This window comes from Dreissena polymorpha, unplaced genomic scaffold (assembly GCF_020536995.1).
Source record: "Dreissena polymorpha isolate Duluth1 unplaced genomic scaffold, UMN_Dpol_1.0 chrUn055, whole genome shotgun sequence".
In the NCBI taxonomy this organism is placed as follows: Eukaryota; Metazoa; Mollusca; class Bivalvia; order Myida; family Dreissenidae; genus Dreissena; species Dreissena polymorpha.
The window spans coordinates 6,090-78,178 of NW_026273369.1; the positions used below are offsets into that span (position 1 = coordinate 6,090).

General features: G+C 34.8%; 1 protein-coding gene across 1 annotated transcript; it reads right to left on the reverse strand.

The window, feature by feature from the left end:
• Positions 1 to 10,973: 10,973 nt before the first annotated feature.
• LOC127863891 (uncharacterized) lies at positions 10,974 to 39,502 on the reverse strand. The gene is made up of 14 exons (XM_052403578.1): positions 39,375 to 39,502; positions 38,010 to 38,093; positions 36,070 to 36,135; positions 35,628 to 35,717; positions 35,167 to 35,290; positions 30,133 to 30,209; positions 26,746 to 26,826; positions 20,991 to 21,065; positions 16,783 to 16,903; positions 16,347 to 16,478; positions 15,027 to 15,157; positions 14,118 to 14,219; positions 12,790 to 12,914; positions 10,974 to 11,346 (listed from the first exon to the last, which is right to left on the reverse strand). The coding sequence occupies exons 1-14, from the start codon at positions 39,498 to 39,500 to the stop codon at positions 11,310 to 11,312; spliced, it is 1,371 nt and encodes a 456-aa protein (XP_052259538.1). The 5' UTR covers positions 39,501 to 39,502; the 3' UTR covers positions 10,974 to 11,309.
• Positions 39,503 to 72,089: the final 32,587 nt, after the last annotated feature.

Sequence of the window (72,089 nt, forward strand, 5' to 3'; positions counted from 1 at the left end):
TCGACATATTCACAATAGATTTAATATTATTTCACTGATTGATGCCATCATAAAACATTAGTGTAACAAATGCATTTTTAATTTCCCCCAAAAAATAATCCACAGCTGAACCCCCTTAGTAACCAATTTGTTGAAAAGGAAAAGTCAAACTGTTGCAGAATTATTTAATTTAAGTATGGGAAAGACATACAACAATACAATATTCAAGCGTACAATACAATACAATATTCACAATCACGGCGTTGGGTCAATACAGAGCAAAAGTAATCAGTTGTAGAGCATTTAAGCCAGATAAAAGGGAAAAACAGAGTAATTGAAATAAAAAGCAGCTTTTAATCCACTTTACTCTACGAGGTCGACGGGATAATTTCCGCTACACAATGTGATCACAGTTGTGTATCACTTAAATACTAATTGCAACAAGTTATATTATATAGAATATAGTTAAAGTGTTTATTATCGAAAGGCTATGATTCAATCTTTTAAAACATTATCACTCACTATAAATAGTGATGCGTGTAAAGTTATTTTAATGGAAGCGCCTACATACAAAATCGAAAGATTAGGTACTTCCTAGAAGACAGTGCATACAATATTACCTAATTAGTAATGTTTCCTCTGGCAATTAGCGCCTTATGCGAAAACGAACATTCAGAGCTTACAAAGGACAAAGAAGCAAATGTTACGAGAAAAAATAAAGAAGAAAAAAACATGAGTATAAAAAAAGAGATGTGTTTGTCAGAAACAATGCCCCCTAGTATGCCGCTTTGAAATAAAAATTCAATATATCATTTGGCAGGTTAAGAAATTATCTCCCTTTTAAAACTTATTACTTCCCTTGGATTGTATTTTTTGACTTTGGACCTTAAAGGATGACCTTGGCCTTGATCGTCCACCACTCAAAATGTGCAGCTTCATGAGATACACGTGCATGCCAAATATCAAGATGCCATCTTCAATATTGCAAAAACTATGGCCAATGTTAAAGTTTTCGAACGGACGAACAGACGGACTGACGGACAGTTCAACTGCTTTATGCCACCCTACCGGTGGCATAAAAATGGAACGAATACAATTACAACGAACATGACAAATGAACCCAATCGTACGTATTTACTGAATACAGCATAGATATGGACATCTTTAGTATCTACAGCGAAAAATTATTCGTAGCTAACAGTTCTGTATTGAATAAACAAAATAATAAATAAATAAAGTAAAGCAGAGAAAAAAATGAACGTATACAATGTACGACTGATCACGCACAGTTCCATACATTCAATAGGTTAACAAGGTGAGGACAAAATACCACTAGGATTCTAACTTGTTTTTTTCCTAACTTTCATAGCATTGTATATGAATTTTGCTGTATTTCGTACTTTACTTTTTCTCTTTTCAGACATAATGTATTTGAATTCTGTAATATTGGCTATGAAATATTATATCCTTTTTTCAGATCTGAATAGGCAGTTCAGCAGAATAAAAAGTGGTACTTTGATTCAACAACAATTTGTATACAAAGTTTACATATTCGGTTTAACATTTCTATATTGTTATATCTGCCAGTTTCAATCCCAAGGGTGTGCGACGAAAGTCTGAAACGGTTTAGTTCCTTACGAAGTTTTTCTTATTTTTTATATGAACAAGATATTTTTCAAACTCGAAATCTTCTTTAAATTTACAATAGTATTTCATTTAAGGTTGTACTGATAGTGTTTTGTGCCATTACTGAATGTATTGGTCTTTTAGTCTCTGGGAAAACATAGGAAGTGAATAATCGCTCATAGTTAAATCTATAAATAGATAACCCAAACCAAGCTTGTTAAGCAAAGTTGATAGAGAAGAAAACCACAAACTATTCAAATCACTAATGCGATTCTCTTGAGAAATGCTAATTTGTTTCAGCAAAGTTTCATGCATTTAAGAGTTTGGTAAATTAATAATCTTTAGCCAGTATGTAATTGCTTTTTCTTTACAAACGGTTGTTGACGGAAATCTTCCAAGCTCACCAAGGACAGAATTATTTGAGGTTTATTCTTTACGCCTAGAACATATTTACAGAATTTAATATGCAATTTATCTAAGTCGGTAAATGTGTATATTCCCCAAACTTCAGCTCCATATAACAAAATAGGGACTACAAGTGCATCAAAAAGTGATAGTTAAGTTTAAATATCTAAGAAAACTCTACAAAAAATCGACACCAAGTGGTTGTACGCCTTCAAGGCCTGATCATTAAACATTTAATGTATGATTAAATTGACCATTGACGAGTAATTAATGCCTAGATAGCAAAAGTTATCGATCATTTCTAGAACTTATTGTTAATAGTCTAACTAAAATAACAAATGCTTTTCCTTTTTTCGAAGATGCATATTATTGTTTTGTTTGAATTAATCTTTAAACCCCATTTACATGAATAAGGCAACGCCAGTCGTAAATAATAACGTTAAAGCCGATACAATATCTAAATCATTCTGCGTTAAGTTCAGTTATGTTCGAATATCTCTGTGACTTTATTAATAACAAAATAAACAGAAGAGGGGATAATGGCTCATCTTGTTTGACAACGAATGAGATTTAAAACAAAAGATGTGTTTGTCAGAAACGCAATGCCCCCTACTGCGACGCTTTGATACATGTTTTTTTACCTTTGACCTTGAAGAATGACCTTGGCCTTTCACCACTTAAAATGTTCAGCTCCATGAGATACACATGTATGCCAATTATCAAGTTTCTATGTGAAGGGACATAGAATTTATGAGCATTTTTTCGAAACCTGAACGCGAAACCTAAACGCAAAGTAAGACGGACGGACGGACGGTCCGATCACTATATGCCCTCCATCGGGGGCATAATCAAATTGAATACGACATATCAGAAGAGTTTATAATACACGCTTTTACATTACTATAAATATATATAATATCAATTATTTCAGAACTTAATCCTGATGGCATTAATTTTACCCATAATGCATCATCGATTACTGTTTCAAAAGCCTTTTCATAGTCTACAAATGCACATTATAAGTAATGTTTTTTAAATGTACATGTAATTTGTATGAGGGAATGAAGAATACAAATACAGTCAGTCGTGCTGCGATTTGTTCTGAATCCACACTGAGCTGTGTTGTATGTTTGATCATTTTCGCACCATTTATCGATCATATTTCTATGAGCAAGAGAGCAAATTTTACAACTATATTTATGGGATTGATTCTCCTATAATTTGCCGGGTTAGTTATATCTCCTTTTTTGAAAATCGGTTCAATTTCCCCCTTACACCATGATTCTGGATACACAACTCTTCCCTCCCAAATATATAAATAAGCATGTGCGTAAGATAAGGAGCAATACACGTATTTGAATCGATAAAAATATCGGCAACAATATGTGATAAATCACTACTTTTGTTACGTTTGGGACTAGAGATGACTTTACTTATCTCGTCCACTGAAAATCGCAAACGAGTTTTTCGATGCCTATATTGGCGTCGCCAAGTGAGAGATCATTTGCATCAAAATTGCTAAGGTGTTGTGTATTTGATAATTTTTGAAATGGCGAACGAAATCGTCGACATCAATATTGTTACGTTTTGCTTTTTTGTTATTGTTAAATTTGTTGATGTATTTCCTAAATTTACGGAGATCTGCTTTACTTAGCGTAGAAAATGTTTGTTTTTCTTGTGCAAAATAATCTCGTTTGCTTTATTTTTTAATTCGAATAGTCGTTTCTGGCTTTCAAAACAATAGAGCCCTATTTTTTAATGTATTGGTATTGATTAAACGCCGTTTACAACTTTAGAATTCGTTTTTGTAAAATTTGCATGAATTATCGAGCCATGGTATGTGTTTTGTCACGTTGAGAGGTTTTTGGCATTTATAACCGGACATGGTGCTATGTTTACCGTTTACCTCGAAAGAAATATAGTAAAATAATGAAGATTTAGGTCTTTCAATGCATGAGTTTATATCTGTTGCAGCATTAAGCAAATCGTCTTCAATTCTGTAAAAGTATGTTTTGTTTACATTTAATGTTGATAAAAAGGCTCTTTTTTGTACTGCCCAAATAATCTTGTCCAATACGTAATCAGTTAAACGTTTATTTACAAGTATATATGAAAACCAACAATGACGACGTCGAATCCATGTACAATACAATGTTATTCGTCTGAGAAACTAGCACTGTGGCATATACAACATACTTTCGTGATTACTTGTTTTTAAGATAGTTGTTTGCATCTATATTAAATTCGTTTGAGCAAGTTGAATTACGGTGTTAAATGGCCCATTTGTTCAGCACAAACGTATCATCTCTATATGATACTGCAAAGGTACCTGCCATTTAACAAAATTGATGATACCACATTATTTTGTCTAGATGGTAGTATTCAGCAGGCATTCGTTGAGTAATTTAATGCCATTATAATAAATTTCTGCTTCAATATGATATCGCACATTGTCCTTATTGACATCTCGCCAACCGTTAATCAGATTATAATCTAAATAGCGATCGATAAATCGTGCGCGCCGGTTGCTTACGACCTGTCCGCCATTTTATGGACAAGCCGATTTTCTAGTGCTCATTTATTAAACAAATTGGGTTGATTTTGTTTGGAAAAAAGGAAATAAAAATAAATAAATGGTATCAATAAGGTTAATGTATCTCGGACAGTCGGTATCCACATAGATAAGTCAGAGGAATTTAATATGCAATTTCCAACGCGGAAATGAGGTATTGACAAGTGGGAGTAGAAGCTTTAATATGTAGAATAACACAAATTATAACATGGGTAAATACCAGTGTAGACATATTACTTTATTACCAATACCACCATTACACGTAGTAACATGTTGGCTTTCGGTAAGCGCGCAAGCGTTCGGGAGCGTATTTACCGAAATACCCGTTATACATAGCTAATGTTTTTTTAATAACTATTTTTTTTTTGCATTTGCATAAATAATAAATGACACAAACCCCTTTTACCAGTGTTATATGGGGTAAAAAAGTCCATGGGGTACTAACCTCCGGTGATATGTGTTCACATTACGAACGAAACCTCGTGATTGCATCACACGTATGCGCTCCGAGTATTGTGCTCAACTATCATAACTGTGCTTGAAGATAATTACAAAATAAAAAAATTGAGCAAAAAAACTTGTTTTACTTCATTTCTAAATATTAGTTAATGTAAAATAATCACAATGTAACAATGGTCTATATATTTTAACATTCCATGTGATGGGACATCACCGGAATTAGGTTAGCAATTCGAATAGTAAACACTATCGCAGTGTAAATGGAACTTTCGGCTTTGCGTGGTTGCACAAGGTGCAAATAGACATATTTGACACAGTTTTAATCGTTTGCTGTTTCATTGCTAGCATTGATTCAGCTACTTGTTTTAATTTGTCACCAAAATAAGTTCACTGATATATACCAAACAACATCATTAAAACAAACATAACGTTTTACATGAACGGGGTAAATAACATTTACAACAAATAAAAGCAATATAGATACATTATATAAAATGCTAGATATGTATCACTCATAATCTCTAGTAAAGATATATCGATATAAATTAAAAGACAGTTCAATGTGCATGTTTGTTTTCCTGTTTAAAAATATTATATTCTCATTCAATGTAAAACGAAATTCGTGCTATAACAAGATATGTGTTTGTCAGAAGTACTACGTCCCCTTCTGCACCGCTTTGAAGCTATATATTCGACGTTTGACCTTGAGGGATGACCTTGACCTTTCACCACTCAATATGTGTAGCTCCATGAGATACACATGCATGCCAAATATCAAGTTGCTATCTTTAATATTGCAAAAGTTATGGCAAATATTAAAGTTTGATGCAAAAACACAAACACACAAACAAACAAACCAACAGACAAGGCAAAAACAATATGTCCCCCACTAAAGTAGTGGGGGACATAACAAGAGCTGTCAGAGGACAGCGCGCTCGACTATTCGAGTGCTTGACAGGATAACGAAAGCCATCAATGGGAAATTGTTCACATTCAATAATTTTTTTTTTTTTGGGGGGGGGGGGTGAGGTTGGGGGGAGGGGATTCTGGGTAGGGGCGTGCGTTATTGTTTGGGTGGAATCCATTGTGGTATTCAGGTAAGTGTTGTTATGTCAAAGTAATAATAAAATGTGATCATAAAAAAAGAAGTTATGGCAATTTAAGCAAAAATGTTCAAAAGTGTAAAAGGGGCCATAATTATGTCAAAATGCTTGATACAGTGGTCAGCTCTTGTGAATAGGTTGAGGTCATGTTGGCAAACAAGTATGCAACATCTAAAAGCAATATGTCAAAGGATATAGGAAATATTTGGGGTAGTACGCAAACTTTAACATAGATTTATCAATAATATGCATATTCTAAGTATAAAAGGGGAAATGATTATGACAAAATGCTTGATAGAGTTGTCTGCTTTTGTTTATTGGTTGGGGTGATGTTGGTAAACAAGTATGCAAAATATGAAAGCAATATGTAAAGGGACAATGAAAATAAATGGGTTAGTACGAATACTTTTACATTTGCTGCATATTCTTAGTGGAAAAGGGGACATTATTATGCTTAAATGCTTGATAGAGTTGTCTGCTCTTGTTTATAGGTTGGGGTCATGTTGGTAAACAAGTATGCAAAATATGAAAGCAATATGTCAAGGGACAAAGAAAATATTTGGGGTAGTACGAAAACTTTAACATTTGCACGCTAACGCCGACGCCGGGGTGAGTAGGATAGTTCCACTATATATATTTGATATATAATAGTCGAGCTAAAAAGTCAATGGACATTTAATTATCACCATGTACTTTGATTTTTATAGGGTATTGTTTTATGATTGATTTATAATAAATAAATCATAAAACAATACCCTATAAAAATCAAAGTACATGGCGATAATTAAATGTAAATATAAATTTTATTGTATCTGTTACAACATTTTTATCCCGTCTTCATCGCGACATTGACGGTATAACACCCCATGGAATATACTTGCCTCTTTCCCACCTTGTTGAATAAACCTGTCGCTTGGACGGACTACTTTTTATTCTACCATTATATGATTTTTCATAAGAAATCTCTAGAGTCGATAACATTAGCTTTAACAATTATACGACCTTCAACCTTTAGATCTAGTCAAGAGTCATAATTTTTCGCCATCCGTATAATGCAGCTGATTGACGGCGTCATAAAATGACATACTTATCGCGTTATTTTCCCATAATATGTGTTGTCATCTTTTGGTGTACACGAAACTAGTATGCGATGTTTGGGAATAAAACATTGAAGACGCGCATTTTTTCGTGTTAATGTATCATGGGTGTAATTATGAAAAAGTGCATATTCTATGGACTACTTACCTCGGATGGAACTGGTGAGACGAAGGATCTACATGTAGATCTAGCTTATTCGTGTTATTGATTTTCAGAATGAGCGTGCCTATTTCAATGTGTGTGTAGAACATACTTATTGGTGTGTATTTTGGTACAGTAGTATATTCGAATTGCTTTGCTTTTGGATGTAAGTAAGCGTAAGGGTATTTTCTTCTTTGAATAAACTTTGTCTTTGTTATTTTATTAACGAAAGTCTATTCAGTTAGAATAGCCCGTTTGCAACAAGTGTTTCGAAGCTTAATAGAACTATTATGGATTATCTTGTGACTGGGCCTCAAACTACAGGATGTGATGGCTAGATCTAGACGCCATCAAAATCTGCAGCGTCCATGAAAAAATAAGGCGAGTACAGCATTTTTCTGTTGATAATTTATGTTTAGAACAACTCTGTATCTTAATCTACATGTACATGTATGTTGATATCGACATCATTTTGTCATGAGCAATCGCCGCCATATTGGATTTTGATCATTTTCTTTGGAAAATAAAATGAATTATACTAAAGTAAAATCTTCTTTTCGCGGTCGTAATGTGTTAAAATTTGCACGCTGAGTAAATTGATTCGAGGCATATGTTGATATTTTTTCTCGTTTTTCAGTTTTTGTGTTTTCATTTTTTAAAGACTATTTTGCGTTCCAGAAAAAAATACATTCTATATCATTACGCATGGTTACATTCGTTAGATATAGATTTTAAGTGCTTTTAAGAATAAATAAAAATTATTGTTAAGGTTATTAGATCTATTTATGTTAAATGTCACGTTGAAAAAAAACAATGGGATAAATAGAATACTACGATTAGCGTTGAATAGAGAGAAGTTTATGTTGCTCGGCTCAAACACCGAAAGCGCTCGCCAAGGCTCGCGCTCCCGGTGTTCTTAGCCTCGCAACATAAATTTCTTTCTATTTAACGCTAACCTAGTATTCTCTTAATACAACTTAAATAATGATGACAATGCATGTGTTTAATTTTTGTGCACTGCGACCTACATACACATTACACAACATCTTAATTGTGAAAATTGCTTATTTGTGTCAATGTTTTACCTTTATCATATTATTTTGATCATGTACAATAAGGTGCATGCCATCTGCATACATTCCGATTAATGAAGTCTCTTAGTTCTGATGCGTGCAACTATGATAAAATCTACTTAAGGTTCATGGGAGGGATAAAATTCTTTAAAACTTTGATTTGGTTTTTCTTCATTCAATGTGGTACAATATAGTCAAACTTTATATCATTTTAAAGGTAAAGACGGATAGAATAACATAAAGACATTTTTGTCATTCAATATTGTTTTGCTTTATTCATATTTTTGTTTAAAACCAAAAGATTTGTACACTAATTTACAAAATCTCAATCTAAAGTTAGGAAGAATATGCACTACCGTAAGTTAAATAAATACAAAGCTTTATACATATACAAGGTCAAGTTAGCAACATTTCACAGAAAATTATTGTCAGAAAACAACAAATGAGTTATTATTCAGCTGCATTTTTTGGATAATTTTCCTAATCAAAATTCTAAAAATAACTAAACTGAACTACTTTTTAAAAATCCAGGTATGGTGGATTATAAGAGTCACCATTCTATTTCAAGGGCTTAACAATTTTGGAAAATTTTAAACAATCTCAAATTGAATGAAATTGCAGACGATAAATAAAATTGTAAATAAATATAAAGAAATAGGTTTGGCTGGTTAGAAATCATTGTGATAAAAGGAGATATTGCTCATCAATAACAAGATTTTATGAGTTTTGTGCAGACGACTCTAGAAATCAAAGTTTTACATAGAAATACACAGCTAGGTATCATCGTTTTTTCTTTCTTCCTTCCTGAACAACTACTGTTCTTGTACCGTTTTGAATAATGTGTTCCTTTTGGCAAACCGAATCTTTTATACATTTGTATATCGATTCCTTCTACCAATTTTGAAAGCGTGGCGCGCGCTGTGCTCCGTAGAACGAACGTGCATTACAAATCGGTCGAAATCACGTGAAGTAGTAAGAAAACCTGGTATGTGTATACACATACCTGAGAAAACACATCATTATTTTGACAGTTGGTCGCGACTAGTAAATCAACTGTTAACATTAATCAGGAAGAGATCGCGCTTAATAACAGAAATGATCACACAGAGATATAATCTTTTACCCCATTTCAAATATTTTCCAGCTGAAATATTTCCCACACACGTCTTTTTTTAGTGTATTTGTATTGTTTTTCTGGAGCCGAAGTGCATCTCACATAATATCCATCCGACTTCCGTTGTTTTCACTTTCGTTATTAAAACTTCGTTTAAAAGAATTATTTTTACATTAAGGTTGTTGAAGCGCATTATTATTATATATAATCAATAAAATAGTATACCGTGATGAATTGAACGGAGTTTCGTATCGATCTTTCTGTCAGTCTGTAAGCGTACTATTTTGTGCGCAATAATACAAGTACATGTGATTCGACAACAATTGTAAACACTGGCGAAATGCTTCTTACAAAGTTATTTTTTTGGAGTGTTTATGAGGTCTGATAATGCAGTTTGCACACATCAACGGAAAGATTACAATCCATTGCATATGTCATCGTCAACCGTTTGGAATGTCAATTAGGCGATAAGTGAGTTTTTAGCATGTGTTCGAGTTTTGATATTTCTAGATATATATTTTTTTTTTACTATTTAAGCGTAACTTGCCCTCATCAATATCGATATTATTAACTAGTTATATAATTTAACGCCGAAATACGTTGAATAAACATCATTCAGATTTTTGAAAATAATGTCTATTTTTGTGTTAAAATCGCTTTGTATTTTGAATGATTTTGTCGATGTTATGAGATTTTGCTGCACAAAATTGGTAGCAGTTTGAAGGAAAACCACCCTTTTAAGCAAATATGTAAACATTTTCAATGTGGCACTCTTCGTTTAGTCAAATTTGAGTTCAATGCTAGGGGGTCCCACATATTTCAATCTGAAGCCTCTATACATGAACCTTAAGATAAGATGTTCTGACCGAGTGTCATGAAGATTTGACTAAATCTGGTGTTTATACGCTTTTCCTTAAGTCTGACCTGGTATTTGACCTCACGTAACCCAGTTTCCAACTCCGCCAGGATATAATTGGGAGAAATGAATGAAGATCACACACTAAATGTGACTTCTGTAGTGTTAACAAGGAAAATATTGGCGATGCACGACAGACAAAAGTTGATACCAGAAGCTCACCATGGGCGCGTTGTAAGCAGATGTACTAAAGAGTAAATGGTTGTGAAATCGAGATTGTCTAATCACAATATGTCAAAAACATAATCATTTACTATTGGAAACTACGAGACATTTTGTCCGTTAATACTTTCGACAAGAGTATGTCACAAGCATTATATATATTTTACAAGAAGCAATATAGCACACTGGCGTGAAAAACGAACAAGTTGCGATGGATGACCTTATACTTAAAAAAACCTGTACCGTTTACTGAATGCATCTGTGAATATTTAGTTGGACATACTCTTGATGTCTAAATTCCAGAAAATTAATAACAACACATAAACGAGTTGACTGATTTTATTATGTTATGATTTCTTGATGTAATAATCAGATCTGTCAATAAATAGACAACACAAAAACAACAGACGGTCTTAAAACAAACATAACACATAAATTACAAATATTGGATAGAAAAACAATTCTTAAAAGAAAGATTTTGTGTGTTTACAAAATAAAATGTTTTCTCTATAAATGTTAATTATATTCTTTTTTTTAAATTATTTATCATCCAGTTTTTGTTAAGAATTAAAAACCAGTCAACTTTCCTTTTTATTGTTCACTTTTATTGCCAGAAGTCTGTCTCTCCTTTTTAAGGTGTTGAGGGATGTAGTTGCTCCATTTAAAATTGATTGTCATTCATCTGCTTTAACCAAAGCCTACAAAAGCAAAGTTTGATATATTTATATACATATGCATATATTGTAACAAAACAGAACAGAAATACAAGAGGGCCAAAATGGCCCTAGTTCGCTCACCTGAGAGGAGTCGGTTCATTCAATCTTTACCAAACGTCAAACTTGACCTAGATATTAGTTTAAACCTATTTATTTTAGCTCGATTGCATCGAAAGCCTCAGGCTTATATAAACGCTCTCGAGTCCGTTTCCTGGGCCTAGAACCAGTACTTGGTGTCTTTGGGGGGAGATCTAAAGAACGCTCCCACGGTGGGGATCGAACCCGTGACCTCCCGGTCGCTAGGCGGACACCATATCCATAACACCACGGCGACCTCTATATTGTCCAGACAAACATCCTGGTCAAGTTTCATCATTATTGAACCAAAACTCTGGCATATGTAGTGTTTTTGTTTTTGTAAGATTTGACCTGGCGACCTATATTATGAGTTGATCCCCCTTACCAAACATCAAACTTTGCTTACAAAAATAAATATTATGACCAAGATTCATAAAATCTTAAACAAAATTGTAGAGTGTTTACAAGGATTTTGTATAATATAATGAAAATTTGGACAATCAAAGGGCAATAATTATGGCATTAATTATGTGATATATATAAAACTAATCTTTGTACCAAGTTTCATGATGATTGAGCAAACAATGTGATTTCTAGAGTGTTCACAAGCTTTTTTTACTATATAAATATAAGAAAACTGCCCCCCCCCGGCAGCCATGTTATTCAACTGACCGAAACCATTTTCAAACTCTTTGAAATTAAATAATTGAAGATTATTTAAAACTGAAGGTAGATTGAGTTATGGTTATTAGTCACTGCACTTCTCCTACTTGCCATCAGTTTCAAGTAAATCCCTTCAATAGATTAAGAGTTTCGCTCCGAACAAGAATTTAGTTTGAAATTATATAAAGGGAGATAATTACAAAATAAGGTAGATAGAGTTATGGTTCTTGGTCACTGCACTTTTCCTGATTGACATTTGTTTATATTCTAAATTTAAAGTCAATCCATTTAATAGATTTGAAGATATGCTCTAGACAAAGTTTCGGACGGACGCACAAATGGATGGACTGACGGTAGGGACCAATTACAATATCTCTCGGATTTTTTTTCGGCGGGATAAAAATGATGGAGGCGATGTTGGTGTGTTGATAGTTTTCAAAAGAACTGCAAGCTTTAACACTTTTTAGGAATCATTTTTCATGTACATGTAGGCTGAAACACCTCAATTTGGGTTAACGATATCATTCTGCACTAGACTAAGTTTTGACCAATTCCATTAATTAATCAATATCAAGCATTATTAATATTATTTACGACATGTGTCATTTAGGTTTGACCTCGTACAAGCAGAAGGAAGAATAAAAGAACGCAAATAATATTGCTGTTATCTTTATGATGTGTTACCTGTTTAATTCATCCCACAAATCGTCAGCAGAAGGCCTTAGGACTTGGTCTGTTTCCAGACATTTGTCAATTATTTGTTCTAAGCCATCGCTGATGTCGATGCCTGAAGGTACCTCAACCTCACCCTGCAAATGCAGATAATAAATATTTAAATACTGTAATTTCCTTTGCCTACTAAATTTGTTCTAGGAAGTCACGTTAATGAACCTAATGTGTAAGTTTTGTCCTATCAACCTCTGTTATCCTTTCGGTAGAAGAACAATTCGTCTACGGAGTGTACAAAGTCATGTAACTTACATTTTTATACATTTTTACTTTTTTCCATTTTTGTGTTTAAGGTGACATACACAGACTGTTAAAATAATAAGTAAACCTTTTTGTAAAAATAAGGTTTTTACCACATTTTCGAAATTGACATTACAAACACATCTCATTTTCTGAATGTAAAAAGTAGCGTAACTGACATTTAGTTAAATTTTCAGGAGAAGCAAAATCTGTTTTATTAAAATAATAAAGTTTAAACATTTTTTTCGTATTCAAATTCTCTGATTAGTATTATAATAACACTTGAAAAATGAAACAAAACTCCAAATGGATACGTCTTTTTTTAAACAATAACAAGTTAAGAAAGGAGCAGTTACCGTAATTTCAACACTGAAATATTTTGAATGCAAAACATAACGTAAGTGCTCTTACTGTATTTCAGAAAATGTCGGAAAATATGCATTCCTGAACAATTTACAAAATGTCAGTTACCCTAGTTATTACATTCAGTAGACGAATTGTTTTCTCTCATTAATAATAAAACTTACAATCAATTTAGCTGAAGTATAAAAACGTCTAAGTGAATATATATATATATATATATATATATATATATATATATATATATATATATATATATATATATATATATATATATATATGAGTGGCTATAAGATCGATCGGAATGGCTGAGACTTTATATCATTGAACTAATTTGAAGAATACATGGTCACAAAAACATGATTTCACCGATTTAAATGATTGACAAGATGTTAATTTCCAATCAAGTTTGATTATTTTAAATTGAATTAAATTTCCAAGACTGTTTTTTTTTATCTTTTTCAACAAAATGTACCATTTTAGCAGGCATCATACTTCACTAGCAAAATAAATGCGAATAGTCAGATTGCACATATATTGTATGTCTTTTGGTTTTCCTCTGTATTTCATAAACATCACACTTTGCGTATGCAGACTTAGTTGATCTAAGTAGTTTATTAATGCTAATTTCACATGCCTATCTTATCACTTAAATAAAATCATGAAACTGCATAAAGTCCCACTTGTTTGTTTCTCCTTGGCCATTGTCCGCTCAGGGACTCTACCATACAACATCCAACAGAGTACACGTCGCTAGCCTTTGAACAGGGTTTTCCTTCAGATACCTACAAGTATTCAAAGGGTCATGAGTTATTTAAGGGCAGCGTGATCAGCAAATGAGATCAATTAACAACATGTCATAAGATGTTTCATGGACCTCAAGTTAATTTAAGGGATACCGTCTACTGAATGTATCATTTAAAATGATAATAGTTCACTATATGTGAATTATAAGATGAAGTTGGAACACATAAAAATGTTAAAATTGAAACTAGGGTTTGATTTCAGCGTGCAAGTCAAAAGAACCGAATATGAAATTTCAATGTTTAATAATCAAAATCAATAATACATAGTTTGTAGTATTTTATGATTTTGTTTGCAAAATATATTATGATAGGCATCTTTGTTTATTCTGATATAATCTCAGAAAATAATATATCATGAGGTATTCAACTATCTATCTTGACTCTGATCTATGGCTAAGGACATAATTTAAAGAGTCAAGGGTGCAAACCTGGCACGTGCCTAGGAAAGTACTTTCAGAAATGGACATTTAAGTCGATTTCATGTAATAAATTACCATGGTAATGGGCCGCATAATTTGTGGTGGCTGTGGTACTTATGATGTCAGTTTACTGTATATAAAGATTTGTTTATGTTCGTTCATACATGCGTATAGATGATACTTATCTAAAATACACTGATATACTGTATAAGCATTTGTTTATTTTCAGTTCTGACTGAACATTTCTGAGTACTGCTTAAAAAACCATGTGGTAGCCTCTTTGAAATAAATTCATTTTTCTGGTGTCTGTGAACGCAATCTATTCTTAAATCGTCCATTTTATCTCTTATAAGACACTACAACAAACCTCTGGTGCCATAAATTCTTTGGTCCCCCTACTGTGCTCATATCCTTCATCCAGGACACATGCATTTCCAAAGTCTGCAAGTTTTACCTCACACTGTTGTGGATAGACTCCTTTCAAAAGTATGTTGTCACCTGCAGAAAATATAAGAGGGTAAGAGGTTGAGCCAGGGAATATTTATGTACTCTTTATGAAATTCGTTAACTTATATCTTAGACTTTCAAAATAAAGAAAAACAGATAATTACCCCATTCCTTGGTTGCCATGTAAATTAAAAGATCAATATATGTTTAAGTATTGTGGTAGATGATTCAGAGCCATAATTAAGAAAGGCTTTAGGATACCTGGTGATTGTCAAACTTGGCCAAGATATTATGATGATCCTATTGCAATTGTTTGAGTTCAAGAGAAAAAAAAAGTACTTCAAGCAATTAGGTGGATCACTTTGCCGAGATATTATGAGGCCTTTAAGAAGATTAAGGACAAGTGTTAAATGTACTTGTTTGATTTGAATAAATACAAAATTAAACAGCTTTCTGTTAAGTAGTGTAGGAGGTGGTTAAAAATATACGTTTGTAATCAGACATGTATAAATGTGTTAGTTTTCATCTTACTGCTTCTCTTGCATTAATTAGAGAAAAAATTGGCAAACACTGTGAAGGGATTAGATTATTTAATTTTCACACCTGATTACGAAAAGGATATTTTAAAACTTAGTGTGATTCAAAGGCAGTTCAAAGGGAAACTTATTTAGCAATTTTCTTTTAATATACACACATAGATCTTTACATTATACAACCTACGCAAAATTTATTCTTTCCTCAAAAAGATTTGAAACCAACAACATGAATCAAATAAACTTTAAGATAGACTTTATACAAGCTATTGCACACACGTTTTTCATTGATGTAGTTTAAATACTATTGTGAATTATATTAAGAAGAGATGTAAGATTGATCTTAATGAGAAAGTTATTGTGTAGTGATCAGTGAAGTATGAAAACAGTGTGAAATATCTTAATCAAGCCGATGTCGATAGGATTATCACAACATTAGTGAAGGCATTGTTCAGTAATTTCGTGAAATTCCTGAAGAAAAAAAGTCCTTTCGTATTCCTAAGTGAATCAGTCATTTACAAAAATCCGGAATAATAAATTAATTTCCTGAAATTCCTAATATGGGAGGTTAACTACAAAATATATAATTCTCTCAGCTGTTTCTTAAGTTTTTATTTGTTTGTTTGTTGATTGATAAAGTCAAATGCCTACAGCCTGGTGATTTTTTAGAAATCTGAAATTTTCTGGAAATATGTATCTCTACAAACCCTTAAGGTCGCAGTGAATAATTCTTTTGCTATGGAGGTACACAAGGCCGTTGGAAACCTGAACAAAGTAGAATAAGACCTCGTCCTCAAACAATCCTCCATTTTTGGAAGCCAAAGTTGCCAGATCACCATCTGGAAAGTAATCGGCATTTTGGAACAATGGTCTCATGGTATAGGACACTGGTTTGGGGATTGGAATGTTATCGAGACACACAAAAAAGCAGGCAGAACATCTAACTTTTTACAGAACAAACATAGTATCTCTACAGGTTTATAAATGAATTGAGAAATATTACTGACTTAATTAATGAGTAGTGAACCACACATTTGTTATACTGAACCATCTTCTACTGCATTTTTACTTCAAATAATTTTAACTGTTACAGAATTATATGTCATATATCGTTGCTATAGGGTACACTTTTTACCATATTACCTGGAGCGAACTCCATTTTGAACTCGTGAAACTCGCGACAATGTCCCATGATTTTGACCACATTGGTGTGGTTAAGCTCCCGCATGATGTTGACTTCAGTTGAATTCTGCTCGAGAGCTTCCTAGACACAAAATGTTTGTGCATTACCTCAATGCAAACATATATTATTGAGCAGAACAGTCTTCCTCTTAACAATGACATTGGACTTGATTTAACTAGTCCCAAATGCACTTCCAGGCTTGGTATGATTGTAAGCTACTAATGTACACAATTTATATACAATACCTGCATAACAATTCAAGCTATTGAACATTTTCTCGATTTATAGACACAGTGACCTTGATCGTAATCTAACTTATCCTTGTAAGCTATATTAACACACCATTTCAGAATATTACCTACATCCAAACTCATGTTCTTGAGCAGAGACCATTTCCTTATAATATTAGTAAATGTGACCTTGACCATTACTCGAATGGTCCCAAATATAGAAATCAGAAACTTCGCTACAAAATGGCAATGCATTACCTCCTTTCAAATTCAATAGCACAAAATTTCAATGCATTACTTTCTTCCAAACTCAAATTATTCACGGAAACAATTTATCTGTTTTAAGAAAACGTGAACTTGACCTAAGGGTAGCCACAGGAAATCCCAACCTAGGTATACATGCAAGCTAACAACACCCAAATTTAAGTGCAATACCTTCATCCGATTTAAAGTAATCAAGCGTATGTATTTTTGTATATTTCAGTAACAGTACCTTGACCATCATCAGAAACGCCCAATATACAATCCCAAGCTATGTCGTCAAAAGAAGATTGCTATATGTTAAGTTCATAAAGATTGGTCAATATAAACCTATGTTATAAACTAGAAACCAACTGCTTGCTGTTTTGACATTTTTTAAAATAAAAGTGACCATGACCTGATAAGCCCCAGAAGCAAGATGATCATTTAAGTTTCCTGCACACAAAATGTGAGTTTAATAATTATGTCTATACTTAGGTTATTGAGCAACAACTATTTGCCTATTTTTCAATAGCAGTGACCTTGGCCCAATATACTCCTAATACAATCCCAGACTAGGTCTCCATGCAATCTTGTTATATCTAAAGTAACATCACGATTTATCAATGCCAACTTAAGATATTTACTGGAGGACACCTGTTTAACACTGCTCGCCTGACATACTTTAATCATATAATACGAGAGCATTACCAGTAAGCAACTTCAAAAATTGTAAACAACCACAGTCTTTTAAACTGATAATAAGTTTCTACTACATTACGTAAGGGTGGTATTGTAGAGTGTATGGATCAACAATACATTTTAAATAGTCTTTTATTTTATTTTTTTCAACAGGGGTCAATCTTTTAAAAATATCAACACATGTAAATAAAACAAAAAGCCAATGAAGTTTCACATGTTAAAACTGCTAATATTCATCTTCTTTTAGTTGTTACCAGTTACAACAATAATTTATAAAAGATGAAGCATTGCATCTGTATTACCCTCCATCTGAACGCACATAATGCTTCCTAAGAAAATCCATTTGTAATAGCAGTATTCACATTTGCATTTGTTTTTATCATTCATAAATATGTTATTCTATTTATAGAAACACTCACTAGACATTCCACTTTTGAAGAAATTGAGAACAAAACATAATACTGCCATCACTTACACCAATATTTGCAAGCTTGTAGGACCAATGATGATCACACAGATGCACATTCTAACAAAGAATGAGATAAAAAAAAGACACAAAAATGGACACCTAGCTACCAACCCATATGCATAACAAGTCCCCTCGTGTCAATATAAATCGATAATTTCATCGGCTTTGTAATACCAAGCACCCTAATCGGTTCGTAATGTGTACTCCTCTACGATAAATTGTGGACAGTTACTTTGGAGACTTGATGAAAACCTTGATGTTATCCCCGTGGAAAAAGTGCATTTCATCCATAATTCAATAATATCACCTTGCGTAAATAAATTTAAAAACAACACAAACAAGTTTTATCTTTTATCGTCTTTAATTAATTCTTGAAACAATAACTGTAACGTATACTAATTAAACAAAATGCGAATCACGTATAAGGGGGACATTTACGATGTTACTAAGCTATGCGCACCTGTCGCTTACATCATTCAAGATGGCGGACTATACAGACATTTAATTAAGACTCTCGCCAAAAATGGCGAATAATGATCGAATGATTAATGAAATGCCTGTGATAAGCAACGATACATAAAATGTTTTAGATACCAACAACATATTTATTGGTAATCTACTAAGTGGATGTATGTCACAGAAACGAGTGTTTGCAAATAGTAACCTGTAAGCAGCCGCGTAGTCAACATGTCAGCTAAGAATTGGTGTTTCACTGTAAACAATTATACTGAAGAAGACTATAACCAAATATTAGAAAGCGACAAGTATGAATATCTCATCATCGGAAAATAAGTTGGTAAAAAAGGAACCCCACATCTACAAGGGTATATACAATTAAAGAAAAGGGGCTTTATCACAGCCTTAAAGAAGATTAATAAACAGACTCATTGGATAATAGCCAAGGGAAATGCAAAACAAAATAGAGACTATTGTACCAAAGACAATAATTATGTTGAGCACGGCAATATCTCTCATCAAGGCAAAGTCAAATGCAATATGGTTGATGCGGTACTTGATACAGTGGCCGGCGAGTTATCACCCAAGGATATGCTGGATAAAGCATGGCACCGGATTCATCGTCAACAAGCGTAAGATTGGCGAATGTGCGGAAATGATCCTCAAGCATGACAACAAGCGACAGTGCATAGACTTCTACTCTAAACAACAACTACGTGCATGGCAACGTGAAGTACTTACCCTACTTGAAGAACAGGACCGCAGAAAGATCCTCTTTGTGGTGGACCCAGAAGGCAATGCAGGCAAGACGTTCCTAAGTGAATACCTACTCTCTACTAAGGACTGTATAAGATTTGAGAATGGAAAGTCTGCAGACATTAAATATGCATATAAGGGACAGCAATATATGTTCAGTTTACTCGCAAAGTTAAAACATCTGACAAGATTATCGTTAGAAAATGGGATAAGAAAAACATGGTTTCATTAATAAGTTAGTGGATCTGTGTTTAATCGGATTCATAAGCATATATTGGTTTAATATGTTTTCTCGTTCTGTACAGTTTACTGAAACAGCATGAAACTTAAATGGACATTGCTAGGTAAATGTATTAATACAATATTTATCTTATTAATATAATATTACTATTAAATGTAATTGCTTATATTTTTCCCACAACTGCCTCTCATTTGATTACCTGTTTCTCCCAAAACCAGGTATTCACTGAACATTTTTTCCCTTTTTTTGTCTTAAATGTGCGTTAAAATGCCTTTTTTAATGTTATGGGTCATGCACCTTTGCCCTCCTGTGAAAAACACTAAAAGACTTCAAAAAAGCTCCCAAAAAGGGTCAAACATCTGGTGCGACAATTTGCAAAAAACTCCGCAAATCTTCTCAAAATTGGAAACTATGAACATATTGTAGTCGTAGGTGTTACAATTCCTTGACATAACACCCGTTACATTGTTACGTGCATCATGTTTGTCATGGTCCATAGCTGTTTTAAATGGGATGTTATAAATGCATATACAGGTTGTTGTTATTAATGACACATGCAGGTGACTTCAAACTATCTTTGAGCTGATTTATAACATCAAGATAAAAAAAATAGATCACGCAAAAGCGCATCTGAACTGATATGCTCTGATATTCCTTTGTTTTATACAGCTACATTTATAATTTAGACATTATAAATCCTTCACACCGTCGAACAAATTCTTTGTTCGTAAATATGTGACCATGTCAAAATGTGTCGGTCTTCTAAATTAGAAAGTTTGGAAACAAGAAGAGAACTATAGCATCCCTTTACCACTTAGATACGTATCTTTACGAATGTGTAGTCCCTTAGAAAGTTATATATAATTAAAGACCTTTCTTACTAGATTTAAGTTTATAAGGCTTAATCTTCAAACCCAAGGTACTGTCAAACCCAAGGTACTGATGAGCAGCAAACTGCATACAATCTGAACAGACTGCAAGTCACCCGCAGGCTGTTCTAGTTTTATGCTGTTTGCTGATAGCCATTTTCACTTTGCTTTTGAGTGGAAAAAGGATGAATAAAAAAATACTTACTTTCAATGCATACGTTTCCTTTCCATCTACAACCTTGTAGACACTGCCGTTATTGCCCATTTTGATCAGGGATTTCTGTAGTTCAGAGAATCAAATCAAGATATTTATTGTCAAATGAAATAATTTGTATTTAAGGTGTTTAAGTTTATAATACAAATAAATGGTTTTTAGTTATTTTGAGTCTTACATGACTTAAAAAATATATTTGCAATTAAGATACAATCTTAAACACGTGCCAGAATTTTGTTTGTGAGCAAACCTTTTGCAAATTAACTAACCCAACTCCAGAACCTGTTTAATAAATAATGATAATGACAACAAATTAAGAACTTTACATCACTTGCTTTAAGATTAAAAACACAAATTGATATTTTCTAAATTGTCACGATAAAGGACAATTATTTATATTGCATGATGCCAATTGCCATTGCTAGTAATTTCAGCAAAACGAAACAAGAGGGCCTGGAAGATCCAAAGTCACTAAACTAGGATACAAAGGAACTGAACTGATGTTCTGTACAGCCCAAAATATCATTAGAACACATTTTCTGACCAAGTTTCATGAAGAGTGAACTATGAATGTAACATATAATGGTAGATGCTTGTTGAGTCGTGGGATCTTTTTGAGTCGTGGGTATGAAGATCGTGTCAAAATTGTTTGATGTAACAGCATGAAAATTACCCATGACTCAACAAGCATATAGCATATATAATGCTAACAAGATTAAATATAGCCATAAAAGGATAATTTTCCCGCTACCTGGCAGCGATGTTTTTCAACATTCCAAAACCATTTTTATTTTCATCTAAGATATCATAAAAAGAAATGTTCTGACCAAGTTTCTTGAAGATTCGAAAATAAATGTAAATTAGAGTTTTTACAATTTTTTACCAAAGCCATATAAGGAAAAATGCTCTGCCCCCCTTCCCCCCTGATGGCCACGTTTTTCAACCAACAAGAACCAATTTGCGAACTCATCCAAGATATCATTGTGACAAATCTTCTGACCAAGTTTCATTAAGATCGAACAATAAATGTGGCTTCTAGAGTGTTAACAAGGGTTCGCTATAGCCATACATAACCATATTAGGACAAATGCCCCATCCCCTGGCAGCCATGTTTTTCAAGCAAATGAAACCATTATTAAACTAGTCAAAAATATAATTGCACCAAATCCTCTGACAATAGATGTGACCTCTTCTGACCAAGTTTCATTAAGATCGAACCATAAATGTTGCTTCTAAATTGTTAACAAGGGTTTGCAACCATAAAAGGAAAAATGTCCCGCCCTCTGGTGGCCATGTTTTGTAACAGACCAGAACCATTTTCGAACTCATCCATTTAAGATAGCATGAGAACAAATCTTCTGGCAAAGATTGGACCATAAATGTGACTTAACAAGTTTTTACTATAGCCATAACAGGAAAAACACCCGGCCCGCTGGAGGAAATCTTTTTCGACCAACCTTAACCATTTTCGTACCCGTCCAAGATATAATTCAATTGGGATAAATCTTCTGACCACATTTCATGAATATCTTGCAATAAACGTGAACTCTAGAGTGTTTACAATATTTTACTATTGCCATATAAGGAAACATGTTATGCCTCATGGCGGCCATGCTTTACAAGCAACCTGAACTATTTTTGACCTCGTCCAAGACATCATTAGATCAAATATTCTGATCAAGGTTCATGATTATTGGACAATAAATGTGGCCTCTGGAGTGTTAACAAGGTTTTACTACAACCATATAAGGAAAAATGCCCCGCCCCATAGAGCAATGTTTTCAAACCAACCAGAACTATTTTTGAACTCATCGGAAATATCATTTATACAAATCTTCTGACCCAATTTCTTGAGTATCGAACAATAATTGTGGCTTCTAGAGTGTTAACAAGGTTTTACTATAGCCATAAAAGGAAAAATGCCCCGCCCCCTGGTGGCCATGTTTTCAACTAACCGGAACCAATTTCGACTTGTCCAAGATTTCATTGGCACAAATCTTCTGATGGGATAATGAATCTGGCATTTAGACTGTTAACAAGGCAAATGTTGACGCTGCACTTTGCACAGCGGACAAAAGGTGATCACAAAAGCTCACCATGAGCACATTGTGCTAACGTTCATCTATTTTTCTTTTTAAAGGTGTAGGGACCTATCTCAATTTAAATCACAAAGGAGGGAGGGGTGGAGTGGAGAGGGGTGTATAGTGTGGGGGTGAGGTCACATATTACATTATCTTCCAAAAATGCAAAAAAATGCAAAAACAAAATTATATTTTTTGGGGGAGGAGGGGGGGGGGGGGTGGAATTCTAGGGTGGGATGGTTTGACGGTATTTCAAAAATAAAATAATAAAAATAAATATTTGTGTTTTTTAACTATGTTTGAAAAAAACAAGAGATGTATTTGTCAGAAACACAATGCCCCCTATTGCATTGCTTTGAATTTTTTTTTCTTACCTTTGACCTTGAAGGATGACATTGACCTTGAACTTCAACCAATCAAAATGTGCAGCTTTATAAGAACGCCGCTTTAAATATATTTTTTTAACCTTTGATCTTGAAGGATGACCTTGACCTTGAACTTCAACCACTCAAAATGTGCAGCTTCATGATAACTCCGCTTTGAATTTTTTTTTTGACTTTTGACCTTGAAGGATGACCTTGACTTTAAATAATGACCTTGACCTTGAACTTCTACCACTCAAAATGTGCAGCTTCATGAGAATGTCGCTTTGATTTTTTTGTTGACCTTTGATTTTGTAGGATGACCCTGAACTTCCACCACTCAAAATGTGCAGCTTCATGAGAACGCCGCTTTCAATTAAAAAAAACAAGATGTGTTTGTGAAACACAATGTCCCCCTATATGATGTTTGACATTGTAGGATGACCTTGACCTTGTGAAGGATGACCTTGACCTTTCACCACTCAAAATGTGCAGCTCCATGAGATACACATGCATGCCAAATATCAAGTTGCTATCTTCAATATTGCAAAAGTAATCATAAAATAAGCGATTTGGGCCACATATATTTGACCTCTGACCTTGAAGGATGACCTTGACCTTTCACCACTCAAAATGTGCAGCTCCATGAGATGCACATGCATGCCAAATATCAAGTTGCTATCTTCAATATTGCAAAAGTATTCATGAAATGAGCGATTTTGGCCACATATAATTGACCTCTGACCTTGAAGGATGACCTTGACCTTTCACCACTCAAAATGTGCAGCTCCATAAGATACACATGCATGCCAAATATCAAGTTGCTATCTTCAATATTGCAAAAGTTTTCATAAAATGAGCGATTTTGGCCACATATATTTGACCTCTGACCTTGAAGGATGACCTTGACTGTGACCTTTCACCACTCAAAATATGCAGCTTCATGAGATACACATGCATGCCAAATATGAAGTTGCTATCTTCAATATAGTAAAAGTTATTGCAAAATGTTAAAGTTGGCGCAAACAGACAGACCAACAGACAGACCAACAGACAGGGCAAAAACAATATGTCCCCCACTACTATAGTTGGGGACATAAAAATTACCTTGAAGGATGACTTTGATCTTCAACTTCCACCACTCAAAATTTGCAGCTTCATGCTAACGCCGCTTTTCTTTTTTTTACCTTTGACCTTGAAGGATGACCTTGACCATGAAGGATGACCTTGACCTTGAACTTTCACTACTAAAAATGTGAAGCTTCATGATAACGCCCCTTTGATTTTTTTTTTTGACCTTTGACCTTGACAGATGACCTTGACCTTGAAGAATGACGTTGACCTTGAACTTCCACCACTGAAAATGTGCAGCTTAATGAGAACGCCGCTTTGAAATTAAAATTTTTTTTACCTTGAAGGATGACATTGACCTTTAACTTCCAACTCAAAATGTGCAGCTTCATAGTTACACTGCTTTGATTTTTTTTTGGACCTCTGACCTTGAAGGATGACCTTGACCTTGAAGGATGACCTTGAACTTCAACCACTCAAAATGTGCAGCTTCATGAGAACGCCGCTTTGAAATTAAAATTAATTTTTTTGACCTTTGACCTTGAAGGATGACCTTGACCTTAAAGAGTGACCTTGACCTTCCACTACTCAAAATGTGCAGCTTCATGAGAACGCCGCTTTGAAATTAAAAATAAATAAATTTGACCTTTAAGGATGACCTTGACCTTGAACTTCCACCACTCAAAATGTGTAGCTTAAAGATAAAATATCAAGTTGCTATCTTCAATATTAAAAAAGTAATGGCCAATGTTTAAGTTTTCGTACGGACAGACGCCATCTTTTTGACATTTGACCTTGAAGGATGACTTTGACCTTCCCCTTTCACCACTCGAAATGTTCAGCTCCATGAGATACACATGCATGCCAAATATCAAGTTGCTATCTTCAATATTGAAAAAGTTATGGCCACTGTAATAGTTTTCGGATGGACAGACACCATAAATTTGACATTTGACCTTAAAGGATGACCTTCACCTTCACCTTTTACCACTCAAAATGTGCAGCTCCATGAGATACACATGCATGCTAAATATCAAGTTGCTATTTTTAAAAAAGAAAAAGTTATGGCCAATGTCAATTTTTTTCCGGACAGACAGACTGACTGACATACTAACGGACAGTTCAACAGCTATATGCCACCCTACCGGGGGCATAAACATTATTTTTGGGGGGTGGGGTGGGGGGGGGGGTATAGTATGAGGGAGTGGTGGTCATTTATTAGATATTCTTTAATTAAAAGATGAATAAATAATTTGGGGGATTCGGGGGGGATTCAGAGGGGGGCATGGGGATGGTTTGGGTGGAGTCTATTGTGGTATGTCAGGTAAGAGTTGTTTTGTCAAAGTATCAATCGAATCTAATCATAAATAAAGAAGTTATGGCAATTTTAGCAAAATTTAATAATTTGGCCTTGAGAGTCAAGGTCATCTAAAAATCAAGGTAAAATTCAACAGTAACCTCATGATAGCATGAAAGTATTTGAAATTTAAAAGCAATAGCCTTGATACTTTAGAAGTAAAGTGGATCTTAACACAAAATGTAACCATATATTCAAAGTAACTAAGTCAAAAAAGGACCATAATTCCGTAGAAATGACAACCAGAGTTATGCAACTTGTCATTTACTGTTCCCTTATGATAGTTTGCGAGTGTTCAAAGTATGAAAGCAAAACCTATGATACTTTAGGGGTAAAGTGGACCAATACACAAAACTTAACCAAATTTTCAAGTATAAAGTGCCCATAATTCCGTCAAAAGGCCAGTCAGAGTTACATTACTTTGCCTGCACAGTCCCCTTATGATAGTTAGTAAGTGCTGCAAGTATGAAAGCAATAGCTTTGATACTTAAGGAATAAAATGGACCTAAACACAAAACTTAACCAAAATTTTCTATTTTCTAAGTATAAAAAGGGCACATAATTCTGTCAAAATGCAAGCCAGAATTATCTAACTTTGCCTGCCCAGTCCCCTCATGATAGTAAGTAAGTGTACTAAGTTTGAATGCAATAACATTGATACTTTATGAGAAAAGTGGACCTTAACGCAAAATTTAACCGGACGCAGACGCCAAGGGGATGACGATGGCTATTTAAAAAAAAAAATAGATGAGCTAAATTGGGATTTAACTCTTAAACTATAAGTAGCATATGAACATGCTCAAAAATATAACACATGTTGAACATAAATTATACTCATAATGGTTAGTTGCAGTGCACCTCAAAGGGTTACCTACTGTAAGTTGAGGCGTCCTTTCATTTGAGAGAGTAGGCTGCCAAAAATCATCTTCAAAGGCTTTCATCTCTGTGGAATCACCCTGCAAGATATTACCCTATCAGTTTAAAGCATATAGCCTTTAGATGAGTTTCACTTTTCATAATCACATTTAATACCTATTTGAAACAACAGTATATATTGTTTTTTTAACATTCACCAGTTGCAAATATTTTATGCAAAACCTCACTTTGCACTCATGCATATAAAAAAGTTTTTTTTATGTTATGATACCTGATATAAGTTTTTGTGCAACTGCAATATTGATCAGATGTATATAAATTTTCATTTAAAATAAGTGTATTCAGTGCTTGTTGAGTCATGGCATGATATATTTTCTTGGACAGACGGACGTAAAAAACGATGGAAAACAAGAAATGTGACAGTGTTTGTCAGAAACACTATGTACCCTACTGCGCTGCTTTGAAGCTATATATTTGATCTTTGACCTTGAATGATGACCTTGACCTTTCACCACAAAAAATGTGCAACTCCATGAGATACACATGTATGGCAAATGTTAAAGTTTGACGCAAACACACAAACAAACCAACAGACAGGGCAAAAACAATATGTCCCCCACTATATGTATAGTGGTGGGGGACATAAACAGCAGGCAAACATAATCTGCTCTTGTGGGACATCGCAAGTGAACTAATAAGATATTTCTATTATTATTATTGTACAGAATTATATCGTTATGATATAAAAATTCAAATGTGTCTGAAATTGCTAAAAAAAATAAATATACTTCCAGATATTAAAAGTGACATGGACTGTTAATGTGTAATGTTAAAATAGTAACTTAGTTTCAACATAAACAAGATGCTGGTGATGTGAATGGTAATGTGAATATTCTGAATGTTAAATGGATTTATTCAAGCTATTTACTATGTAGCATTGATGTCTATTTGAGTTTGCAAAGAATGTTGACCTTCTGAATTTGTCCACAAAAAGGTCAACGTCAAGATTGAAATTATGTCATTCGATGTGGGTGTGTTAACCATTTCCCAACTCCGACAGAAGCAAAGTGAAAATGGCTATATGCAAACAGCATAAAACAAAAACAGCCTGTGAGTAACTGGCAGTCTGTTCAGATTTTAAGCTGTTTGCCGCTCATTAATATCTAAGGGTTGGAAATGAAGCCTTTAAAACTTGAATTTGTTAAGAAAGGTCTTAAAATAAATTTAACTTTCTAAGGGACTAACTTGTTGCAAGTATGAAATCTTGGTATGAAGCATTATTGAATAAGTCAAAGACCAAACATAGATCAATGTGAAGGTCAAACAGAGGTTACGGCGATGTGGATGCTTTGATAGTAAGACAGTTTGTATAAAAACATTATTGATAGTATATGTAACATGTGATTTAGGGTTAAACTCAAACAGAAAAGCTTCTCACTGTATGTCTCCTGACAACCGTCAATGCTTGGGGAATTGACAATTTATGTTTTATCATTTGGATTACATAGAGTTTTGATATACAATAACAGATAACACAAATCTAAATTATTTGTAAATACCTATAAATAGTTTTTTAATTGCAAGCTTGGTTTGCATGGAAGCTTCTTACACAGAAAATCAGATTGCAATACCTGTATACATACTTAGGTTTTAAAGCAAACACCATTTTTTTACATTTTACGTAACAGTGACATAGATATTGACCCATCTGGTCCCAGATGTAATCCAATGTTAGTTATTCGTGTACATGTAGGCTACCTACAAGAGAAGAATAAAGTTATTGCTATACAACCAACAAAAGCAATTTCCTTTTAATCCACACAGATGGCAATTTTGCCATTTTTAAATAAAACAAGATGTGTTTGTGAAACACTATGTCCCCCCATATATTTGACCTTTAACCTTGAAGGATGACCTTGACCTTTCACTACTCAAAATGTGCAGCTCCATGAGATACACATGCATGCAAATTATCAAGTTGCTATCTTCAATATTGCAAAAGTGTATATTAAATGAGCGATTTTGACCCATACATTTGACCTTTGACCTTGAAGGATGGCCTTGACCTTTCACCACTCAAAATGTGCAGCTCCATGAGAAACACATGCATGCCAAATATGAAGTTGCTATCTTCAATATTGCAAAAGTTAAAGCAAATGTTAAAGTTTGACGCAAACCAACAAACCAACAAACAAACCAATAGACAGGGCAAAAATAATATGTCCCCAACTATATATATGTCCCCCTACCGGGGGCATAACAATATCAGACCCACTTAAAATTGGTTTGTTTTGACAAGCTCCTTTATTGACAAACATGACCTCTGAAACCTTGAAATTGATTGCATCTAGGCCAAGTTATTCAAAATCCATAAATATATATGGGAAAGTTTTGATTGAAAATAAAGAAATGCATTCCAAAATTTAACATATTCTTAAACTATTTGAAATTAAAGATACAAACAGAAGAAGAAATTGCCCTTATTAAAAACAAAATTGAAACACACAAACAAAAATGGATCCACATCAACCAATATTTTTCAAGTAAGAATTAATATTCATATACAGTTTTTTTTTCAAATGACAATGCCCATACAATTACTAAACTATCGTTGTCGTATTTGTTCTCCTTTTCGTTTTGTTCTTTATCAACTTTATTTATAATTATAAAGTACAGAAACACAGGATGGAAGAATTACTATTGTTTCTATATTTATCCATAATACATACTGTTAAACATATTTGATGTGTGTATGAGAGTGTGCGTGACGTGAGTGTACGTGAAATTGTGTGTGTTTATGAACATATGTATATTATATTTATCTATAATACATACCGATAAACATGTAATAGAATATATGATGCGTGTGAAAGAGTGTGCATGATGTGAGTGTGTGCGGGATTGTTTTGTGTTAATGAACATAGGTGAGAAAAGAAGTATACTTATTATAAGAGAAATGCATAATTCTAATATGTTTTTATATATATATAATGTTCATTTACTTTCGTTTTTTTTTCTTGTCTATGTATGTGTGCATGTATGTTTTTGCGTATATGTGCATGCGTGTTGTTAGGTACTTTATGAAAATGTTAAACCACTCATTTGTGTACATTTCTACTTTGTGTAATTGATGAATTCATAAGAGTGCATTAATAAATGAGAAAAAAAGAGAAATACTTGTGGAATTTTCAAAGTTTTATGGCCAAAATTGACCTTTAACCCATATGATTGACTTTGTCCTATAAAGCAGGTTGACTGGTCATAGACATGTCATTACAATGTTTTTCACTTGTTCAAAGCATTTCACGTAAATGGTGATTCCAGAATACCTCCATTACTTGGTAATTGAAGTTTAATGACTTTAACCTGCCTATAATAATACAAACCTGAGTGCACAAGTCACAAGCATATGTGATTTGTTTCGGATCCTCTGTTAATTGTGGGGACAGGAGGTTTGGTTTATCTAGAAAACAAAGAATTAAAAGAAAAGTTATACACTATGCATAATGATTTAAGCATTATGTTGAACCAGTGTTATATTTCATAATACATAATCAGGTCCTATGGATTGGAAAAAATTGTTATTTTGACTAAAAATGGGAAATAAGTGTCCTTGTGTTTCCTTTCCTAACAAACACTTAGAATTGAGAATAAAAGTCTTTTAAATATAATATTTATTTACGACAAATTTATAGAGCTAGATGGCGAAATGAACAAAATGATTAAATAAAAAAAGAGCTTTCTTTGGAAACATATAATTGAGGATTTTTGCAGTCATTTGGGAAAAAGATAAACTTTTTGAGTTTGGGAACTATAATGAACCTTACAAAACACTGCGAACACAATTTCTATAGAATGTACATCATGTATATGCACTCTTACATTAAATGTTTACCCTCTAGTTAGGACTTTTCCAACTAAGATTGGGCTTAAAAGAAACCTGTCTGTCGGAAACTTGTACAGCAGATTGTCACTAATGCTTGTAATTATTTAACAAGCAGCGCCATGCACATGTTTGACCTTTAATGTGACTTAGACCCTTGACATGCTTTCTTCATATGGTGAGCAGTTTTGGTGAATTAACCTTTAAAATTGCAAGATGAATAAAAAATTTTAATACCACACATATTGTTATTTGCCAAAGTTGGATGCTTAACTTTGTCAGTTTCATTTCGGACCTGACCTTTGGTGTCTAATTATGACTTTGACCTATAACTATGGCGATGGTAGTAACATGTCTTCTCCACAAGGTTAACATTACTGGCAAATTACTTTTAATTTAAAGGTAACATTTATTAAGCAATCTGTTGTTTAGCAAAATTAAACTGTTCACCTTGACCTTTAAGGCAAGGAGACAAAGTGTTACCACACATAATCTCCTCAGTGTGAGCATTTGTGGTAAGTTTTTTTTTTCCAATACTGAATGATAAAGTAACAGTATATGAAAGCTGTTTACACCTAAATTTATAGTTTAACCTCTGATTGTGACTTTGAACACTGAATAATAAAGAGAGGCAGGTGCTACAAGCAAAGAGGGGGTAAATGTGTTGTCAGTCATTTCAAAATTCCATGATGAATGAAAGCATTATTGTCCAAGTGAGCTCTGATTCACACATTTCACTCTTGAAAGCATTTGGACTGAAACACCAATTAGCTTTTAGCGCAAATAGGAAGCATTTTTTATCGTTTAGATTTACTTTGTGCACTCTTTATGGACCTAACAATGATTCTCCTTTGTTCTATAGTAAACTTTTCAATATAAATGAGACCATAGGAAACGATTCATATGTATTATGTGGAGACTTCAATTTTATACTTGATGTGAATATTGATTATGCCGACTATAAAACTTTTAATAATAAGAAGAAGTCAAGGGAATTATTATCTTCTGTTATCAGTGATAAAAATCTAATAGACACTTTTAGGGTCATAAACGGTAATGCAAAATGTTTTACTTGGCGAAAGCCTAATTCCGTCCAACAAGGCAGACTAGACTTCTTTTTAACTACTTATGATTTTCATCAGTTTATGCGGAAATCGGACATACACGCAAGCTACAGATCAGACCACTCCTTGAAATTAAACTTTAGCAAAATAGAACATGGAAAAGGCCTGTGGAAATTTAATAACTCATAACTTTATGACCAAGAATATCTTAATTGCATAAAGCAAAAAATTGAAGAAGTTAAGCAGCAATATGCATTACCTGTTTATAATACTGAACTTCTTAATACTATAGATAATGACTTAATACAGTTTAATATCAATGATCAACTGTTTCTAGAAATTTTATTGATGGAAATCAGAGGTAAAAGCATATCATATTAAAGCATCAAATCGAAAAAGAGAAAAGAGAGGGAAGATCTTATTTTAAAAGCAATTGAAGACATTGAAAGAAATTTAACGAATGATTACATTGAAGAACTCAATACTTTGCATCAAAAACTTTTTTAAATTCGGAACATGAAATTGAAAAGGGCTTTTATTAGAGCAAAGGCGAAATGGATTTATGAAGGTGAAAAACCCTCGAATGACTTTTGTAACTTAGAATCTCAATATGCTACTAGTAAAAACATCCCTTTTATTGAAAACGATCAAAGGTCAACAGCTACTAGGTACTTGACAATCAAAGTATTTTAAAAGAAGCAGCCCGATTCTACAAAAAAACTGTATACAAGTCCATTTTCAATGACTCGTACAATGTACATGATGACCTTAAAGACATAAACACTACTAAATTAAGCACTGCACAATCTCAATCATTGGAAGGATCACTAACACTTAAGGAAATATCAGTCACTTTAAAAATATGAAACATGAAAAAAGCCCTAGATCAGATGGTTTCACCGCATAATTTTTAAAAGTCTTTTGGAAAGATCTAGGTCATTTTATTGTTAGAAGCCTTAATTATGGTTTTACCTCTGAAACCATGTCAGTTACTCAAAAACAAAATATAATCACACGTATACCTAAAGATAATAAATCCAGACATTTTCTGAAAAACCTAAGGCCACTAACGCTTTTAAATGTCGTTTACAAGCTCGCATCTGGGACTATTGCAAATAGACTAAAAACTGTCCTTGACACTCTTATTTCTAAAGATCAGACAGGATATATTAAAGGTAGATATATTGGTGAGAATACCAGACTTTTATATGACATCATGAAATATACAGAAGATAATAATATCCCTGGACTCTTGATGACCATTGACTTTGAAAAGGCATTCGATGCCCTTATTTTACAACCACAATTTCAAGACAGGTATGCATTTTATATATATAATAAAATATGTATGACAGGGAAATAAGATATGTAAAGGACCTAGTATACACTTTTGGAGAATTTTTAAAACAATTTGTATAAGAAAATCTGATTGGTGCTAAAATGGACTTCTTATTTTATGAAGGCTTAATCAGAACCGTGAAGGCATTTTTCTAATTATCAGGATTTTCAGTTATAAAAAAGCCCAGTATACAATGTGCATATATCGTTTTACTTAAATAACATAGTATTGGGTCATAATCAAAATAAACTTGTTTATAAATGCTTTAGCTATAATACAGATGTACCCACTTATAAATGCTTTAGCTATAATACAGATGTACCCACTTATAAATGCTTTAGCTATAATACAGATGTACCCACTTATAAATGCTTTAGCTATAATACAGATGTACCCACTTATAAATGCTTTAGCTATAATACAGATGTACCCACTTATAAATGCTTTAGCTATAATACAGATGTACCCACTTATAAATGCTTTAGCTAAAATACAGATGTACCCACTTATAAATGCTTTAGCTATAATACAGATGTACCCACTTATAAATGCTTTAGCTATAATACAGATGTACCCACTTATAAATGCTTTAGCTATAATACAGATGTACCCACTTATAAATGCTTTAGTTATAATACAGATGTACCCACTTATAAATGCTTTAGCTATAAAACAGATGTACCCACTTATAAATGCTTTAGCTATAATACAGATGTACCCACTTGCCATTCAAAGTGGAATACACTTTTTAATAACATTGAATGGTCAAAAGTGCATACACTTACTTTTACTATATCTAGAGACACATACACTCAGTGGTTCCAGACAAGAATTATGCACAGAATTTTACGCACCAAATCTTTGCTATATAAAATGAATATTGTTAATGACAATTTATGTTGCTTTTGTAAAGAAATTGCAGAAACCATATTACACATATTCTGGGACTGTATTTTTACCAAGAGAATTGTAAATTATGTTTTAGAATTTTTAGGATTACATAATGTGCAAAAATATACAGAGATTTCCTGTCAAAAAATGCTATTTGGGAGTACAAGCAATAACATGACTGATATTAATATCCCTATCCTAGAAATTAAAAAGTATATATTTGAATGCAAGAGAAAGAATTTACTTCCTTCAATAAGAGGGCTGAACAATAACCTTTGCTTAGCATGGGAAACTCAAGCTAAAACAAAATATCAAGAAAAGGAACTACTAAACTGGGCAGTTGAACAGATATTTGTAGATAAATAATAATCTTGGTGTAATTTGTATTGTTTTGCTTTAAATGTTTAATACCATTACTGTTTTTTTAAATTATATATTTTTCTGTCCAAACTCCAAACTGTCATAACATAGCATTTTTGTATGTTTCTGTGTGTGCTTGTGTGTGTGCATGTTAGTATCTATATAATGTTATGCATAGATTTTATTTACCTATATTATAGCAATACCTGTTGTTTTTTATATCAAGCAAGAATAATTGTTAAAGGAACTATATTATATACTAACAAATTGACATGTAAATTTACAACTACTATTGTAATGAATTGAGGTGAAATAAAGTTTATCGTATCAAAAAAAAAAATTAAAAAATTATCGTGCCTAAGGTTCATTATATCCCAACCTTTCCAAACACAAAATTTACTCAATTTTAATAAACATAGCAAGAAAACACTCTTTCAACAAAAATATCTGGTTTAATAAAATGTTCTGAATGTCGAAGGAGTAAATATATTGTTCAATCAAAAAATAATATCATATGTACTGTCATTAAATTACTGGTATTCATTTCCTTTATTGGTCACATTTCTGAACACAGTGAGGAAAAGGACCGTAATATAACTGTATTATTAAGTTACATTACTTTCGCAAAAATAATTTTGGAGTTAAGGTCCCGTATTTACTGTTTGGCTAAAAACGGCTTTTCTGATGATGTATAAACGAAACTCCCTAGTTCAAATGCCTATTAAAATGTTGATTAAGTTTCATCATTAACCTAAAATACTTTCAGAGTTACACAACAATACGAAGAACTAAAAAAAAATTAAGCAATGGGATGGATTGACAATCCAATCATTAAACTTTCCCCTTAAAAGACGATTTGAATTTGATAAAAATATATGAAAACCTTTCTTCGAATCGTCTTCTGAACTTGATGAGCCATTTGAGCTGGACCTTTGATAAAACCTTGATGCAGGTGGTGAAATTGACAGGTGATCCAAGTCCCCAAAATAATCTTCTTCATCGTTTAACTACAAGATTTGTATAGAGTAGCATAAACAATCACAAAAATCCAGTTTTATAAATGCTACTGGGTATTGTGAAACTCACGTTTTGACAATTGAGCTTTACTGTTAAGTCTTACACACATAAGCTAGTTTTATTTATGCTGTTTTGTTATGTACATTATCTGGTCAAAGATGGGGAATTTTGTATTAGGTATTGATTTATTTTCTGCGAGCTACCCAGAAAAAGTTTTTATGGCAGTTAAAACATACAGAATAGGTTTTTAGGCAAAGATATTGGAAAACTTTACACATTTTTGTAGATAAACAAAGTTCCACGAAAAAGTAAAGTTTAAATTCTTACCTTAGCAACACCAAGCGTTTGAGAAAAACTGTAAATTGGTGGAGGCGATGTGTTCTCCAAAGGCAGTGAATTCATTTCTCCTATACCAGACTGCAATAAAAATGATGATACAGTGAATCAAGCTGATTTCAAAAGGGAGGCAACATATCTGAGGATGTAATACTAAAGAAAATCCTTGTTTTTATTGAAATATTAAGCTACAGGTACATAATCAAAGTACAGATACACATTTTATGACTTAATTAAATAAATGTTAATAACATGAAATCCATCTAGACATCAAAAGATCGTGCACATACAAAAACAACGCGCTCATTAGCTGCCACATAATTATAATTTGACCGATTGAAGATTGTTAATGTGTTTTTTTGGTAAGGTGTCCATCAGAAACACATTTACGTTTTACCTAACCTTACCTGATGCATCAAATTGTAAATATTACCTTAGGAAATGAAGATTTCAATGCATTATCTCCTGTTGGTGAACCGTGGTCTTGTACTTGTAGAACCTGAATGATTTCAATATCAATTAATGCTCAAGTTTGTGACTAAAATACTTTTTTAGAAAAAACTGAAGGAATTAAATTAGGTTGCAAACAAATTGGTCACCACATATATTATAAAGAGATTTATAGCTATAGAAGTGAACATTTCGATAATTCCTACATATTAATCATAATTTTTTTTTAAACATGATCATTCTTTTGGTGAGTGTTTGGATACTTAATTTACAAATACTGAATAACAGTAATTGAAGTGATCTACATGTACCTATTAATTAAAATTGTCACTTCTCAACAAATATTTTGAACATTCTAATCATAAAACAAGAGGACCATGGGCCCTTTGACACGCACATGAAACCTGAAGGAATGAAACTATTTTGAGAATGTGGACTTCAGAAGAATAAAAGATAATGATGATGATCATGATGATGATGATGGTGGTAATGGTGCTGCTGCTTATTATGGGAAGACCACCACCGCCACTGCCACTGCCACCTCCACCACCATTTGTTATTATTTTTATATTGTCATACATTTTTGAGATGCGTCAAATCAATGAAAACATATAACATTATTTTATAGGTTGAAATTTATGTGCCATGAATAAGATAGTTCCTACTATCAAAAAGGGTATTGATAAGTTTAAATGATGCAGTTAATGCTGTTTAATGGCATCAATTATGTTGTAATAGTCTGAATGTAGGCTAACATCACAGACAAAATAATGAGGACTTGTTTGTAGAAGTGGTGGACACAGCCTTAACAATTTCTTTGAGCTGGCGTGAACCATGGCAGTGAATTTTTTCTATCTATATAAAGAACCATTAAACAGTACTTTCCCAATCAAGCAAAAATACCAAAAATACCAAATGGCGTCTGCCAAAATTCCCAAAGTGAAGGCAAGTTACAGACAGCCATTTCGTTCCAAAACAAACTGATCTCGGCCAGTGAATAAATACAATCAATAAGTTGTGTGTAACCTCCCTCTTGAGTTGTATAACACAGAGCTTTCAATTAATAGAGCGCATGTTCATCATTTAACTGATGCGTTCCCTTGACAAAGTTTAGCTGAAGGAAAAAGGCTGAAGGATCTCTTCAGTCTATTGAAGTTGACCATGATCATGTGCCTAGAGTGTTATTAACAACACAAAGAACAAAAACAATCAAAGATTATTTAAATTTTTAAATAAATGAAAGAGAAAGACACTGCTTGCGAGAGTTGAAAATCAGCAGCTTCTTTTGTTTGTTCTTTATTAGATGTTGTTCTTTAACCCAACTTAAGTACAAAATGGTCATTTTGGCATGCCTGTAAACAATTATTTAAATGGGTACATCTTATATGTATGTGCAATTAAGTACCATGCAATTAATAACACCCAAAATAACCAATTTAACAACGCACATTTTCCAATGCCAGGATTTCACTAGTCACATTTTCCCAATTTGAGGATTTTAAGTGCTACTTTTTCCTTATTGGACAGGTACAAGTACTTTTCCCAATTGAATAAAAAATTGCTGCATGGATATCACTAGAACTGACCAAGTTTCATGACAATTTGATTATAAATGTTACTCCTTAAGTTTAAGTTTTTTTCTTTACTTTGACTTGGTGACTTAGTTTTTTTATTCAGATATTCACGTACATTACACCCAGTTTCGAACTTAGAAAATATATATCATTTGGACAAATCTTCTCACTTCATATCCTTAAGATCAAAAATAAATGTGGCCTCCAAAGTTATACCAATGTAAACACAAGACAGACGAAAGCTTATCATAAAAGCTTATCATGAGCACTTTGTTTCCAGGTGAGCTTGAACACTACAAATGCTGACAAAATTAAAATTATCGTAATAAAAACTCATATATCCCCAAACCGGATACAGCTTCTTCATCTGTGAAGACGTTCTTTGGGAATTGGCTTCATCTATCTGCAGTTGATTATCACCTCCAGCCCCCGTCTGAATAAGTAAACAAAATGAGTGAAGATTCTTTTATTGGTCATATTTGACAAAACAAGAGATGTGTTCGTCAGAAACACAATGCCCCCTACTGCGCCGCTTTGAAATAAAATTTATATTTATCATTTGGCAGGTAAAGAAATCATCTCCCTTTAAAGCTTATTACTTTCCTTGGATTTTGTCCACTTAAACCGGGGGGGGGGGTCTGAAGACAGTCAAAAATGACCAAGTCAGACATCACTGACAACCAAGGCCTGTGGTTTATCAAAGAGATCATAGCCATAGTTCATCATGTATCTATGGACATAGCCATAGTTCATCATGTATCTATGGACATAAGTCAAATGGTATGTAATGAACCCTACCATTCACAAATTAGTACAGGAAAGAAATAATAATTATATCATTTAAAAAAAAAACTTTGACAAATCAATCATTTGAGTTATAAATGTTATAGATAATCAAAACACAAAAACTGTACAGTAACTGTGAAAAGAACTTAAATTCTTGGTAAGGAAATATATAATCTGAGATTTATAATTATATAAATTACTTCCCTTGAAAATAATTGTCTCTTACAAATCTCTATTTTAGTAGCAAGTATTTCAAAGCCACTACCGTGACTGTAGATTCACCACTCAAAATCACCAGCTCCATGAGATACACATGCATGCCAAATATCAAGTTGCTATGTTCAATATTGAATAATTATCTCCCTTTAAAGCTTATTACTTCCCTTGGATTTGTATTTTTGACCTTAGACCTTGAAGGATGACCTTGACCTTTTACCACTTTTATTGGTCATATTTGACAAAACAAGAGATGTGTTTGTCAGAAACACAATGCCGCCTACTGTGCCGCTTTGATTTATTTAACAAAAATATATAAATTGGCAGGTCAGATAATTATGTCCATTTAAAGCTTATTACTTCCCTTGGATTTGTTTTTTCGACCCCGTGACCAAGTTTTTGACCCGGCATGATCCATATTCAAACTTTACCTAGATATTGTTTAGATACAGTATCTGACCAAGTTTTGTAAAGAACGGATGAAAACTAAATGAATTAGAGAGCGGAAACGAAAAGTGTGACAGACTTACAGACAGACGGACAGTGCGAAAACTATAAAAACAGAACATAATTAAAATCAAGTAAACAGTTGACAAATCCACATGTTAACATTGTCAAATAAAAGCTTGTCTTAGACTTTTTTTCAGTTTGACATGCACATTATTATATACAAAATATAATCTCAAATTTCAGCCATACAAATGTAACATACCTGTTGAGCCATGTTCATTACGTATGTCGTTTCCGGAGAGGTCAAAACCATTTCCGGATGGGTTCCAATGCCAGTTCTGGGTTTAGAACTCACATATCCTTTCTTATCATCTGCAACGTCGACCATTTCTATAACCAAGACCAGATTTACAACTAACAAGGGACAAAATTGTCACAAAACCAGGTTTTCATTGTGAAAAAAAATCTGATTAAGGGAGACAACTCAAACTGAACTTTTGAAATGAACAAACAAAATTAACCCCCTTTGTAAGTTTGTTTCAAAATAAATCTATTTTAAGTTGTGGTGACCTTGACATTGGAGATATTGACGTGATTCTTTCGTGCGACACACCGTCCCATGATGGTGAACAAATGTGCCAAATAATTGTAAAATCTCTCAATGAATGACATAGTTATGGCCCAGACAAGCTCATTTATTGCCAATTTTGACCTTTGAACTCAAAGTGTGACCTTGACCTTGGAGATATCGACGTAATTATTTCGCGCGACACACCGTCCAATGATGGTGAACAAATGTGCCAAATGATTTTAAAATATGACAATGAACGACATAGTTATGGCCCGGACAAGCTTGTTCCGCCCCCCCGCCAGCCCGCCAGCCAGCCCGCCAGCCAGCCAGCCAGCCCGCCCGCATTCGCCAATCTCATAACCAGTTTTTTCCTTCGGAAAACCTGGTTAAAAAGACTAAGGTTACATATATGCATTAAAATTTAAATTGGAACATAAAACACAGTAAAATTGCAATGTTTCACTATAGTTGTAGGGTCTGATCATTGTTTAAATATTCATGGACTGACATTTTATCATTTTTGTCTTTTGTGCATCGTCCTTCGACCTCTAAGTTTGACCATTCCCATTAATTTGGCATCCAAGTTTGTTCTTTGTTGTTAGCAACAGATTTTATTATTAGTTTTGAGCATTTGAGCCAATAATACCTCAACTGATATTAATTCCCTGATGAACATGTCAGCATTTAAAATTATTTGTAAGCAGATTGGGCCCATGGTAGCCTATTGGTTAACGATTATTGTTATAATTACAGTATGATTCTGTGTTACTGTACAGGTTATATTCAAAATTTAGGCAGCAGATTAAGATTCCTGGCGCACGTTTTCCAGTTAGTATCAAATTGAATTCCTCCTGTGCCTGTCGAGAAAATATGTCTTTTTATGACGCAACTGTACATAATTATAGAGTGACTACTGGCGTGTTTGGTAGTCCATATAAACGTACCCCCAGAGCCTTTGTAAATTTTTCACTGTGGAGGGATAATTATCAGCTTTGATCAATGCAGTAAAGTAAACTATTGGTAGGTAAGCTAAAAGATGAATATAGATTAATGATGACATTTTTTACAATGGATAAAACACCCCCAACAGAGGCCAGACATTCATTAAAATAGACTTATAACGTTTCTAATAATGGTTTTTAAGCTCAGTACAAGTGTTAAAACAAGAGCACCGCCTTGCGGGTGCAGACCGCTCATCTATTTTTCTTTTAAAGGTGAAGGGACCTATCTCAATACTTCAATCACAAAGGATGGAGGAGTGGGCAGATGAGGGGTGTTTAGTGTGGGTGTGTGGTCATTTATTACTTTATATTCCAAAAATAGGAAAAAAATTGCAAAAAAAATATTTTTTTTTTTTTTTGGGGGGGGGGGGGTATTCTTAGGTGGGATGGTTGGATGGTATTTCAAACATAAAATAATAAAAATTTTTTTTTGTTTTTTAACCATTTAAAAAAATGGGGGGGGGCGGTGAGGGGTATATTGTTATGGTGTAGTCATTTATTAGATGATCTTGAAAAAAAAAGAAAAAAATGGGGGGGGGGGATTCTGTGGTGGGGGGATTCTGTGGTGGGGGGGGGGGGGCGTGTGTGATGGTTTGGGTGGAGTCTATTGTGGTATGTCAGGTAAGAGTTGTTATGTCAAAGTATCAATCAAACATAATCATAAACAAAAAACTTAGAAGTTATGACAATTTTAGCAAAATTTAATAATTTGACCTTGATAGTCAAGGTCATTCAAAGGTAAAGGTAAAATTCAACTTGCCAGGTACAGTACACTCATGATAGCATGAAAGTATTTGAAGTTTGAAAGCAATAGCCTTGTTACTTTAGAAGTAAAGTGGATCTAAACACAAAATTTAACCATATATTCAAAGTTACTAAGTAAAAAAGGGCCATAATTCCGTCAAAATGACAACCAGAGTGATGCAACTTGTCCTGTACTGTCCCCTCATGAAAGTTTGCGAGTGTTCCAAGTATGAAAGCAATATCTATGATACTTTAGGAGTAAAGTGGACCAAAACACACACTTAAATCAAATTTTCAATTTCTAAATATAAAGGGCCCATGATTCTGTCAAAATGCCAGTAAGAGTTACATAACTTTGCCTGTACAGTCCCCTTAAGATAGTTAGTAAGTGTTGCAAGTATGAAAGCAATAGCTTTGATACTTTAGGAATAAAGTGGACCTAAACACAAAACTTAATCAAATTTTCAATTTTCTAAGTACAAAAAGGGCACATAATTCTGTCAAAATGCATGCAAGAGTTATCTAGCTTTGCCTGCCCAGTCCCCTCATGATAGTTAGTAAGTGTACCAAGTTTCAATGCAATAGCATGGATACTTTCTGAGAAAAGTGGACCTAAACACAAAACTTAACCGGATGCAGACGCCAAGGTGATGACAATAGCTCTTTTTTTAAAAAAAATAGATGAGCTAAAAATGAAAAAAATATTTGCAGACTATGTTTTTTTTATATACAAAATAACCATTACATTCTCATTCATTTAGTACCCACTGGTATACAACAATAAACAGCTAATCTAAAGCGGTTATGTCCCTTTGTATTTTTAGAAAATGAGTTTTGAAAGTATTCAAGCTGCAATTTATTTGAATGATAATTCCCACTTTACAGCTTGGTTTTTCACCTTTTTTTGGGTGATAATTCTTTAGTAATGCACCTATATTATTTCCACATATATTATTTCAACCTATATTATTTCCACCTATATTATTTCCGATATAAAAATAATCTCAATCAAACTGGCAAAGTAAAACATGTATGTCAAAGAGGTTGTTTCCCTTTGCATTTTCAGAAAATCAGTTCTAAAAGTACACTGAAATTGATATACATGTAAAGTTGTCATTTAACAGCTTGGTTTTCCAAATAAGTTGTGGCCATTCTAAAGTTTTGCACCGTCTATGCTGGCCATACATAAATAATATGAATTATATTAGCACATTAATAACATTAAGCTATGGTAATCCGAAAAGCTTTGTCCGAAATAAGATAACAGTAATGTATAAATTAGTCCTGTCGTTCTAGTATACATTGACATTTCATAGTGGTATTTATTGCAAGTCTAAATATGTATACATTATTTCATGGAGATAAAATTTATGAAGAATAACGCGCAGATTGTCCATATACATAGAAAACAAACCTTGTTATGATATGTGTGTAGTCAGGAGAGAAAAGTGTAGTGCCGGTGCCCAGCTCACAAAACATTCACATGCCTCATGATTGGGAACCAGCGGCAAATCAGAAGATAGCTTACTAAGAGCACGATTTTTTACGCTCTCTTCGTGCACGGGCGGTTGATGTGAGTAGATGTGTTTCCGTAGGTGAGAGATTGTAAGCCTGTGACTATATATAAGCATGTGCCTGTGTCATTATTCGTGTTTTTCTGGAGAGACATTCCCAGACGGTATAAGTGCAATTCCCAGGGCCGGCTTAAACTGTTTTGGGGCCCAAGGCTTCACATGTAGCGGAGGTCCCCTTCCCTATCGTCCCCTTCTGTACATTTAAAAGGATCCTTACATGTGTACACAGTTGACAGTAACATATATATATACATGTATATCAAAACAAGTTTAACAGTTAAACAAAATATCTTAACATACATGTTGCATGTAACTGATTCCATCCTATAAGTTTCTTCTACGACACTTCAGCTTGCCAAAGTTAGCGATCAGCTGTGTGAAGTCAAGTTCTCCGAGGACACTCAATAGACAGTCAACATTTCCTAACTAATGGTGTTCCTCAGATAGTTCTGTATGCGTGATATTGTTGAACATGACCTCTCACCTTGACCGTTATTAGTTAAATATATTCGTACAGAAAAGTTGCCTGTAGTTTACCCCAATCTTACTCCATCAGTTCACTCATGTGGGTGATGGTTCTATCTTGGTCCGCTTCTAAGATGACTAAGACATGAACGAACTCGTCAACAAAAGACGCCCCAATGTGATCTGGAAAAGACTCCACTATGTTATATGTACATTTCCGTCTATCATCAAGCCGAGAGACTCAAACTCTGTCATGAAAACAAACAGTTTGCGAAGAGCAGAATATGCACTCAATATACATGACGCCGCCTGTCAATCAAGTTCTTATCTAAGAACTGATCTACCAATCAGCGATCGATTAATCGGGCGCGCTAGATAGCAACGAACTGTCCGCCATTTTCTAGACAAGCTATGTATAGGTTCACTTTTACTTTAGCGAGTTTCTTTTGTTTTCCACTTAAAAAAAGTAGATTAAAAATGGTTAAACGGTCTCGGTGGGGACTATGTAACTCGGACAAACGATATCCCGAAAGATTAGTTGGTGCCATTTAATTTATATCGTTTCCAAAGCCGAAAAGAGATCTTGAGAAGTGTAAGAGATGTATAAATGCATGCGGTCGTCACCACGAAAAACTGAACGTCAACACTGTCAAAGACAATTATAATATATTTTTATCGGATATACTAGCAGATTTAAATAGTTTATGTTATCGATCTGATTATCACATAATATTTCACGTTTAAAAAAATAGTTTTATCAGTTACTGGGTCATTAATATACAGAAGCGAGGTTCATCTGCATTACTTAAAGAGAAATAAAACCAAGCATGAAGCCTAATTTGTGCTGTGTTTTATTACTCTGATAGCAATGCACTTTTTTGCCATTATACGTGTTATTAGAAGGTGATACGTGATATATTATATTAATAAAGTATCTACACATGTGCAGACAATCACCCTTATAGAGAATTTATTTAATTAAAAAAACTGGAAATTTTATGTTAGAAATAACTACGCATTATTAAGTATGAATTATATCACGTGTGCTTGTAGAATAATAGAGAAGATTGGTACCAACTTTGCGTAACTTAACGAAATCTCCGTTATAAATCGAGTTTTGTGTGTGTCCAAAACAAGTGAAAACGATTATTTGTTTCTATTTTAATAGAATCGAATCGATAAATGAAACATAATAAGATTTATTATTACTGATATAACCAATAAATGCCGAACTTGGAAGAAGTCGGTACGTGCGCCAGCGTCTGATACAGGTAGCTTTAATGAATTCCCCTTCATACAACGCTACTTTATATATGACACTGACCAAACTAATTGTGCTGTCTTGCACTTTCAATCATAGTGATTGATAAATGTCCCATAAGCAATGTTTAATATTATTAATATAACTTTTATACGTAATAACATGTGGGATTTTGGTACACTCGGTGTCATAAGCGTGTAAAACTTCACCGAAATCCCAGTTTAAAGCGCTATTTCGTGTCAAATACACGAGTGGAAATGTTTCGTAAATAACATGGGTAAATGCCGTTGAAGAAGTGTTAATTTATTGCTAATACCAACATCACACGTAATAACAGGTTCGATTTCGGTCAGCGCGCAAGCGTTTGAGAGCGTTATTCATGTACCGAAAAACCCGTTATAATTAGCTGATGTTCTCTATAAACGTATGTTTTTTGCATTCGCAGAATAACTAAATGACACAAACCCCTTAAACAAGTGTCATATGGTGTCAAAAAGTCCATAAAAATAATCCGGAATATCGCGTTAATCTACATGCAGTATATAGGCAATGAAGCCATGTTGGTATTAGCTTGTCTAGGTTTGCTACCCGCTGAGTCAATTGGGCGGAGCGATCATAGATAAGGCGTCATGTCAATTGCCAATCTCCACGCAGAGTTGTCGTTCCTTGCTCTCACATACAATGTAATGTAGCCGTCGTGAAAGAGATTGGTCAATTGCTTGCGAATTTCAACAATGAGACAACTGTACTGTCGAAGGTGTGGGGAGATTAGGGAGCTAGTCAAAACGGCCCCAGGTAAAAACGTCCCTTAGTAAAAACGAGTCAAAATGGCCCCACTTTGGTCAATGTCGTGTCCCCCCAGATAACTGGGAGTACCTCTTGTCGCTAATTAGCTTTTCGCTTCTTTTCGATAGTTGGTTATCTTTTCTGTCGATTGTTTGCCTCGTGTATTTTTTACGTCAGTCATGTTTGAACTAAATTTTGTTCCATCAATTTTAATATAAATGCAGCGTTATGGAGGTTGCATGGTGTAAGTCACTGAAGTATTTAATTATTTCTTGATGTGTTCTAATATTATAGAGTTTACCAGGTTTAAGTCACGTGATGTACTTAGCTGACTGTACCTATAAACATGCATACACTGGAGCTCTGCGCTCTCTCTCATACCAGCTTTCCATCGTGTTAAATCTATTATTTTTCACATACTCTTATATTGGTGCTTATTAAAGGAAGTTAGAACACTTCAGTGTCGTTCTTTATTAACACCAACAGACAGATAACAAAACATGGTGTCAGAAGCCTAAATAGCTCGTCAATAAAAATGGATTTAACTGGTGTACCTACTCCGCGGATGGATATGGCAAGCGGTTCGACGCATAATCCCAAGAAACTAGGTTTCTCATGAGAACCTAGGTTCTCAGAATGAGAACCTAGGTTCTCATGAAAACCTAGGTTTTCAAATGAGAACCTAGGTTCTTGTGAAAACCTAGGATACCAAACGAGAACTAAAGTTCTCAGAATGAGAACCTAGGTTCTCATGAGAACCTAGGTTCTCATGAGAACCTAAGTTCTATGTGTCTATGAGAACCTAGGTTCTCGTGAAAAGCCTAGTTTCTCATGAGAACCTAGGTTCTTATGAGAACCTAGGTTCTCATGAGAAACCTTATTTCTTGGGATTTCATAAACCTTGGTTCTCATGAGAACGTAGGTTCTAATGAGAACCTAGGTTCTCGTGAGAAACCTGGTTTCTTGGGATTTTATAAACCTAGGTTTTCATGAGAAACCTAGTTTCTTGGGATTATGCGTCGAACCGCTTGCCATAATTAACCTCCAGTTGTCTCCCATTGCTTGGTACACGCTGGCAGCATATGTGTAAAAAGAATAGAAATAGGCGTGAAACCGTGAATGTTTCTCCCCAAGAGCATTTTCTGAACAATGTTCAGACAATGCTCAGTAATATTCTACGAAACTTATCTGTTGAATATTTGTGACAACAGGCATTAGCCGTCGGTGACCGCCTCTTGTTCAGGTTTCCGTGCATGGGTGTTCTTGAGGAATGAAATTAGTAAAGTAATCGGTCGACATTGGTCTGAACACGTTAATAAAAAATTGAACTGTTTATGAAATACATCTTTAATTGTAAATATTATTTTGAGACCAAAAATTCAGATCAATCGTTACATAATACATTGTTACAGCATTAAATGAGTTTCAAATATTCAGTTCCCTTGTTCGGGCCTCAAACGACTGTACAATACAGTTTTCTATTTTAAATATGTCTGTGACCTACATGTAGGAAGCAATCATTATGGTTTAAAATACAAGTTTTATCTCTATTAATTATGTGTAATAATGTATTATTCAATCGTAAGATATCGGCAACACTGCAAGAAAAACTTATGCGCTAAAGACTTTGCAAACATATTTCAATAACTTGAGATATCTACAAAAATAAAGTTCTTAACGGCGTGTTTTCATTCTGTCCAGCCCGTGTGTAATCATATGTGAACCCCATTGATCCTGCGCCCTGAATAATATGTGTCTCGTATTCCAAACGAGCAAGTTCACGCCGTCCGACGCGTAATTCTGAAAAACTAGGTTCTCTGAAAACCTAGGTTCTCAGAGAACCTAGGTTTTCAGAGAACCTAGGTTTTCAGAGAACCTAGGTTCTCAGAGAACCTAGGTTTTCAAAGAACCTAGGTTCTCGTGAGAACCTAGGTTCTATGAGAACCTTGGTTCTCATAATGAAAACCTAGGTTCTCATGAGAACCTAGGTTCTTTGAAAACCTAGGTTCTCAGAGAACCTAGGTTCTCAGAAAACTTATGGTTCCCAAATGAAAACCACAGATATGGCAAGCAGTTCGACGCATAATCCCAAGAAACTAGGTTTTTCATGAGAACCTAGGTTCTCATGAAAACCTAGGTTTTCAAATGAGAACCTAGGTTCTCATGAGAACCTAGGTTTTCAATTGAGAACCTAGGTTCTCATGAAAACCTAGGTTCTCATTTGAAAACTTGGGTTCTTGACGCCATGTGCAATCTTCAAGCGAGAACCTAGGTTCTCATGAGAAACCTAGTTTCTTGGGATTATGCGTCGAACCGCTTGTCATAGATGGACTGGGATAGTGCGAACCTTTAAGAGGCATTCCGTCGTTTCCGTCAACATGTGTCCTTAATGTTTGATGGGCCGTACAAGGACAAATCGGACGAGGCAAAAGTTGCATATCTTTTGTTATTTGTCGGAGAGAGAGAGGCCGGGAAATATACAATACACTGAATTTTAGTGCAGATGATCGCAAATCAGTAACAAGAATAAGCGACGCTTTTCAACACCACCTTCAACCAAAATCAAATCCTGTATTTTGTCGATATAAATTCAATAATGAACGCCAGGGAACCAGCACTATCGAGGAATTCGTAACCAAAATCAAAGTTCTTGCTCAAGACTGTTGCTTTGGTGACTCATACCGAGACGATATGATAAGAGACAGAATTGTATTTGGGATTTCGTCAGAGAAAATTCGGGCAAAACTGATCGACCAAGGTGACAATGTGACTCTTACAAAAACCATTGAAATTTGTCAGTCGTAATAATACGCACAGTCGCAGCTCAATCAAATGAAAGTCAAACCATGGTTAATGCTTTAAAAACGAAAAGTAAATCCAGTCACCAACATCAGGCATCCGAATCGTCTATCAAGTGCACAGGTACATCTGGTGCAAAGCAGACAACACTGTACCGTAGACCAACGGAGGGCGCTTCCACGAACCGAGGATCAACGTCGAACGGCAACACACGAGGGCCGACGTCGGGCGCATTCAGTCGTGACCGGAAATGTGGAAACTGCGGGGGTCGTAACACTCGTCGCGTGACCATTGTCCAGCCAAAGGAAAGCAGTGTAACAAATGTCACAAGTGGAACCATTTTGCAAAAGTGTGTCGGTTGCAAAATGTGAAGTCCGTTGCAGAAGACGTCGTGTTTGTGGACAGTGTAAATTCTGGTGTTAACAATGGCCAAGCGTTTGTATCATTTTGTGTTGGGCCTAAGCAAACGTTTGTCAGTTTCAAAGTTGATACAGGATCGCAGGGAAACATTTTACCATATTCTGTATATCAAACATCTGGTGTTAAAGGGCCATTACAATTGTCGAATGTCCGTCTGTATAACAATACACCTTTAAAGTCAAAGGGCATGGTTACTTTGAATTGTACATTTTCAAAGACAGGTGAAAGAAAACTTGTACTGTTTCATGTTATAGAAACCAGGTCTTCTCCACTTTTGAGCCTCCAAACATCGCTTGTGTTTGGTCTGATTCAGGTCTCATTTGCTGTGGAATCCCAGAACAGTGATACGTTCTTGACAAACCCAAAAAAACTAAGGGACTTCCCAGATGTTTTCAATGGTATAGGTGCAATGCCAGGTCCATGCAAGATTCATTTAAAACATGATGCAATTCCTGTTATTCACCCGCCAAGGAAAATCCTTATTGCGCTGAGAGAAAAGGTCAAAGCTGAGTTAGATCGAATGGAAACTTTAGGAGTCGTTAGTAAGGTCATTGAACCTACAGAATTGGTGAACTCGATGGTAGTTGTTGAGAAACGCCAAGGTAAACTGCGAGTTTGTTTGGACCCTACAGACTTGAAAAAATGGATTCAACGTCCTCACTACCATATGAGAACATTAGATGATGTATTCCCATCACTATCAGGTGCAAAGTATTTCACCAAGCTAGATGCTAGGTCAGGTTGCTGGTCAGTAAGACTTGATGAAGAGTCATCCTACCTCACTTGTTTTAACACTGAGTTTGGAAGATATAGATACCTCAGATTACCATTTGGTCTTAGTATGAGTGGCGATGAGTACATTCATAGAATGGACCAATGTTTGAAGGTCTAGATGGTGTCGTAAGCATTGTGGATGACATATGTGTGAGTGGAAAATCGAGGGAAGATCATGACAAAAATCTACCAGCAGTGCTAGCAAGAGCTCGTGAGAAGGGTGTTATTTTTAATGATGAGAATGATAGAAGTAGGTGTCACAGAAGTTCAGTATTTTGGACAAGTACTAACTTCTGAAGGTCTGAAGCCCGATCCAGCAAAGGTCGCTGCGATCACCGAAATGTAACCTCCATCAAACAAGGGAGAGTTCCAAACATTTATGGGCATGGTCAATTATCTCTCTAGGTTTGCTCCTAAACTATCTGAGATAACAAGTCCTCTGAGAGAACTCTTGCAAACAAATGTGGCATTCTCATGGTTAGAACCACAGCAGCAAGCATTTACCAAAGTGAAAGATTTGTTGACAAAGCGAGGTCAAGTCTTAGCGTATTATGATCACAAGACACCTCTTGTTTTGCAAACAGATAGCTCTAGAATAGGTCTTGGTGCTACTCTCTTGCAGGAAGGTCGACCAATTGCTTATGCAAGCAAATCACTCACCTCAAGTCAACAAAACTATGCAATAATTGAATTAGAGTGTTTGGGAATTCTGTTTGGTCTAAAACGATTTCACCAATGGGTCTAGTGTAGACATGTTACCGTAGAAACAGACCACCTGCCACTTGTTCCTATCTTTAGGAAGCCGCTTCACAGCGCACCTTCTCGTTTGCAGCGCATTCTATTGCAAATGCAGCCATACAACATTGAAGTAAAGTATCGTCCGGGTAGAGATATTCCCGTCCCAGATACATTGTCTAGGAAACCACTGTTGGATACATTCCCAGAATTATCCGAAAAATCTGACATTCATGTTAATATGGTTATGTCAAATGTACCAGTTAGTGACAGAAAAATGCAAGAAATTAGGCATCAAACTGCAAAAGAAGCACAAATGGTCACACGGAAACAAACAATTTTGTCGGGTTGACCTAATATCAAAAGTCAATGTCCTTCTACATTAACAGGATTTTTATGTTAAAGAGATGAATTAAATATCAGTGATGGTATCATCATGAAAGGTCATAAAATTGTAATACCGCCATCGTTAAGAAAAAGCATGCTTGAACTTGTTCATATGTGTCACATGGGAGTAGAACAATGCTTGAATAGAGCACGTACCGTAATGTTTTGGCCTCGTATTTCAAGTGATATCAAACAGCTGGTGCTCAATTGTCCTGTCTGTTTAGAGCATCGCAGTTCAAATGCGAAACAACCCCTTATTTCACATGACATACCAGAGTATCCGTGGCGAATGGTTGCTACAGATTTGTTCACATGGAATGGCAAGAATTACATAGTTGTAGTTGATTACTACTCGCATTACTTTGAGGACAAAGAATAGCCAAATCTGCGAAGTGAAACAGTTATCAATCGCATGAAAGGTATATTGGCTAGAATGGGAATTCCAGAAATTGTTATTTCTGACATTGGGCCGTGTTACAGAAGTGCTGATTTTGCAAATTTTGCAAAGCAATATGATTTCATTCACAGAACATCCAGTCCACATCATCCTTCGGGAAATGGTTTTGCAGAGGTGCATGTTAAAATCTGTAAAAAGATTTTATCAAAAGCAAAAGCTTCCAAAACCGATCCAACGCTAAGCATACTTGAGTACAGAATCACTCCAATGGAATGTGGTTACAGTCCTTCTGAGCTTCTTATGAGCAGACAGCTTAGATCAATTATTCCCACGGCTAGATCAAATTTGCTTCCCAGATACGTTTTTCCTGAGATAGTTAGAGAAAGGTTATCTTCTTCTAAAACAAAAAGCAAAATCCATTATGACAAGAATGCGAAATCACTCCCTCTACTTGATATAGGAGAGTCGGCAAGAATTCAAAGCAAAAACCTAAAATGGAAACAGGCTGTTGTTACTGATAAACAAAATGATACATCTTATACTGTACAAACCCCAGATGGAGCCTCTAACAGGCGTAACAGGCGTCATCTTCTAAAAACTAATGAGAAATTTCCGGAAACACCAGATATTGATTTCCAGTCTATGGTTGATGAGGAAAGTACTTTTGAAAGTGAAAATAATTCTCAAATGCAAGAGAACGTGCAACAAAATTATCCAAACGCACAGCCAAACATTGACAACCAGCGACCAGTCTGCACTACACGTTACGGTCGACAGGTCAGGCCGAAATTGATAATGAACTTGTGAAGACATACATGTAGCAGACATCGTTAATGAGTTTATTAATCAATGCTTTATCTGTTTCACGGGTGGAAGTGTGGACAACTGTGACAGTTCTAATTGTTCTTTTCTCAATGCTTAATTGTTTTATCTGATAAGCTTTGTTAATTGCTTGGGTATGCAATTACCAGGGATTTCATTCAAATATGTGTATTCCGATAAAGCAACAGTTTCACTTTTGCTGTTAACTGCGCTTGTACAAGTTAGTTTTGTTGTGTTTTACATTTTGGATTTAATTTGATTTAAAAGGGGGAGATGTTATTATATTATAGAGTTTACCAGGTTTAAGTCACGTGATGTACTTAGCTGACTGTACCTATAAACATGCATACACTGGAGCTCTGCGCTCTCTCTCATACCATCGTGTTAACTCTATTGTATTCACATACTCTTATATTGGTGCTTATCAAAGGTAGTTAGAACACTTCAGTGTTTTTCTTTATTAACACCAACAGACAGATAACAAAACATGATGTAATCGTTACTTTCGTGTTTAACTCACTTAACTTCGGTTTTTATAGATTTCTGATTCGTACCCAAATTTGTTCGTACTTGTGCTCATTTCGTATTTTAACCTTTAGAGCTTAAATTCTTCATTTATATAACTATTTTTTTTATAGTTTTCTGAATCTTTAATAATCTAGTTTCTCAATGCAACTGCAGTATTTGTACTTTTGGAGTCAATATGTGTTTATACGTCGATGTTAAATTGTTAAATTAGAAAGGCCCTCCGTCAGTGTCTTTTAGTAATAAAGCTTTTTTAGTGTATTTGTCTATTTTCAGTATTTACCGCATGTAAACCATCTTACATCATCGTATGTCATTGTGGAAAATAAACCGAATAAAGGACTTTGTGTAGTTTTCCGGTGGTATTAAATGGTTCTACTTGCTGGCCTTATCCTTGTTCCAGTACAGTAAATTACCAACAGCTTATAACGTTTGCATGGAAACAAGATAGTTAAGACAACAAAGATATAAAGCCATGGAGTTGTATCATCAAATCAGCGCCGAACTGACCAAGCAGTTCAAATATCATGTTAGTTCTGGCTACCATAACTTTAAATGTCGCTTTTTATGATTTTTGACTGGCGCGATTTATAGTTATTGACAAACCCCATTAGGAAAGTCAACCAGAAATTCCCAAAACGTTGACAGTAAACAAAGTCCGGTCCAAAACAGCTTTTAAATGCAGTTATTGGCCCAAATCAACCACTTGAACGGAAAGATTGACAATTTTCACATTTAACTGATATATTCTTTCACAAAATACTATCTTAAACATTTAAATTATCTTTTCTGCTCTTACATATCGAGAAAAACAGCAATGTGACAGACTTTCTTGAAATGCGAATCTCCCGAGATTTCACGGTCATATGACGTTATTTCTATTTTTAGTAACATACCATGTGCTCAAGTGTTTTTAAATTCAGAATGACATTTCCCGGTATTTTAGATTATTCTGGCTTGTTTTGTAAACACATTGTAGTGTAAATACAAACTCAAAGTAAATATTATTTAAAACTACCTGATTCACACTGAAATCAGTCTTATAATCCACCGGACGTAAGTTGTTTATCACAAATAATAGATTTCAGAAAACGAAAGTAATGTTTACAATTTCAGCAAAACATGTCAAGGTCGATCCGAAAGTATCCAAATGAAAACTCGTCATGTGACAAAGCGATAATGGCGTCAAAATAGTGATTGTTAGACTGATGAGAGTTATTTTCATATATTGTAAGATGCATTTGAAACATTTGAACCTTAAAACATTACATGATGCAGTAATGTATATTAATTCACCAATATATGTAGAAATGTATCCAAGACAATGAGCTTTCTTTGATTTATAGCTTGACATAAATATGTTATGACTCTGGTTGACTTTCGATACGGGGTTGGCTTCAGCGTACAGGTCTGTCAATACTATATAAACTGTACGCTGAGGTTTCTTTAGCTAATATCATGTGAGTGGACTAGAAGAATTCATCTTGTCCGACTTTAATCTATCGGCAAAGAGTTCCATAACCAATTTAAATAGTAATAGGGACGATTGTGACAAAATGTTCAGAAACGTTCAAGTCGCATATGCGACTCTTTTCAAATATTTGGACGGGGTAAAAACAACTGAAAGCCAAACCTTATCAACATGGCTTGAACATTCATTTGTACAAGCTAGAGTAAGTGACTGCCTGAAGTATATAAGGGCGCTCAAGGACCAGAATCTGGAAACAATGAGCAATAGTGATAAATCTTTGTCACCTAGCTTGGCCTTATCGAAGGCCGCCGAGGCAAAGGCTGCCAAAATTAGACTTGAATTTGTCGGAAAGGAGATCGAACTGATGAAAAAGCAGGCAAACATTAATGCTGATCTCGAGCTCTTAAAATATCAAAGGGAAGCAGCAGCGTTGGCTACTGAAGCTGAGGAGCTAGCAAATCAATCGTGTGGGTCACAGAATGGATCGGTTATAGGCGATTTGCTACCAGCTGAAGACTCTGTTGCAAAGGTAAACCGCTTTATAGAAGCCAATCAGACTGAATCAAATTCGGTATTGAAGCAAGAAAAATCTGTAAATGAATCGAGTGTTCCAGCGCAATTTCTCCTAAGGAAAGACCTGATTATGTCAAGACTCACAAACTTTAATGACACATGCGCAAACTATCAAGCATGGAAATCGAGCTTCCAGTCCGTCAGCAAGGAAATGGTCATAAACAGTAGTGAAGAAATTGATCTTCTATTCAAATATCTGAGTCCCAGCTCTATGAAGCACGCGATAAGCTTAAGAACAGCCTATCTTCATGATACAGATGAAGCGTTGAGTCAGATTTGGCATAGGTTGGACGAAAGATTCGGCACACCAGAAAGTGTGTTAAATTCTTTGTCAAACCGACTGCAAGCTATTCCTTGTTTGACAAATAAAGATAGAGCCAAACTCTATGACTTAGCAGCCATCTAACAAGAGATTGAGGGTTTGATGACTAATCCAAAATACAGCAAAACGTTATCGTACTTCGATTCATCAATCGGCGTAAATCATGTGGTGGGTAAGTTGCCCCACAGTCTTCAGCAGAAATGGATAACCTATGCATCTCACTACAAAGAACTTCATGATGTGCCTTTCCCACCGTTCAGTATATTTACGAGCTTTGTGAAAAAATACAGCGTAATATACAACGACCCTTGTATCTTTTATGAAACCCAGCCAACAAAAGGTTCCAGTACTTGTGGTAGACAAAGGGATCACGATTCATCGTCTTCGAAACCAGCATACAGCGGTCGTATTGCAGCAGCAAAAACCGGAGTTCATCGCGATCAGAAATCTTATGTGTCTAGTGTATCTATTAATCTGTGTTTAATTCACAATGGAGCTCCTCATTCTCTGGCGGAATGCATGACTTTCAAATGTAAGACGATGAAGGAGAAGAAGTCGTTTCTCTATGAAAACAAGTTGTGCTTTCGTTGCTATTCCGGAGATCATCAAGCTCGCGATTGTAAAGTTTCTAATACCCAGACACTCACAGACTCTCATGGTGGGGAGAAACAGCAATCATCTACCTGTAGAAGTGACATACAACAGATCTACAGAACAGAAACAGAACATTGATAACAAATGTACTGAAATTTTTGGTGTAAATGTTGTTGGTAAATCGTGAAAATTATGCTTGTCAATGTATATGTCAAAGATAACCCAGATAACTGTGTTCAGTGTTATGCTACCATTGATGATCAAAGTAATAGATGTCTAGCAAAGCCAGAATTATTTCATCTCTCATATGTAACTGGCAAGTTTGTTGAGTATACAATGTTGTCATGTAATGGTTTTTCTGTTTAATCTGGTAGAGAATCAGACAATTTTGTTGTTGAATGCATTGATAAAAGTGTACATTTTGATCTCCCTTCTATGTTAGAATGTAATGATATACCTAGTAACAGGAATGAGATTCCTACACCTAGTGTGGCAGCCAATCGACCACACTTGTCAGATACAGCCCCCTTAATCCCAGAGATAGATAGCAATTCAAAAATGTTGTTGCTTGGCTGTGACATCCCACATGTACATCATGTCATGGATCAACGTTTAGGTCCGAAAGGTTCCCCTTTTGCACAACTCTTGCCTCTTGGTTGGGTTGTGGTAGGTGAGGTCTGTTTAGGCAGTGCACACATTATACCAGATGTAAATGTTATGAAAACCTTTGTTGTGGGTGACGGGCGAGCTTCACTTTTGCCACCATGTCCTAGCAAAATCCATGTGTCTGAGTCAAAGGAAATGGGCGAAGTGGCATATGACTAAGACTGCAATTCAACCTATGTTATAGACAATATACTTTGTTCAAACCATGTAATGATGTTTTAAACCTTGATCACATGTCATCACAGATGACGTATGATTATGTGTTCACGTCTACTGTCCGTGACGATAAGGAATCGTTGTCTATATATGATAGAGATCTTTTTGGCCATCATGAGTGACGGGCTCGTCCTTGATTTTAGGAATAGGTGGTCTGCTCCCCTTCCTTTTAGGTCACCCCGTCCAAAACTCCCAAATAACAAAGCACATGCTCTCCAAAGAGCAAAAAGTCTCCAAGCTTATTTGAGTAAGAACCCTGACAAGAGACAGCATTTCGTTGAATGAATTCATGGGTGAATTACTTGCAAATGGTCAGGCAGAAATCGCTCCAAATTTACAGGATAATTCCGAATGCTGGTACCTTCCAATTTGTGGGGTATATCATCCAAAGAAATCTATAATCCGTGTTGTCTTTGACTCGTCTTTTCAGTATGATGGCGTATCATTGAATTCTGTATTACTCCAAGGCCAAGATCTCACCAACAGCCTTCTTGGTGTATTGCTTAGGTTTAGGCGTGAGCTAGTTGCGGTTTAGGTAGATATAGAACAAATGTTCTATTGTTTTGGAATTCACGAGAGTGATCGAGATCATCTCCGCTTTCTTTGGCATGAAGAAAATGATGTCTCAAAGCCACTTGTAGATTATCGCATGTCCAAACACGTGTTTGGCAACAGCCCATCTCCAGCTAAAGCTAGTTACGCTTTAAGAAAGTCTGTTGAGAAATCGCATGACAATGTAAGGCAGTTTGTGCATAATGATTTTTATGTAGACGATGGGCTAGCTCATGTTCTACCGTTCCCCAGGCTGTGGATTTGCTCCAACGTAAACAAGCATATTAGTCTGAAACAGCAATTTGTCTTCATAAAATTATTTCAAATATACCTGACGTTATGAAAGGTTTTCCAAGGAATACTTAGCGGTGGATTTGAACCAAGTTGACTTTGATCTTGAAAGCCTTCCGGTACAACGTAGTTTATGGCTTGAGTGGGATTTGAACTCAGACTGTTTTCTGTTCAGGTATCATGTACAAAATAAGCCATTGACCAAAAGAAGTGTCTTGTCCATCATAAATAGTGTGTTCGACCCCATTGGCTTTTTAGCTCCTGTTATTATAGTGGGTAGATTGATTCTTAGAGATGGCATGTCTAGTGGTGTAGGCTGGGACGAACCGTTGCCTTCTGAGTTTGAGACTAGATGGCAGCGTTGGTTAGAAAGTTTGAAAGATTTGGAGTGTATCAAAGTTTCAAGGTCTCTTTTCAACATATCTCTGTCGGAGATGCACCAATAAGAATTACACCTTTTTTCTGACGCTTCGGAGAAAGCCATCGCACCGGTAGCTTACATTGTTGGCTATTCAGATAGTAATACCAAGCACGATAGTTTTGTTATGGGTGAAAGTAAAGTAGCTCCCTCCAAGGGACACACAATACCACGCTTAGAGCTCTATGCCGCGGTATTAGTGACTTAGCTATTTTCGATAGTCGTAGAGAACTTGCATGTAGAGTTTACCCAGGTAGTGTTTTATACAGATAGTAAAGTTGTACTAGGGTACATAAACAACCAGTCACGTATATTCTATACGTATGTAAGCAATAGAGTACATGAGATTAGACTCGTAAGTACTCCTAAACAGTGGTGTTACATTTGTTCAAAGAAAAATCCCGCAGATATAGGTACAAGAGATAGTTACCCTCTACAGTTGAAAGATAGTATGTGATTGTTAGCTCCATCTTTTCTGCAAGATCTTACTGAGCCGTTACCAGAGTTTTATCCATCAGTTGATCCTCAGTCAGATAGTGAAGTGCGTAATGTAGTTGCCATGGTTACTTGTGCAGAGAAAAGTTCACATTTAGGTACAAGCCGTTTCGAATACTTTTTCTCATGAGAATGGTTGGGTTTGCTATGGGTGCATTGATGCACATTGTCCTATCAATCAAAGGATCTGTGAAGTGTAAAGGTTGGCATGTATGCTTAGAGTCTCAGTCTTTAGAAAGTAAGTCTAGAGCCAAGAAATTAATCCTTAAAGAGGTTCAATATGACAATTTTAGAGTAGAAATAGAAGCTTTGTCTTCAAAGAATTAGCAAGGGAAATCCCCTATTGTCCTTGGATCCGTTCCTTAATGACGTAGGTTTGCTTAGAGAAGGGGTCGCCTAAGTCAAAGTGATTTGTCCGTAGAGGAGAAACATCCCATTATATTGCCTAGAAATCATCATGTTACTAAACTTCTCATCAGACATTGTCACGAATCCGTGTATCATCAAGGGCGCTTGTTTACTGAAGGTGCAATTAGACAGTCAGGCTATTGGATCTTAGGGGGGAAACGCATTTTATCCTCTCTTATGTTTAACTGTGTGACATGTAAGAAACTAAGGGAAAAGTTTTAGACTAAAAAAATGTCGGGCTTGCCGACATATCTAACAAAGCAATTGTATGCTTTCTCTTATGTAGGGATAGACGTATTCGGCCCATGGCAAGTTGTTTCTCGTAAAACTCGCAGTTAACAGGCTTGTTCTAAGCTCTGGGCAGTTCTATTTACGTGCCTCACTATTCGAGCATGTCTTCATCAGCATTTATAAACGCCCTTAGACGATTTATTGCAATTCGTGGTCCTGTAAAAGTGTTCAGGTCTGATTGCGGTACAAATTTTGTGGGTGCTACCGCACATATTAGTGTCGATGCTATCAATGTCGAAGATGAACAAATGAAAGGTTATCTTCATAGGTCTGGCATTGTGTGGATTTTCAATGCCCCCCACAGCTCACACATGGGAGGGGGTCTGGGAGAGGATGATTGGGGTCTGTAGACGTATACTAGAATCTATGCTATCTTATGTGCATAACCTTACTCATGATGTCTTAGTTACGCTAATGGCCGAGGTAAGTGCGATCGTGAATGCACGTCCCATTGTACCAGTGTCCTCAGACCCAGAATGCCCCCAAGTTTTGAGTCCATCAGCTCTATTGAACTTCAAACTAGATCCTGACAACAGCCTGTTGATCACCAATCCATTAAAAACCTTTACAAAGATCAATGGAAACGTGTCCAGTACCTTGCAGGGCAATTTTGGTTGCGTTGGAGAAAAGAATTTTTTCCAGTCCCTTCAAGCCAGGACTAAGTGGCATGCAGATCGAGCCCCCCTAAAGCTTAATGATGTAGTTCTACTCAAAGATTGTGAAGTACCTCGCAATCATTGGCCTTTGGGAAGAGTGAGCAAATTGTTTCCAAGTACTTAAGAGAAAATTCGCAAGTTGAAGTTTGTGTAATTAAAGACGATAAACCAGTCTATTTTGTTAGACCAGTCACAGAAACAGTGTTGTAAGAAAGGCACGAGTGTTGATGTGGTGAACAGTGTTTATATAGATATAATTGACTGATGTGGAACTTTTAAGAAGCTGTTCAGATTATTTAACGTCATTTTGCTCTTAAAGTGGTGGCACTTCATTTGTGCTATAAAAGTGTTATAGTTTGAATATTGAGTTAATCATATGTTAGCCGTTTAAGTGTATTCCAGTTTTCACATGTTTTGAAACGTCTTATTAAGAAATACTTGCAATAAGCAGTAATTAGTTCATAATTACTAAATACACGTAATATGTGTAACTTGTTTCAAATTTTTCTACTAGTAAATTTTTCAAGTATAACACATATTTTGTGTTAAGAATTTTTAAATTTGAATGCCTTTTGTGGTTCTGTATTTGAGTGTTGAGTCCAGAACTTTATAAGAATTCGCAAAACGGAATTTTCAACTTTTGAATTTAATTCGGCTGATTGTTATATTTTTGTTTTTGATTCATTTGTATAATAATTTTAATGTAATATCTTTAAAGATATAAGATGGGGAGTGTCATGTCCCCCAGATACTGGGAGTACCTCTTGTCGCTAATTAGCTCTTCGCTTCTTTTCGATAGTTGGTTATCTTTTCTGTCGATTGTTTGCCTCGTGTATTTTCTATGTCAGCCATGTTTGAATAAAATTTTGTTCCATCAATTTTAATATAAATGCAGCGTTATAGAGGTTGCATGGTGTAAGTCACTGAAGTATTTAATTATTTCTTGATGTACTCATTACTTTAGCAGTTATATCGTGACATCGGGTAATTTCGACGTAGGGGTATTTTCGACGATTGCGCATTCTCCGGTGTTAACAAGCGTACCGCGCATACTCGACGGAAGTCACGTGTTGTTTACATTGACTATACATAGCTCCATCAACGATGACCTAATTTACCATTTCATGGCTATAAGGACGGTAAATTAACATACTTTTGTTCAAATATTGTGCTTTTCATGCCTTTCAGCTAATCATTAAATATGCCCATTAATTAATAAAGTTTTACTTTATTTGACAGCAACACAAATTTTTGACAGTTCGTCTGCTTCACTCGTCATACATACCATAGTAGTCACGTGATATTCATTTGAACCTGTACTATACTGTTCAACATAAAAAACGTGTAATAAGTTATGCGAGTTTTTACATCGTTTTATTGTTAATAAAGATATTTAATCAATAAAGAAACTGTTTTTGGCACGTGCAAAAACAGTTATATAATATATTTTGTAGCATAAGGGTCCTCCTAGAGGCCCTTACAGGAGGAATGACCCTGGTGATTTGACAGAAGCGTACCAGGCTGTTGTAAAGGATGGGATTTCAGTGGAAAGAGCTGCAAAGATGTTCGCAGTGCCCATAACCACTTTAAAAGATCGGGTTAAGGGCAGAGTTGACAAAGACACCTTAAGATCTGGGCCGCACACTTTGTTCACGTTAGATCAAGAGGCATTTTTAGCTAGCCATTTGCAAACAATGGCCGAAGTAGGCTACGGCTACTCACGCCAGGAAACCATCAATTTGGCATCTGACTACGCTGTACACGTTGATATAAAACAAAAAGCGCAAACATTAGGATTTGACTGGTTTTATGGCTTCATGTTCAATGGCCAAATTTGAATTTGACCAAGCCTAGAAGTCTTGAACTATCCCGTGCAATGTCTGCTAATCCAATTTCGATCAAAAATTACTTTAAAGAACTGACAAACATAATGAATAAATATGACTTAACAAGCAAACCTGAATGCATATTCAATATTGACGAGAAAGGACTTAATCTTGACTAAAGTTTCTGGAAAATTATGCGAAACACAGGCAGTTACATCTGGAAAGTCAAAAAATGTTACTTTGATTCGATGTGTTAGTGGTGTCGGACACCAAATACCACCTTATTTTGTGTTTCCAGGTAAGCGTATGTTGGACTCCCTTTTAGAAGGAGCTACCCCTGGAGCAGCAGGCACACTCACTGAAAGTGGATGGTCAAATTCTGTTATATTTGACCATTAAATGAAAAATTATTTATTAAAGTATTTGCCAGCTAGAGACAGTGGTTATGTTCTGGTGGTATTATATGATAGCCACAAGAGTCACGTACCTTTGCCGTTGATTGAATGAGCAAAACAATAACACATAATTCTGTTTGTTTTGCCCCCTAACTGTAGTCATCTTTTACAGCCCTTATATGTCAGTTGCTATGGGCCCCTATAACAAGCCTGGAATTCTGCCTGCCATAGACACGTAAGAGAAATGGGTGGTAATGCAATCACGCGGTATGAAGTGTGTGCCCTTGCTTGCAGAGCGTACACAAGTACCCTGACTGCCTCAAATATTCAGGCAGCTTTTAGAAAGTCGGGTGTATTTCCCTTAAATCCAAATGTGATAAGCCCCTTGGATCTGGCTACATCAACAGCTTTCAAAACCAACAACTCGACTCAAGCTTTTCCTGAAAAATCCGATGAATCATTTTTTCAAACAAAAGGTGGTCAAATTCTAAAAAATGTTCAACAGAAAAAGCCAAGGAATACCCTAAGTAAAGTTGTGGGAGGCAGAGCTATCACAGAATCGCCAGTTGTTGGCGCAATAAAGCTTCACTTGAAGTCACAGAGCAAACAGTGTGCAGATGTAGAACAGTGTATCATCTCTTCCGCTGTACCCAGTACCTCCGGCCTTCGGGTGAAACGAAAGCAGCCCCCAGTTGAAGAGGTGGTCAGCTCCGACTCAGATGACAGTGACCTTGAAGAGTCTGACAAGTGCATTATTTGCAAGCTCTTCTATCCCCCTTGCAGTGACACAAAGCTTTCATTCATTAACATTGTGTCAGGGATGAGTACATTTGACATTGTGTACGCAAATCAAAGTACTAAGGCGGGGTGACTCTTTCCTTTGCTGAAGACTAATAAAATAGACAGCTGACATAAATAAAACTATAAATAAGTTCTAAAAGCTGTTAATTTCTGTTCAAACTAGTTAAATACAGTTTAAATATGTTCATTATTCAATTGGGCCATATTCCTTAACTTTGTTGAAGAGTATGGAACAATTTACTATTAGTGCAATACGACCGTCGAAAAGACCCACCCGATACACAGAAAGGTCACATAACCCCAAAACTGGAACTCCTGTTTTTAGGGTTACATGCAGTCAGTTTGATACTTAGCACACATTGTTCAGTGCATGCTGCATAGGATTTGTAAAATACATTGCAAATGGTTGTTTTTGGTATTAATTTGAAGGTATATTTGTAAGCAATAAGAAAAAAAGCCATTTTTGTGCTCTACTTTTTCTGTTGATTGTTCCCGGCTTTGGAAGTAGGTCATACTATTTGAGCCCAAAATGGTCGCCTGCACAGCTGTCAAAACCGGTTTGCCTATACTAAGGTGAATATTTTCAGGTTTAACGTATAGAATTTAATGACTTCCATTTTTTTCAAAAAATTATGCATTTATCTTTCTAATGATGTATGATGATATAGTGGGTCATTGCTTGATCATGGTAAAAATTGATATCGAACTTTAACTATTTTATATGTAATATAGAAGGAAATTAATTGCGCATGCGTAACTAGAACACAACCGGTGAGTATTGGACATTTTTCTCTATTGTAAACACGTAGATACTTTTTTCTGATTAAGTTTTTTTTAAATAAAAATCTATTTAAAACAAATTTGTTGACAAAAATATCCACGAATTTCAAATTTATTTGTATCATTTATATTGCAATTTGTTGAAAAATCGTTACATCGTCGAAAATACCCCACACCAGGATACTTTCGTGTGTAACTCTCTCAACTTCGGTTTTTATAGATTTCTGGATTCGTACCCAAATTTGATCGTACTTGTGCGCATTTCGTATTTTAACCTTTAGAGCTTAAATTCTTCATTTATATAGCTATTTTTTTTAGTTTTCTGAATCTTTAATAATCTTGTTCCTTAATGCAACTGCAGTATTTGTACTTTTGGAGTCAATAAGTGTTTATACGTCGACGTTAAATTGTTAAATTAGAAAGGTCCTCCGTCAATGTCTTTTAATAATATAGCTTATTTAGTTTATTTTTCTGTTTTCAGTATTTATCGCAAGTATACCATCTTACATCATCGTATGTCATTGTGGAAAATGAATCGCATAAAGGACTTTGTGTAGTTTTCCCGTGGTATTAAATGGTTCTACTTGCTGGCCTTATCCTTGTTCCAGTACAGTCAAAACGTCCCCAAAGTCAGTTTTAAAGTTGGTCAAAACGGCCCCAATGTTTAATAAAGAACTCTGTTCAATATTGTATTTATTTGACGATATACATGTTACATAATCAAACATAATAATTGACAAGAAAGAGATATATGAATAAAAATATGAGTAATTTCTGTGTTTATCAGAATGAGTATATTCTCTTTTTATCAATTAGTTTCCAATAGTTGACAAACATAATAATTGACACGAAAGAACAAAAATGAGATATATGATTAAGAATATGAGTTATTTCTGTGTTTATCAGAATGAGTTAATTCTCTTTGTATCAATTAGTTTCCAAAAGTTTACAATAGCTAAAAATGTATTAAAAACGGAAATCTAAATCGACATCTGAATTGAAACCGATACATTAAAAACGTATCATAATGTATTAAATGTTGAAACATCATACTAATTCACTAAAATTAATTCTGGTCTCTTGCATGATAATCACTGTCTTGCAAAAAGTACTATATCTATTGAGTAACCCACTCGTCGACAGCGTCCTGGCCCTGTATCTGAAATACGAGTTAAAATTTGAACCCATAAACCATTTCTTTAAACCATAATGAACGAATTAGTTAAAAGAAAGTTCTTGTTAACGAACGGAATGGCGCTAAATTAAATACTGTTATATGTGTAACAAAGGCAAAAATGTATTTTTATATCTGCACACTTGGGACTTGTTCCTAACTGAACAGCGCCATCTTGTTGTTTTATTCCTTCGTTCCTGTATGTCAAGAACATCGCAGTAAGTAATAATTGTAATAACAGTAAAAATGATAAGTTACCAGATATATTAACTTTATTCGAATCTTGCAATACAATTAATTAAGCTTCGCAGAATACAACACCTTTTACACGTGAAAAACATTTAAGTAAAACTTATTATTTATTTACATATCAATTAACTTTAATTGAATAATACATGGCAATTTATTAAAGTAGGTGGTAGTTAACACCTTTCACACCTATTACAAACATATATATTACCCGTGAAATATACCGACTACAAGTGTGAAAGAGAAATTAATAGTGACAACCGTATATTCAGTTAATTAAATAAGACATTATTGCTATGATTTATACTAATAAATAAATAAATTGATAATAAATATATAAATTATAAACTTAATAAAAGTTAAGAATTGTTATAAATTAGTTAGTTACCAAATTTCTTATTGTCGCGGTCGAACTGCTAACGCACACTCGATACACTTATCTTCCATTGCACAATTATAAACTCAAATATACTTAATAAATCCGTTTAGTACCAAATGAATCACGATAATGGACAAGATGCTCTATGGCCGATATTTATATGATCGGGAAATACTTGATTTAACGCAAAATATTAACAGTTATGCAGATTGTGCTCAACATTTTGCTTTAAACAATACATCTTAGGCTAGTTTTATTCCTTTAACGTAAACTTCATCAACGACTTCAAATGTGATCAAAAGTAATACAATACCTTTTGATTGTGATAAAACAGTGATATTATTATGATATAATAACAATTAATTAAATTTCTCAAAGATACCTAATCATCATAATTAACTTACTCTCATTCATCTACTCTCGCATGCAAACAAATTATTTTCAATCAAGTACCGACGCAATCAGTTATTTGTGAGATAGTTAAACGATTAAGAATTCTTAAAGAAACGACGCAATCAATGCTTGTATGTAATGGTTGTGTGTGTGTACAATAAACTAAATCTTTCAAAGTTGTAATTACAGATTTAACTAACAAATTAACGAATTTATATAAAAATACCACAAAAATCATTCTAAGATAGAGAAAATAACCGAAATTAATTTAATATATTATTTTGTTCTTCTCTCCCCCTTCTTATTTTCGATAAGGGCCGTTTTGACCAACTTAAAAACTGACTTTGGGTCGTTTTGACCAAAGTTGGGCCGTATTGACCATATTTTGAGACGTTTTGACCAACTTTTGGGACGTTTTGACTGGGACGTTTTGACCTGGGGCCGTTTTGACTGTAAACCAAAGATGTGAATTCGAACATTGTCGCGTGCACTTAGGTCCGAATACGCATCAGGTGTCGTACTCTCGTTACGAAATAGTTTCCGCCGTTTCTTACGCTTATTCGCATCCGTATATTTGTTGATTTGCAAAACGCGTTGGCCTTCTGTTCAATGTCGTCAAACGTACCCAGATGTTGTCATAATCATACGGGCAACGTAAAACAAACGTCGTACAATACACAGAGAAACTAATGGTTCTGAATGGATTTACAACACAGAAAGAAAATTGATAGCATGGTAAATCAAAGCGACCTGAACGGTTACACGCGGTTATACATCTGGACACTGGTAAAATCAAACAGAACATTTTTACTGCAATCCCGATAGAGTCGTTAAATGGCGTAATAAAGAAATATCGTACATTCGGAAACTGGCAAGTCGTTGGGGGCCCCTTAAAAATCGGGGGCCCAAGGCTGCAGCCTTGTTAGCGTAGTGCTTAATCCGGCCCTGGCCATTCCGTGATGTGTACCCGGCGAGTGTAGCCGACGAGTGGAGCCGACGAGCAGACGAGTGGAGCCGACGAGTTCCCTCGAAGACTACGAGGACGTTTTGTGCCATCCTGACGAGGATTTCAAGTCGATGCCAACGTGAGTATTATATTTAGTGTCGTTGCTAAAGATTGTTGTTTTTGTAGTAAACCCACGAAAAGTTAACAGTGATAAACACCATAGAAGTAAAAGGAGCGTTATTCGGTGAAGATTACACGGTATGACTAGATACCGAAAACAACTTGTTTTCACAAAAAAAGCTTCAGATATTGAATATTGATTATTTTCAATAACTTCTAAGGATATCGCAATATGTTTTATGAGCATAAAGTAAAACAATTTGAACTTCGTCGAAAATTTAAACAATTTGGTGATAAAAAAAGCACACAATGTATCACAGGTTTTATCAATTTATCAGTTTTGACGAGCCGAAATCAAAACAAGACTCCGACAACCACCCATTCATGTTCTGAAAGTATGTATATTTTATGTTCTTAATGCCAAACAGATAATATTCCAATATTTTTGAGAGAAACATACAATATCATTGTCAAATAAAATATGCAGGGATATCAAAACTTGCTCACAAACAAATTTAGATTTAAATAATATAAACGTTTACTAAACAGTTAATATAAGTTTTCTAGAAACATGAAAATGTTCCCGTTTTATATTAGCAATATTTTATATTTTGAATAAATGCCTTCAATGTTAAGTGTTTTTTAAGTTTAATAAGTTATTGCGTATTAATAGACAGGGGCGTAGCTAGCATTTTGTGAGCTGTAAGCCCGGATATGATACCTAAAAAACGGGTGGTCTGGTCCCCGTAAATTTGTTAAATCCTATAACGCCTGTGGTGAGATTTAAAGCATATGTAGAGAAATAATATCAGAAAATATAAAACTTTGGCCTGTTTTTCTTTGATATTTTACTGTGTTATCTCAATGTCAGAGAACTAAATTTTGTTTTTGTTCGGCATCAAGGGACCGAACCGACCCGGATTCAGTCAATGGCTCGATGTACGGGGGCAAGTGCTTCATTTTAAATTTCCGCGGTCATAAACATCATTTGGAATGTTTCTTAAAAATCCAACGATAATCGATTACAACTTACTGTAGTGTTGAAAAAAAGACAAGTAGATTTAATGCAGATATACCGTAATTACTCTATGTTTTCGGACACTCTACGTTTTCGGACACCCCTTTTTTAGCAAAAATAATTATTTTTCGCGACTCTTAATTTTCAGACACACGAGTTCTCGTCTATAATTAATGTCTCTAAGTTTTCGGACAGTATATTTTACAGTGCTATTTTGCCAAATTTCGTTCCTGTTTTCGATATCCAAATACACTTCGATCATGGGGTTTTGCAACCAGATTAACATCATATAACATGGCAGGTGCATGCCTGAGGACAAAGACCATTACATTTTCGTAATTGGGTAAATAATCTTGTAAACCGGTATTAAACAATGGTTTCGCCCGATAGCATAAGCGTTATGACAATTACCAGGGGTAGTGCCAATAAACAGTTCAATTATCTTCTGCAATGGTACTACCCCTTCTCAGTAAAATAACTGTGACAAATACTAAACGCTTCAAAGTGTGATGCACCCTTATGCAAGTTTTACAAACAATGGAAGGTGTTAGACAACAACTATCAGAAATGAACAAACACAGAATTCATAGTTTGCTTTTTTTATTGCGTTAATTACAGGTTCATACTAGCGAGTATCGGTACATCACATCTCATCTTTGAACTCGTTGGTCAAAGAACAACCTTGTACTAACTTTCTGTCAAATAAATTAAGCATTTAAAATTATTTAAAATGCAGTGCAAACATATATGACTGTAATTTTATATTATATGGCATGGTATTTTACAAGCGCGTGCTATTATCGGTAGTCGTTGATACAATTGACGCTTTTTTTCGGACACTTCAATGTTCGACTCTTAAGTTTTCGGACACCTGTATTTTGTGAATATTTTTCGTATCTAAGATTTCGGACACGAAAAAAATAAAAAAATTTAGTGTCCGAAATCATAGAGTAATTACGATTTGTAAACTTGTAACAGCAAATCACGTAAAAAGAGGCGAGCTAGAAGCTACGCACATAGAAAGAAGTGGAGTTGATAATAACTTTGAACACGACCAGACTCCATTGTCTGAGGATTATGTCAATATGAAATGCAGATTTCTAACACCTCACCCATCAGGGTCAACATTTTAATGCGTTTTTCGAATTTAAAGCATTCATTCTTGTTTCATGTTTCAAAAAAGTAGGCCCGGGCCAGCTGTGCCTAAAAGCAGGTACGCACCTCTTATACATTCAGATAATGACATTGATATCAAATAAAGAACATTGAAAGATGTACTTCTTAATTTCAAATCTACTAGAATATATTTTGCTTTTTTGTAAGTATACATTTCATAATCCCATTAATAAACGTACATCTGGAAAACTATGAATCTGTTTGTATCTCAGCAGCAATTTACGAAATTAACTTTATTAATCGTGACTGTTTTCTTAAAAATGCAGATGAGCTCATTCCCCATGCTACTAAAGACAACCATTTGACAATACGAGTAACTTGCGCTCTCTTTCTTAGCTGATACGTATAATTAGAGTATTGTCATTACTCTCGTGTTTATACACAATGTCTTCCCAAAACGTTATATTATTATAAATAGATTGTATGTATTAAAACGCTTACTGGTAACCTGGCTTTTTTTGTCTCCAAACAAATATTTAACCGCATTTCTACTAAATGTTCGCCTGTTATCTAAGTATGTATTTGTTTTAAAAATCCCAATATTTGCATTATACTTATAATATAAGCAGCTTTGAATTATTCCCTTAGAAGCACATGCAAACTGTTACGTAGGAGAGCAAAGTTGTTTTCGGTTTTAATATTTTCGAAAATAGTCTGATCTAGTTATTCTGCATCTGGAATTCAAATAGTTTGACAACTGTCTTGCTGAAATAAAGTGTTCAATCTAAACCTTACTTTTTGCGCGTTTACTAATGTATTTGTACATAAGTGCACTTACACTACGAAAACGACTTAGGCTGTTTTCGGATGTTTGGTACCTTCAAATATAATTATTATTGTTAAATTTCTATTTAATCATCCATAAAATAATAATTAAACGCTCGATATCTGGAAAAAAGACTGTTTTAGGTATCTTAAAGTCACTTATCGAAAACAATTTAGTTTCGGCATCTAGTAATACCTTCTTGATGACAAAGTATCATTAAAACACAGCCCCAGGGTATTTCGGTTGTTCTTGAATATCCCACAGGGACCTTTTCACAGAGACTTTAATCACTGGTTTTAACATTAAAATCATCAAATCTTCTCCCCCATAATTACGAACACAGTAAGCTTATAAATGCAAAAACTACTAACAATATGATTATAGGCCATAACTAATTTAAACGCGTTTTCGTAGCTTTGTGATCAATGTACTGATAGTTTCGATTGCTTGAAAAACGTTTAGTGAAACAAATATGTTTCTTGGTTTAAGGCATATTGACAACTGTTTCCACCTGTTTCATTCAGATTGTTAGAGTTAATGGATATTTAATGTTTATGTTGTTTGCTATGATACATACATTACTATGTGGTGGCTGTGATGTAATTGATTTGTTTATTAACCTTTGAACCTGTGGATTTATACACATTCGAACTCGAAACCGTTGTTATAACCGCAATAGCCAACTCTTATCCGAAATATATCCCCCAAATATACATGTACGTATATTCTGCTGTATTGACACGTACAGTATGTAGTTGAACAATACAAAGCCAAAATTATGTTTCTATGTAAGGAGGCATCTCATTATCTGTAAATTGTTTATTGTTTAACAACACTACTCATATTCAATAACGTATCTTATATGCGGACTTATTTTACCACAGAGAGTCAGTTGGCTGGCAAAACACCACACACCATGCGAATTAGAAAAAGAAACGAGTCCAAGTCCCTTACATTGATTTTTTTTCCAATAACTCATGCATATAAGTATTATATGAACATAAAAACGCTAATGTGTAAAAAAGATGTACAATTAAATTAAATTATAACTCATTATACAGCCTTAAATGTATGTGGTATGTAATATTTGCATTAAAAGAATGCAACCACATGTATTTATTGCAACGCCTGGCTTCAAAACTATGTTGTTTTTAGCTCGACTATTATATATGAAATATATATAGTGGAGCTATCCTACTCACCCCGGCGTCGGCGTGAGCGTCTGCGTTAGCGTTAGCGTCTGCGTTAGCGTGCAAATGTTAAAGTTTTCGTACTACCCCAAATATTTTCTTTGTCCCTTGACAGATTGCTTTCATATTTTGCATACTTGTTTACCAACATGACCCCAACCTATAAACAAGAGCCGACAACTCTATCAAGCATCTTGTCATAATTATAGCCCCTTTGCCACTTAGAATATGCAGCAAATGTTAAAGTTTTTGTACTACCCCAACTATTTTCAATGTCCCTTGACATATTGCTTTCATATTTTGCAAACTTGTTAACCAACATGACCCCCAACATATAAACATGAGCAGACAACTCTATCAAGAATTTTGTCATAATTATTGCCCCTTTTATACTTAGAATATGCATATTATTGATAACTCTATGTTAAAGTTTGCGTTCTACCCAAAATATTTCCTATATCCTTTGACATATTGCTTTAATATGTTGCATACTTGTTGACCGACATGACCCCAACCTATAAACAAGAGCAGACCACTGTATCAAGTATTTTGACATAATTATGGCCCCTTTTACACTTAGATAATTGAACATTTTGCTTAAATTGCCATAATTTCTTTATTTATGATCACATTTTATTATTACTTTGACAAAACCAAAACAACACTTACCTGATTACCACAATGGATTCCACACAAACAATACCCCACGCCCCTACCCAGAATCCCTTCCCCCGAAACCTCCCCCCAATTGTTTTTTAAACATCATCTAATTAATTACCACACCCCACATTATACCCCCCTCTCACCCCCCTACCGCCCCCCCCCAAAAAAAACAACATTTTTTTTGTCCTTTTTTATTTTGAAAGATCGGTTAATAAATTATTGAATATGAACAATTTCCCCATGATGGCTTACGTTATACTGTCAAGCACTCGAATAGTCGAGCGCGCTGTCCTCTGACAGCTCTTGTTATTTTTACAAAGTTTGTTTAAGGCACCTTAACATAACTATTGTATTCCTCATGTGATGTGATGGTTGTTATTTATTAAATGGAATAGACAGAAATAAAATAAACACATACTTTTGTTGTTTGTCCATATATAATGAAATAATTTAAGTCACGTAAAATATCAGGTTCAGTTTGACACTGCGGCTTCTTTGCCGTTTTTATTTTGGGATGTTTCAACTAGCAGTCTAATGATTTTGTAGTTCGTTGCCTGTAAGATTGGTATTTTTAACGTAGTGTTTTCGAAATACTCAATCATAATTTCGTCAACCAGTATGCATGACGTTATTAGGATTTGATTTTAGTAATACTATAATGGACTTGAAACCACTGTGTTATAATAGAAACAGTACAGGAATTAAGAAGGGTTCTGATCATTGTTTGCCTATATATAATGAACAAACTACAATCACGTAAAAATATCAGGTTCAGTTTGAAACTGCGGCCTTTTTGCCGTTTTTATTTGGGGCAGTTTCAACCAGCAGTCCAATGATTTCCTAGTTCGTTACCTGTAAGATATGTATTGTTAACGTAGTGAGTTAGA

What these genes read in the sequence shown, in the direction of transcription:
- LOC127863891 (XM_052403578.1), bottom strand. Translation starts at nt 39,500, where the DNA reads ATGGTCGACGTTGCAGATGATAAGAAAGGATATGTGAGTTCTAAACCC. An exon ending in AAACGCTTGGTGTTGCTAAG is followed by an intron (nt 35,291 to 35,627) that starts GTAAGAATTTAA and finishes CAAATCTTGTAG; the next exon opens with TTAAACGATGAAGAAGATTA. An exon ending in AAGAATTTATGGCACCAGAG is followed by an intron (nt 14,220 to 15,026) that starts GTTTGTTGTAGT and finishes GAATACTTGTAG; the next exon opens with GTATCTGAAGGAAAACCCTG.